This window comes from Pinus tabuliformis, chromosome 2_2, assembly GCF_031772625.1.
Source record: "Pinus tabuliformis cultivar Carrire ecotype Pingquan chromosome 2_2, CPIR1, whole genome shotgun sequence".
Classification (NCBI taxonomy): domain Eukaryota; kingdom Viridiplantae; phylum Streptophyta; class Pinopsida; order Pinales; family Pinaceae; genus Pinus; species Pinus tabuliformis.
In genome coordinates this window covers 403,306,947-403,379,035 of record NC_142300.1, presented here as the reverse complement: position 1 = coordinate 403,379,035, position 72,089 = coordinate 403,306,947, and the positions used below count along the sequence as shown (strand labels likewise).

At 36.6% G+C, this 72,089-nt stretch overlaps 3 pseudogenes; all 3 read right to left on the bottom strand.

Moving 5' to 3' along the window:
• Positions 1 to 28,486: 28,486 nt before the first annotated feature.
• On the bottom strand, positions 28,487 to 33,869 carry LOC149192980 (soluble inorganic pyrophosphatase 6, chloroplastic pseudogene; annotated as a pseudogene).
• Positions 33,870 to 34,101: 232 nt separating this feature from the next.
• LOC149192979 (soluble inorganic pyrophosphatase 6, chloroplastic pseudogene) lies at positions 34,102 to 34,847 on the bottom strand (annotated as a pseudogene).
• Positions 34,848 to 65,556: 30,709 nt separating this feature from the next.
• On the bottom strand, positions 65,557 to 67,236 carry LOC149192978 (putative UPF0481 protein At3g02645 pseudogene; annotated as a pseudogene).
• Positions 67,237 to 72,089: the final 4,853 nt, after the last annotated feature.

The window sequence follows — 72,089 nt, the reverse complement described above, 5'->3', positions numbered from 1 at the left end:
TATGGTACTTTTTAAGATGACAAAGTTGAAGCTCAAGAATATGTTTTTATTACTAAGAATGAGATTAGAATTGGTTTTGGAAAGGAGAAAATCCATAAAAGACCAAAACAAAAATGCCCAGGAATGTCTCTCTTCCACTTGATGGTGAAGAGATTGCTTATGTAGAAGAAAATATGATAACCGATAGGAGGAAGATATTAAAAGTTTTTCATTCTAGAAAAATCATGGGCAGTAGTGAAGATCAAAGTGAAATCTCAAAAGAAAGTAGGGAAATCATAACACTAGGTCCTCATATAAATGATGGAATATGAAAAAAAAAAATTCCATCAAAATTCTGTTTACAAATACAAACTTAATTTAGGGAGGTTGTACATTTCAAATTAATGGAATCCAATTTTATAAGCTAAATGGACGACAATTTATATATCAAATTAGAAATCCACACCACCTGCATTTTCATAACTTGAAAATGTTGTTCATCTACAATCCATATGCATAGGTGGTTGATTATGTTGTTCTTGTTGATCCAATTCAAGTTCCCAACAAAGAGACATTTGAGAAGTCAAAATGTTTTGAATACAAATATTATGTAATTTGGGGCAACCATTCTACAGAGGCTAGAAGACAATTGACGAAGTAATATCCCAATAACTAGCGTTTTCAAACAATGAAATGTACCATTTATGTTGGGTTAAAATATACAGAAGAAAATTTATTGACATGGGATCATAATACAGATAATGAGTATAGGATCTCTATGAATTTCATCCAAAGGCTTAGATTTATTCATATTGAATTTGAATAAAAATGTGGTTCCAGGGATAAGAAAAATGTTAGTCTAGCCTTTTAGAAGGAATGTTGTAAGGAAATAGGTTATCAAATTGAAGAAAAAATCAATTCAAAAGGTGTAAAATTACATTAAGAGATATTAATAGGTATGGATAACATATTCTAGTTGGCATTTAGAACTGGAGAGATATGGGAATTGATTAATGATATTTTGGACATGTAGGAGATCATTGCAATAAAAAACTAGAAGGTTAAAAACTATAAACCATTGATATATGCCAACAGTACCAAATGATATGACTTTCACACCTTGGAAAAAAATACGAGTTCATGATGAAAAACTTGTCAAATCATTATTATCTTGTGTGAAGTTATGTGAATTATCATTGGACTAAATGTGTGAGGAATTTCAAAAGTAAGTTTGTTGAATTATTTTTTCTTATTTTTTTACTATATTTTTCTTTTAAATATAACATATTATTGTTCATAGTATTTGTTATACATATCAGAATATTAAAATTTTTTACTTTATTTATGTAGTCCCAAAGTTTATATTAAAATATAAAAATAGATGGTTAAATTGTTGAAGGAAAATAGTTGGGATGATTTTGTACACAACCACCTAGATTCAACTTCTACATCAACACTAAAATATTTTTATCTTTCATTTAAAAAGGCCTGTTGATTTACACATTCATTTTTATTCATATGTATACTATTTTTATTTTATAACTTATACATATATTTTGTTTATTTCATTAAAGACATTGAAGAATGATGCGAATTAAGTATCAAATTGTTTCAAAACTGTATTGAAAAAACTAACTTAGAAAGGCTAAGAAAGGAGAATCTTAGGAATGTTGAACTTGATCATAGTCTTAATCATTTCATTTGGAATGGGGCCGACACTATCCAATATCAAATAATACAAGGTGATTGTGAAGACATTGCGAAACTCATACCTAAAATGGATTATTCCCTAGTTATTGCAGACATTCCTCATGCTTTCAATATCCAAAACATTTAATATGATAGTGAGCCTTATACTTATCAAGATTTTAGTAAAGTGGTTACGTGTTTTCTCGTAGTCACAATATCAATATTTTGGAGATTTGTGACATTTCATTCAGAGACATAATTTGGAATGTTATTAGCAAGCTTCAAGGGACAAGAAAACTCTAGGACACAACTTACATGGTGAGACATTGAAATTGTATCTTAGATTACTTTTTTTTTAAATATTTATGTTCAAGTTAGTTGAAATCTTACTATTTCATGTTACGTGCAAAAGTCAAATATTATTGGTTGCGGTTATCAACCAATTATAAGTGATTTTGAGTTCATTCATGTTGAATGTTGGACAAAAGATGATAGCTATAAGCGTATGCTTCTGAATCGGGTAGATGGAAAGAGTCATAAGCAAGTATTAGTTCATGATGTTGTTGTAAAAAAATCAACATATGAAGATAAAGAAGCAAGGAGATTGGGTTATGGATTTATTCTCAGGTTCAGATAATTTTTATTATATAAAATTGATTTTTTTTTTTTATTTTTTTTTGGTAGGTAAGCACCCACAGGGGATTTGAACCAGTGACCTATCGCAAGGAGTGCCTTAACAGTGCAACCATTCATTGTCAATCCAAAGCCCTGTGACCTTATATAAAATCGAATTTCAATATTATCATTTTTTTTTTTATTTGTTTACACTAATTTACTTAATTATTTCTTTTGTACTTGTTGATTAGATACAACTCTAGCATGTTTCCTACAAAAAGGAAGAATTTCATTGCCATTGAAAAAGACTCACTACAATTCAATTTCATTGAGCAAATAATTAATTCTTTCCAATTTCTTCTAGATGAAATGCAAGAAGTTGATTTGAGGAAAGGTGATTATAATTAATCACATGTGGAAAAAATGGAAAAGTGACCTCAACCACCGTTAGATGGAATCACTGGAAAAGAATGCTTTGGGAGATTTGGAAACATCAAAGATCCATCAGAAGAGGAAAATGACCAAATTGACACAAACAATATTATGGAAGAACACAATAATGAAACTCTAGAAGATGATGAGCATGGATTATATGATATTCTTGATTAAATCTCAGTTATGGTTGCAAATCAAGCTCTTTTTTTGAAACTATTCATTAGTTATACTTATAATGTTTTGAATTTGAAATTTTATGAGAAGAATAAGTATTGAATGATTGTTGATGTATGTTTAAGATTTGTATTATGTGATTTTCACTTTAATTTTATGAGAATCATCATTTTTTGAAAAAAAAAACTATGATTAATAAAAAAAAATTGACATAAAATTCATAAAAATTGTTATTTTTTAAAGTATTTTTTGTTAAATTTGTCCCATAGAAATGGTTTATTTGACATGTTATTTTTAGCAAAATAATCTCAAAATGTGTATTTTTTTGTTATATTTATATTTAAAATGTGTTTTTTTTATGTCAATTGTTAAAAATTATTGACATTTTAGTGACAATTATTTGATGTGTATTGATATATTATTTGTTGATAGATAAATATATAGAAAATCCTAACTTTAAAATATGTTATGCAAAAAAATGAAGATCTCACTAAAAAATAAATGAAAAGAAAAATAAAAAAACACAAACCTGAAAAATACTTAAAAATAAATATCTCAGGGAAGAAGAAGAAGAAGAAGACTACTTCAAAAAAATTTAAATTTAAAAAATGATTATCCACCCTTAATGCTAAAGAAAATTTAAAGTGTTGAAAATAAGTCTCCTTAAAAAAGGGGTTGATGCTGCATCAACACTTTTCAAAATTAGCATGAAAATAACTAACATTTTAAAAATAATGTTCATACTTGACACATAAGAGAATTTAAAGTTTCAAAAATATGGGAAAAAAATATGTTTTTTCTGAATCAACACTTTTCAGAATCGGCTAATTTCTTCCTACCTCAAAAATATGGGTACTCAATACAGTTCTCATTTGATAGTTTACATTCTTTTTCCCACTATATAGGAGGCCAACCATCTTGTCATTATTTTCCCTTTGAAATCCTTGAACCTTGAATCATACAGGAGGGCCCAATCACCCTCTTGAAAATATATCTCCCTAATATATTTATCATGCTATATCTTCCTCTGTAGTTGGAGTACCATAGTGTGCAAGAGAGCCTACAATCTGAACTCATCCAAGCCATTGAGCTGAAGCAACCTTTCTTGTTGTGTTGTAGTGAGGTCTAAATCCAACTGTGCTACCATCCTCAAGGTATTGTAATCAAACTCAATGGACAACAAGGATTTATTTACATAGACCAACTCGAATGTAGTGAATCTAATAATGGTTTTCGAGTTGGTATTTGTTATCACCTAAAAAATGATCACCTAGCCATTTCTAACTAGGTGGATCGAAATACACCATGTAGGATTAATTTTACCATAGTAAAACCACTTTAACAATGTGAAATGATTTAGTAAACCATTTCTGTTAAATTATTTCTGATTAAAATTAAAAAACCCTATGAGACTAATTGAATAAATCATTATTTATTTGATTTTCTCTAGGAATAATTATTAAATCATTATTTGATAATTATTCCTTGTCACATTTGACTAAATCACCTATGAATAATTAAATAAATTGCTATTTACTTATTATTCCTTAATTATATTTTTGGAATAATTGTTAAATCACTATTTAATAATTATTTCAATTTCACACATTTCTTAATCCTTGTGAAATAATTAGTAAATCATTTTATTTGTTAATTCTTTCTAAATAAAGATATTTTACCATTTTGAATATGTTTTCCTTCTCCAAAAAATATAATAAAGTATTCCCAATGGTTATATATTTTGGCTAAAGCAATAATCAGACCTTTTATTTCAATAATCAGTAAATAAAATACATAAAATACAATATTCCTTGGTAAGCTGTAGACTAAGGAAAAAACCCAATAGTAATTGTAAATGGGCAAAAGCCCCGATCCCTACAACCAAACCTCAAAACTCTCAAAAGAAATACACTGCGGAAACCGGCAAGCAAGAATCGAGTAACAAATGTGTCATTATATAAAGATTTCATGTCTGCATAACTCACAACCCGCGGATCTGTGGAACGAAAAAGATAGGCGCTTCCCGCCAAGAGTGCTAAACACTGACTCCTACTGCCATTTCCCTGACTTGCATCTTTAATATCAACCATCGAACCTTCTCACCCGATCCTATAGCTATGGTTGATATCGCTATGCATAGAAGCACGACGTTTACCCATATGGACCCACCAACATGCTCGATCAATCCCATCCGTAGATCCGCCTTGCAAGATCTGACGGTTGAGGATCATATCGCACCGGTCTACATCACCGAACAATAGCGTATGATGAGGGCAGTATTCCATCTGACCCCACTACCACATGGGGTTCGCTGAATGGAATCGCTCCCAAATAGGAAAAACCACTTCCCGCTTGCAAGGCTTGCGATCACCGAAAAACCGCCCTGGACGCAGTATTACAAACAAAGAAGAAAAACTCAGGGTTTCGAGGCCGCCGAGAGTTCCCGGTTTCCGGCCACTTGCTGCACCTACTCTACCTGACCCACTGTGAGATGAAGCTCCCGCCATCCTGCTTGTCATCCAAAAAATTGAATCGCCCAATCTGCTACCTCTTGGAGCCACTATGAAAGTATTGACCTAGATTGTGAAGGCTGAACATTGCTTGCAACCCACTAAAGACCCGATTATGAACAAACCGCTAATCATAAAGCTATTGAGTCATCTGAACCCCACCTCCATGGCTCTGTTCCAAAACACCATCCTATCTTCATCTGCTTGGTCATGACAATTCACCTTTAATCTGTTCTGAGGTAGCTCTTGCCAATTCATCGCAACCCTATTTTCTGTGCAGATCACTCCTTGATTGGCCAGGAGATCCGCCAATTTATTGGCCATTCTTTGCACATGTTTAAAACTGATTGTTTGAAGGAATTGGAGATGACTGTGAATCCATTGAAAGACTTGGATCAGCCTCCAGTTTCTTGAGGCTTTTTCCGGCTTCGTACCCCAGCTGATTCTCTTGACTGAGTTAATGATTAACTCAGAATCAGCTTCAATATTCACATTATGGCGATTATCCTGAACCATTGCTCCATAGCCATTAATTCTGCCATATTGTTGGTGGCTCTTCCTAAATGGCAATAGAATATGAAAAGAATATTTCCATTTTCATCCCTTAAAACCCCGCCATGACTAGCAGTGCTCGAGTCACCTTTTGAAGCACCATCGATGAATTTCAAAAGCCCCTTAGGGGGAGGATTCCAAAAATCTAGCTCAGAATCCAAAATTAAAACCTTCCTATCCAGGCCCTGAGGAATAAGTCCCTGCAACCCTAGCTGACTGAGAATCCTCAATTCTGTTATAGAAGGTGGATTCTTAGGGAGATTTCAGACTATAGTGCCCACTGTCTCCTTAAGCTGTTTTAAGATCTGTTCAAAAAGGCAAAGGGATGGCTTCTTTTCATTCTTGAAGATTCTATTGTTCCTTTCTTTCCAAACATTCCAAATAATGAAGCTTGGCGTAAGAGCCCAAGCTGAGCCAAGAACTTCATAATCTGAAAAGTTTCTTCTCCAGTTGTTTAGGGTGTTGATAATACTCCCTTTGTCTCTATCAGACTATTGGAAAATGGCGGCAAAGGAATCCCACAACTTGGAGGTAAAAATGCAATTGTTGAGAAGGTGCTCCATTGTTTCCTCTTGTGCTTCACAGAGCTGGCATCTGGAAGGCCCCAGGACACCCCTCTTCCGAATGTTATCCCAAGTCAAAATTTTCCTATGCTGAACCAGCCACATGAAGAGTTTAATTTTCATCCAACCTTGGTGCCTCCATAGGTTTTTCCAAACCCTATCTGGAGCATGGGAATTCAATTCAAGGAGAATGAGTTTTGCTTCCTTAAGATTAAAGTTACCCTCATTGTTGTTGCCCCATCTCAGCTGGTCATGCCCCCCTAACACTAAAATTTTCCTTTGATTTAACTCTTTCATTAGTGTCTCAGCTTTAGCTTTCAGGGGGTTGTCATCCCTAAAATCAAAGTTCCTCCAGGTTCTCCATTTTCCTATATTGTTGGTTTGATCCCAAAAATCTTTTACCTTGGATAGCCCTTTAGTATCTACCTCTACCTTGAGGTCCTCCAAGTCCTCTTTTAACAGAATAGGTTCTTGTTGCCATCTATCCTCTTAGAATAAAGCTAAGTCTCCCTCTCTAATTTCCCAGAAGCTATTTTCTTGGACTAAGCCCCTGTTTTCCTAGGCCTTATTCCAAATGTGTGATCCCTTAATATTTCCATCCATCCTTATATGATCATTATTTTGCCATGAGCTAGCATATTTTTCTTTCCAAATTATAGCCCACTAAGCCTCTAGTTCTTTTACCCAGTGCCACCATAATTTTGCCCCTAAAACCTTGCTTAGAATCTCAAGATCATCCAATCCAAGACCCCCATGATTTTTAGGTTTGCAGATTTTTTTCCAGGCTACCAAGGCCCATTTCTTCCTTTCTTCCCCCTTGCCCCAGAGAAAGTCTCTTTGTATGGTTCTAAATTATTGCAAGACTCCTTTAGGTGCTGGGAGAGCTGATAGCATGAAGACTAGGATTGATTGAAGAACAACCTTTGTAAGCACCAACCTACCAGCCAAGTTTAAGGATCTCATAGTCCATTTCCTGATTTTATCTTGCAATTTATTAATCACCGGCTCCCAGATGCTCTTGTGAAATGGTTTAGCAGTTAGAGGAACTCCCAAATATTTTGAGGGGAGAGTTTCCCTTTGAAAGCCCAGAATTCTAGAGATGTTCCTTTGAATAGAAATATTAGTATTGAAGAAAAAAATCTTATATTTAGAGAGATTAACTTCCATACCTAAAGCCATGGCAAAGTCACTTAGGATTTGTTTACATGCAAGAGCTTCTTTGACTGTGGGGATTCCTTGCAGCATGGTATCGTCAACAAATTCTTGAGTGGTCAAAGCTTGTCCACTATCAGAAAGTTGGAGACCTTTGATCTTACCAACTTCTTTTGCATGCTTGATAGACCGACCCAGTCCTTCCATCATGAGGATGAAGAGAAAGGGAGAGAGTGGGTCACCCTGTCTGAGGCCTCTAGAAGGAATAAAAGTCTCTGAAGGAGAACCATTGACCAAAATTGAAAAGCTGGAGGAAGTAACCAGGGCCAAGACCCATCTCACCCAATTGTGATCAAACCCAAAAGAAATAAGGACTTTCCTGATATAGGTCCAATTCAGCTTATCATAGGATTTCTAATGGTTATATCTTGATTTGGTCAATATTATTTTATTATTTTCCATTTTCAAGATCTACCCAATACTTTGTTATAAATAAGAGGGGTTTCCATTCATTCTTCACCACTATCACTATAATCGTCACCACTATCGTCACTTCACATTCGACCTCCCATTTGCGTTCTACTCTTTTGTTTTGGATTTTTCACTCGTTGAGAGAGATACAAGATTGATGAAGAACAAGGACATCAAAGGACCCATCCCATGGAGGGGAATTTGAAATCCCTTGTTGTAGATCTCCCTCACAAGTTGTATTTAATAAAAACATTATTCATTTAAAAAGTATTCATCTATTGGGTTATCGCATCATTTTTTCTTGTTGTTTCATGTTTTGGATCACATAGAATCTCTTTGTTGCAAGGTGTTTTCATTTTTTTACTACAAATATGAAGCGTAAAGAATTACATATTGTTGTGAGGGTCACTTGTTACCAATGACTTAAGTGAAGCATTTTTGGTACATATTTATGGAATCTTTACACTAACAATATTGTGGGCCCAACTAGTCCTTACAAGTTAGTCTACCTAATCCATTCTAGTACTATTGACAATCTTGGTCAAAATGTTCTGCAAGACTTTTTTTATGACCTTCACTTTCCCATTTTCTTGAGGATGATAGGAAGTGGATTTCCTCTGCTTGATATGGTGCTGCCCCATGATGTCTACAATCAAATTTGGGGTTAATTTCCAAACTGGTATGATATGTTCTCTCTCATAATTTCAACCACTTTCTGATCAATTTTTACTTTTGATGCCTTTTCTTCAGCCCACTTGGTCAAGTAACCAATGGGCACAATGATGTAACTCTTTTTCTCTAATGGGGGATCAATAGGTCCACGAAGTCCATGCCCCATTTCTCAAATGCATCCAAATTCACTTGAGGTTTTAGGGGAATTTCATCCTTCGGTGTAGGCCTACCCATCCTTTGGCACTAATCGAATCCCGTAGTGTACCTCTAAGCATCTTGACGCATAATAGGCTATTAGTATCCAGCTTGTGAAATCTTGTAGGTTGTCCTTCTAGTAAAAAAATGCCCCCCGTAGGTTCCATCATGGAAGGATCAGAGGATTTTGAAGACCTCCTATTCTCTTACACATCTCCTCAAAATATGATCTGGCCCCAACTTGAAGAGATTTCCCCCAATCAAGGTGAAAGTGGCACACTTCCTGATAATCTTGCTCTTCTCCTTGAAGGATATATTAGGAGGGAATGTCCGAGCAACCAAGTAGGTGGCTATATCATAAAATCATGGAGATACCACCGAGATGGAAAATAGACATTCATCTGAGGTTTTTCATCTACCAACTCCTCATTGGAAGGCAAGATTAGCCTTGACAAAAAATCTGCAACCAGATTTTCTTTCCCTGGTTTGTCAATAATAGTTAAATCAAATTTCTACAATAGTAGCAACCATCTAATGATTCTAACATTGACATAAGATTTATTCACTAAATACTTAATGGTCGCATGGTAAGTGTAAAGAAAGGTTTGATACACAATGATATAGGGCCTAAACTTATTCAAAGAGAGAACCACAACCAAGAGTTATTTTTCAGTGACCGTATACTTAATTTCAGCCTTAGAAGGGTTCTTACTGATGAAATATATAGCATTGGGAAGTTTATCTTCCACTTATCCTAAGCTTGATCCTACAGCTTTATTTGATGAATCAATGTGGGTATGGAAAGGCTGTGCCCAATTGGGGCCCCTAAGGATGGGTGTAGTTGTCAACTTCTCCTTTACTACTTCAAAGGCCTCTTGACATCTATTTGTCCAAAAAAGTTTGAATCTTTAGCCACCAATCCAAATAGGCTTGAATAATAAAGTATTTAATGAACCTCTATAATACCTAGCCAATCCAAGGAAACTTTTGGCATCCATTTGTTGTTCAGGGGTAGGGACCCTTTTAATGATGGGAACTTTGTTGGGATTAACCTATATCCCTTCCTTGGGTATGGAATGGCCTAAGACAATCCCTACATTCATCAAAAACTCACATTTCTTCGGACTTAATGAAAGATTCATCTCAATGAATTTCTTTGATACTTTACACATATTAGAAAGATCTTCCTAGAGGTCACATCTATAAGGAGTGAAGTCATCCATGTACATCTCAACAGTGCGACGAACAAGGCCAACAAATATACTTAAAACTTCCCTTTTGAAGGTAGAAGGGGCATTACACAATTTGAATGGAAGGACTCTATAAGAAAATGTTCCCCAAGGACATGTGAATTTGGTCTTGTCTTGGTCCTTTGGGATGATATGTATCTAGTTATACCAACTAAATCCATCTAGGAAGGAAAGCAATCTCTTCCCTACAAGGCCATCTAGGACTTGGTCAATGAGAGGAAGAGGGAAATTGTCTGTTGGGATGGGGTCCCCTGGGTTAGTTTTGGGGTTAAAAACCCAAGTATCGATGTAAATTTTGGTAAAAGATGTAAAGTCTCCACGATTTGTGGATGCAGAGTGCGTAGATGGTTAGGAGTCAAAATGGGTTTTAGCCCCTTATTTATGTACAGTCGAGTCGGGTTTAGGATCCACCCATGGTCCGCAGACCATGGGATTGTACGTAAAAAGCTATAAATAGGTGTGTATTTGAGAGTGTAAGGCATGTCTATGTCTAAGAGAGGAAAAAAGGGAAAGTAAGCAGCAGGTAGATAGAAGGTAAAATGCTCCATAGCTAAGTGCGTCGGGGCCTAGAGTAGTGTCCACGACTGAGTGCGCGGACACCTGCAGCTGAGTGCGCAAGGCAGTTTTGAGTCTGTAATACCATATTGAAGATCAATAAAGAATATTGTTGAAGAATCTTTGTGTTTATCTGTTTACTTCTGTTAATTATGTTTGTGATATATGCTGTGATGGAATAATGTCTTTATGAAATATTGATGTATTGATGCGAACTCTATGGGATAAGTCTTATTAACTATATGCAATACATGTTAAGTACTTTCATGAAGATTATAATATATTCTATTATGTTTATTAAATACTTAATTATATCGGCGTGAGCTCAGATCTAGGGGTATTTTATGATGCGTGTAAGTGGATAATTCATCTAGTAAGGGTCCAAAAAGACCTATCGTAGACCATTTTCAAGGTCTAGAGGCCATTGAAAGGAAGTTTCAGGACCGAGCCCTAGGGGCTTACAGATCTGCACAGAGGCAAATCTATGGAAATAAAAGACATCACATTGATATGGATGTGGAAACTTGGTTCCATCATCTCCCCATACTACTTCGAGTGACACTTCAGCTTGCACTACGTGGGTTGATGCTGAAAGGGACAGTAGTGTAGGGTTTTGTTTGGTGCAATTAACTCCGAACCTGGGTCAGGACCCACTAAGCCAACATTGTCCTTCTTTTTAGCCTTATTAAGTTCTCGATAATCAATGCAAATTATCCACTCCCCATTCTTTTTGGGGACTATTATAAGAGGGGACACCTACTCACTCTCTGAAATGGGGTATATGAACCCTGCATACAGAATCTTTTGCCGTTCTTCTTTTACAATGTCTTTAAGGGAAGGATTTATCATCCTATGGGGTTGTTTCATAGGTTTGCATCCTTCCTTAATGCATATATGATGAGTATGGATTGAGGGATGCACATCTTTCATTTCCTTATAGTCCCAAGAAAAATCATCAAGATGATACTTCAAGACAATGCATAATTTATCTTCTTGCTTGGCTGAGAGAGAGGAGTTGATATTTAGAGTTTTGGATGGGCCTATTTACATAATATTAAAATCATATTGATCACAATCAACATAGCACAGATCAGTCCATGGATTTCCCTCAGATTTTTCCAAGGATTATTCCACCAGTTCATCAATTAGCATAGAAATGGGAGGTTGGTTATGTAAGAGATGGTCAATAAGATCATATTCATCAAGTTGCCTACATCCTACAACAATATCTAGTGTGTAGACTAGGTAGAGGAATGTATGATATAGTTCTTCTTCTTCCTCATCCTCTATCCACAAGGGTAATTAATTCTCAATAGAAGGTTGAGCAAGGGGATATAGTACAAGTTTCTTTGAGAGATGCCCATTCTTGATGGTCATGTTCCCAGCCCTGCAATGTTGGAAATAATACTGAGAGGGGGGGGTGAATCAGTATTATCACATTAATAAAACTTTTTCAATTCCATAATCAGAGTCATATATGCTACTTCCACAACTTCTTAAGATTAAGTTAATCGATCTTCAATGAGTGCATTAGGACATTATCAACCATATTATCAGTTAACAGATGCAGTAACATAAAGTAGATCATCACACATAAGGCACACATATGAACACAATGATATAAGGTGGAAACCCAATGCGGGAGAAAACCACCTGCTGCAAGTCATCTCAATCTTCTTCTTAATAAGAAAATTCTTTTACAATATTTGTACTGGTGTAGCCTTATACCAGTACGGGAGCTACAACCCCCTTTGCTCTTGTACTAGCCGATCCATTTACTAGTACGCAGGCTACTACCTGCTACAATGCTCCAAGATTTCTTTTAGCTCTTGTACTAGCTTAGATACTAGTACGTAGGCGCCGGCCTACAATCTTCTCCCTCTAAGTACCACGTTTCATCAATTTTCATACTGGATACATTGAGGCACAACTCATAATCTTGAAAGGCCACATTTCATCCAATTTTCATACTGGACCCAACAACAACATTGAAGCTCAAACAACCTTCTGAAACACCCAATCAACTGTAGTAACTAGATCAACAATAATAGGACCAAACCCAGGATGCAACAATGATAAACAAAGATTTTAAGAGAAGGAAGCACCCTGCTCAACTGCTAGCCTGAGTCCGGACTCACTAGCCTGAGTCCCGGACTCACCCTGCTCAACTGCTGGCCTGAGTCCCTGGACGCACCCTGTTCAACTGCTAGCCCGCGTCCCGGACGCACTCTGCTCAACTGCTAGCATGCGTCCCTCGCTCTGAGTCTTTTGAACTACCTGCGTCTCGGCGCACCTGAACCCTTCTGCGCCTGCGTCCAACGCACCTGAACCGGTTCGCTCCTGCGTCCCGGACGCACCTGAACCCTTACTGCACCTACGTCTCTTTAGATATGAAAGATATTAAGACTTCAAGACTAACCCAAACAGTCAGATCTACAGATCTGATCGTGCGCCATAGCGATCATAGTCCATTAGAAGATTCGCCTTCATAGATCTGGACTAGATCTCACCAAAAGATATTCAACAAAGATGGTGCATAATCCAAATGAACTCCTTTGCTTTATATAGGCAAGCTCCTCCCCAAAACATGGAACAATACCACGAGCCGACACCATAGAAACGCAAAACCGTCGGCTAGGTACCACACAAGAAACCCCCACGTGCTTTCCTCTGCCTTGATATGTGTGCACTGGGTGGACGCACCCCCTAAACGGCTGGCCTGCGTCTCTGGACGCGGGTTCTGCATGGATTACTTGCGGGGACGCACTTTCTGTAAGGTGTACCTGCGTCCTTCATAATTTCAACAATATTTGAGCCTCTGCTTACAAAGAGCTTGCCATTTGATTCCTTTGAGCTATCCTGTAATATGTCACATCTGATATCTCTTCTGTAGATTCATCTGAATGTATATAAGTGAGATGATCTTCTATGAGAGTGTTGCCATCAAGTACAACATATGCATCATAATGCCAACAATCTCCCCCTTTGGACTTGATGGCAACAACACCGAATCACTCTCCCCCTTTGACATCAAGGGCAAAGGGGTATGCTCCCCCTAAGAACATGCTCCCTTTGACTATGAGCCAGATCTGCTGAAGTCTCTGAATGAGCTCCCCCTTTGTATATGTCATGGTGCTCCAATCTGATAATGGTCTTTCTGAGAACAAGCTGAGATGTCTGCTCTGCTGTATAGTGCTTGTTCATGCTCAAACTCCCCCTGACAATAAGCAAGGTCTGCAAAAAGATGTTCTACAAGAAGAACATGACTCTATATATATCATAAATGACCTTCCTATCACCAAAAGACTCAATACATACATCCATCACCCATCACAATAAGGATCATCCATCCAACCAAGTGGGAATACATCAGAAATATGAAAACCAAATTCATTACATCTTCATCCCATGCATAGTGGGGGGGGACAAAGGCCGTTACATGACCTGAAGAGATGACTACAATAGACCATTACAACATGAGTTTTGCTATGACCTTTCAAATGACAAACATCATCAACAACACTGTATAATCTGCTCCATAGTATCTGTCAACATCAACTCACAACCATCCAGATCTACATGAATCAAGAGTCATCAAATGAGAGTATCAACATCAATCAACATATGTATGAATAATCATCCCTGTATCTAGCCAACAATCCTTATCCATTTGTGCCAAGAAAGAAATCATGCATCATGCACATGTCAACAGCTGCATATGAGTGACTCATCATCGTCATGTCTTCAACAATGCGACTTTGAATAATCATTCATGAAATCAGCCAACCTCATCTATGTATGTGCCAAGGAAAATAAAGACTCCATGCAAGCATCATTAGAGAATCAACCATAAATCTGATCATGTGATCAACTCATAACCATAGCAAGATGAATCATAAGCATTGTCACCAAGGACCATAATGCCAACAATGCATTCAGGACATATGCTCCCCCTGAACCAGTGCCATCTGTTAAATCTGATCATGCATATCAAGAAGAATCAGCCAATAAATGCTTTGAGATGGGTACGCACTTCATCTTCTGCTGCGCTGCGTCCTGTTGCTGCAGGGACGCACCCAAAAACACTATCGCGCCGCGTACTTTTACTCAGGGACGCACCCAAAATTACTATTGCGCCGCGTCCTTTTGCTTCAGGGACGCACCTGAACCTCAGTCGCTTTGCGTCCCCACGCAGATTTTCAGTTACTAAACTGCGTCCTGGACGCACCTGGACTTGGTCTGGCCTGCGTCCGCACGCAGGTCTCCTGTTACTGCACTGCGTCCTGTACTTTCAGCTTCCTCTGATTCTGGTATGTCTGTACATTGTACTGTGCCATCCTTTTCTGACTGTACTTCCTTTTTCCTCCATATCTTCAAGCGTGATGATGACATTTTCTCCTTTTGATATGGTGCCCAAACTTTGTTCCTGCATTCCTTGGCTATATGTCCAAGCTTGTTACATGCATAACATCTTACATGTTTCATATTCCTCCTGTAACAATCAGTAGCTTTGTGACCAAACATATTGCAAGCAAAGCAATATCCATAAAAGTACCTTGATTGAGATGACCTTTCTGCATAATGGTCTTGAACTCTTCTTCTTCTACATCTAGTTGCAACATGTCCAAGATTATGACATACATAACATTCAGCATTATTCATAGGAGGAGTAAAGGATTTTCTTTGAGGAATCTCTTTCCTTGGTTGATGATGAGATTGATCTTTCACTTCTTCGTTGATCACTTTAGATTTCCTTTTAGAGTTTCTTGCCTCACCTTGTGAACTAGATTCACCTTCAACAGATTCATGGAAACCAAGACCAGTCTTTATAGCAGGGGACCTTTGACTACTAAGAATATCATCCAATACTTTAGAGCTATCTTGAAATCGTAAAAGCTTATCCTTTTCTTCTAGTTTACCTTTCAAGATATTTACCTCAACGTGAAGTTGTTCTTCCTTTTCAAGAGATTTCTTTTTCAAAACTTCTTCAGCTTTCCTTCCTTCTTCCATTTGTTCCCTTAGTTTGAGAATTTCTTTTTCATGTTCTTCATACAGATCCTGCTGCATTTGACGAACTCGGAAGGCACATTCCAGTTGAGATTTTAAGCTGGTGACTTCGTTTTCTTGTTTTGCAATAGCTTGGAGTAGATCTGTATTCTGCTTCTTTGATTCTTCAAGATCTCCTTTTAGTGAGAGGATTGTAGCTTCAAGATTTTCATAGTAGCTAGATCTATCTTTGAGTTTCTTGATGGTTGTGCTTCTTTCGTTGACTTCTTTTCTTAATGATGTCACTTCATGCTGCAATTTTTGACATTGGTCTTCCTTGTCCTTGAGTAGCTTTCTTACCTTGTTTCCTTCTTCTAGTTGGGCCCTTAGTTTGGTAGCTTCTTCTTTGAAATCACATTCCCTTTTGTTCAATAGATCTTGTTGATCTCTAATTTTGTCTGTCAGCTTTTTAAATTCTGCCTCTATTTGATATCTTTCTTGTTCACCCATAAGAGCAAATTCAATAGTTTCGCTATCACTTTCATCTCTTTCACAAGGAAATATAGCTGGAACATCAGAGGATAACACATTCATACCTGATACTGATTCTGAATCTGATTCTGAATCTGAAGAGCTTCTTATGCCTAATCCCCAATCGATTCTTCCACTATCATAGTTCTTCTGAGATGACTTATTTTTCTTATGAGCTTTCTTCTTAAGCTTCTTTCCCATTGTTCCACGGATCTCCTTCAAGCGATCAAGCTTTTCTGAAGGACCTGCTCTGATACCAATTGTTGGAAATAATACTGAGAGGGGGGGGTGAATCAGTATTATCACATTAATAAAACTTTTTCAATTCCATAATCAGATTCATATATGCTACTTCCACAACTTCTGAAGATTAAGTTAATCGATCTTCAATGAGTGCATTAGGACATTATCAACCATATTATCAGTTAACAGATGCAGTAACATAAAGTAGATCATCACACATAAGGCACACATATGAACACAATGATATAAGGTGGAAACCCAATGCGGGAGAAAACCACCTGCTGCAAGTCATCTCAATCTTCTTCTTAATAAGAAAATTCTTTTACAATATTTGTACTGGTGCAGCCTTATACCAGTACGGGAGCTACAACCCCCTTTGCTCTTGTACTAGCCGATCCATTTACTAGTACGCAGGCTACTACCTGCTACAATGCTCCAAGATTTCTTTTAGCTCTTGTACTAGCTTAGATACTAGTACGTAGGTGCCGGCCTACAATCTTCTCCCTCTAAGTACCACGTTTCATCAATTTTCATACTGGATACATTGAGGCACAACTCATAATCTTGAAAGGCCACATTTCATCCAATTTTCATACTGGACCCAACAACAACATTGAAGCTCAAACAACCTTCTGAAACACCCAATCAACTGTAGTAACTAGATCAACAATAATAGGACCAAACCCAGGATGCAACAATGATAAACAAAGATTTTAAGAGAAGGAAGCACCCTGCTCAACTGCTAGCCTGAGTCCGGACTCACTAGCCTGAGTCCCGGACTCACCCTGCTCAACTGCTGGCCTGAGTCCCTGGACGCACCCTGTTCAACTGCTAGCCCGCGTCCCGGACGCACTCTGCTCAACTGCTAGCCTGCGTCCCTCGCTCTGAGTCTTTTGAACTGCCTGCGTCTCGGCGCACCTGAACCCTTCTGCGCCTGCGTCCGTCGCACCTGAACCGGTTCGCTCCTGCGTCCCGGACGCACCTGAACCCTTACTGCACCTGCGTCTCTTTAGATATGAAAGATATTAAGACTTCAAGACTAACCCAAACAGTCAGATCTACAGATCTGATCGTGCGCCATAGCGATCATAGTCCATTAGAAGATTCGCCTTCATAGATCTGGACTAGATCTCACCAAAAGATATTCAACAAAGATGGTGCATAATCCAAATGAACTCCTTTGCTTTATATAGGCAAGCTCCTCCCCAAAACATGGAACAATACCACGAGCCGACACCATAGAAATGCAAAACCGTCGGCTAGGTACCACACAAGAAACCCCCACGTGCTTTCCTCTGCCTTGATATGTGTGCACTGGGTGGACGCACCCCCTAAACGGCTGGCCTGCGTCTCTGGACGCGGGTTCTGCATGGATTACCTGCGGGGACGCACTTTCTGTAAGGTGTACCTGCGTCCTTCATAATTTCAACAATATTTGAGCCTCTGCTTACAAAGAGCTTGCCATTTGATTCCTTTGAGCTATCCTGTAATATGTCACATATGATATCTCTTCTGTAGATTCATCTGAATGTATATAAGTGAGATGATCTTCTATGAGAGTGTTGCCATCAAGTACAACATATGCATCATAATGCCAACATGCAACTAATGTAGGCATCAACAGTGGTCAACCAAGGTCTCCCTAGGATGAGAGGGTAACCATTAAACTTGGTTAGGGGTTGGAGGAGAGGGAAATCCATGGGATAATCCAAGGAGTCGATAGAGACCATCACATCCTCAATAACTCCTTCAAAGGATACTGTGGACCTATCTGCAAGTTGTAGTATTGTGGTGGTCTTCCTCAAATATTATTGGAGATTGAGCTTGAGCATAATCTCCTTGGTAATAAAATTGATTGCAGCCCTACGATAAATGAAGGTATTAGGGATGACAATGCTATTAATGTGCACATCCACTACTGGGCTACCAGGATCCAAGTACATTGGGGAGATCACCTTTTCAAGCATTAGATCATAGAACTTCCCAATAACATTGATAATGGGGGAATCTCTTCTTATTATCCAAGGGATTTTGAAACATTCTTCCTTGATAAAATTTTTGTAAATGGGGACATCTTTGATGGCCTGGAGAAGGGGTATTTTAACAGAAAAGTTCTTCAATTCTTCCAGAAGTTCAACCTCTTCTCGAATGTGTTATTTATGTTGGAAAAACCTTTTAGTATAAGCAGGTGCATTGGCTTCAGTTGTACTATCTTCCCTCTCTTCTTCAATATCTTAAGGTGGAGAAGGTGTGTTATAGACATTTTTGGGCACTGCAACCCCAAGCATGAAATGTCCATAAACCAAGGGCTCCTAAGTCCCTAAAAGTGTTGTTCTAACCCCTAAAGGAACAAGGTCAACTGATTACAGCTTCTCCCAGAAGTTCTCCATGAAAAACTGCTCAAAACTGGTCAAAACAGGATCATTTCGGTTGCTCCATAGGCAAAGTGCATTGCATCTCACCTAAGTACACTCTGTGGGTGCGTTGCATTTCAAAAAGCCCTTCTATGGGGTGCGATGGGCGAGAAGTGACAAATGGCAGTGTCAATCCACGAGGTGGAGAGGCATGGAATCTTCCAGGAACTTCCCCTGTGACACTTGCCTCTCTGAATTCGACCAAGGATGAGTAAGAGATCATCAATCTCCAAGTGGAAGCAAGAACTATCAGAGGGAAGACACTAATCAAATCACAAGCTGACTCATCTCCCTTACAGATATCTATATATGGCTCCCTCATCCCAAAGATCCGGAGGCTGGAATTTTGCATCTTGTCAGGAATTGTTGTTGGTTTCTTGAGACAACATCATAGTGTTGGGTGATCTAAGCTTTGTATGAGGTGAAGAAGGGCTTACTTGCTGAGAGGATGATGCTGGGTCAGAACAACTGGTTGTAACTCCCTTGGCTCTTTCTTGATTATCAATAAAAGCTATTCAAGTTTTTCCTCCATACTCTTGTGTCATTTATGTTTTATGCATTTGTATGGTCAATCTACATCTGATCCTAGATTGTTTATGATTATGGATCTATATTCTTGTATAGTGTTATGCTACTTTGATCCTACAGGTACTTTGTGAAGCTGGGCATACAAGGGAGCAAGTAGTGAAGGATTATCAAGAGAGAGAGGAATCGAACTAGGAGATAAGCGCAAGATAGAGGTTAGTCTTCTTTGCTCTTCTCTCATCTATATTTCATAAAGGAAGAACGAAAGTAGCTTTACTTTGTTTTTTTCTAAGGTAGCTACCACACCTTAGTGGGATAAGCAGTTCTGTGTAGACACTTTTCCCTGTAACAAGGTGCGTGTGCATGTGGAAGTACCTTTCTAAGTCAAAGGTTTATCTCTTGGATTTCCATAACATAAGCACCATAAGGTGTTTCTCCAATGTAAACCTATTCTACTTGCTTATTGTTCGGGTTCGAATTTTTTTGGGTAGGCATTTGAGGTTTCTTAGGTGGGTTATGTTGAGGTAGTTGTGGTTGATGTTGAGGAGGAGGTTGGGCTTCTTTAGGCCTCCATCCAATGATGAGTTGCCCTAATGAGGAGGTTGAGATTGATATGGCTGGAAAGGTGTGTTGACAAGAAGAAGAGGAGATTGAGGAGCATCTCAAAAATTTTAGGTTGCTCATCTAGAGGATTTTCTAGCTCCCTTGTGGTCAAAGAGGGAAGTTCATAGTCACCGAAGAAGAACAATGGTTGAATGATTGAGGGGGCGAGGGTGTTTGGTATAAATTTCCCTTGATTATCCCTACTCTTAGGAGGCATGAAAGAAATAACATTTTTTTGTGTTTTTATTTTTTTATTTTTTCAAATTAGCAATGTTGATGCAGAACAAATGATGGAAAAAGGAAGAAAGGTAACCTATAAGTAGAAAAAACACCTACTTGAAAGCTTACACAACAACAGTGCCAAAAAGTGATGATCTCCAGTGTCACAGCAATATTGTTGAGACTCCCAAGGCTACCAACTTTAATTATTAACCCAGGATTCAACAAACATAATAGGCGACCGTGTTGTATGCACAGTAGTTCAAGTTCTACTCATGCCACCTTATAGTAATGGACCCAATCAGGGCATACAAATACCTCCCTTTTAGCTATATCAAGGAAGGAAATTGCATGAAAAAGAAACCTCTACTCTAACTACAGGACTGAAGAACAATTTATCTACTTGTAGAAATGGAATGTGAAATTCATCAAATGTAAAGTTTAACCCTAGTTTTAATAATGTAAATTGTACAATAATTGTAGGAATTAAAAACACTTGTATATATGTAGAATATAAAACTTGTGCTACTTGCAACAATTTGAATCATTCATGTAATTTTAGAATGTGAAAAGTTTCTTTGAAAATAAACTAATCCTATGCAAGAACACCACTCTGTAATTAAAATCCTAAGAGCATGAATTCAAAGAAATAGTCCTAATATACTTTGCATTGGAAAATCGTCCTCTTAATCAATTCGTTCAAAGGGACTGGCTGGAGTAACAAAACTCATACAAATTTCGTAAGAAAATCATCATTATCATTCAATTTAGAGCTCTGTCACCTAATCCTAATTACATAATTGTATTTATGGTGATAAAAAGGCAAGTTCAAAGTGGTCTTGGGTCCTCCTCAATCATGGATTCAGACCCCAAGGGTAATTATTCAACCCTAAGATACAAAAACCAATCTTTCGGAGAAAATCTAGTAAAGTTTAGGGACTTCTATAGTATTTCTATAGGATGTTATAGGATTACTACAAGATGCTACATGATTTCCTTGTTTTTCTATAGGATTGATTCTATGAGTATCCTGAGGGTGAAAAATGTAATTTAAAGGTCAGAGAGGATATGTAAGGGTATATGAGGGTTCTGTAAGGATTTACTCAATCCCATTACCTCTCAGAGGCCCTTTTTGCACAAAAATAAATGCACATAGTGTCCCTCAAATGAGCTAGAAATATTGTGTCGGTGGCAGAATTTTGAGGGGATTGTGGGATGAAAAGGAAGGAGTTGATGATGGAAAGGGGAATGTAGGATGATTTTTCCAACTCTACAAGCCACTCATAGTAGTTTCATACCAACAAAAATCCCTTTTCTTGCACTCAAAATTATTATCAAATTATAGAAAAATATGATAAGAAAGAAAGGATGAGTTAACTTTTATAAAATCAAATAAAGAAATATTTGATCTCATTAAGAATTAATTCACCTTACAACGTGCATCTAACCTACATACATGAAAACTTGAGAAAGATTATTTTAACTCCTAAATTGTAGAAATAGAGTATGCAAGAGACAATGAGCTAAATCCTAGCAAATTGCAAAGGAAAGCAACCACATATTTTTTTCTTGCTATTGTAGACTCCTCAACCAAACTTCCCACATGATAGGTGGTAACTATGCCTGCAACAACAATTTTCTAGTAAATAAACTTCTACTCAAACAAGGAAGAAAATGCTGCTACTAAAACAATGCATAAACAAGATACATACAGAGGGACCAGAGCCTCTAGGTTGGGCCCTAACCCAACGTGACTTAGCTCTCTGTGATAAACTTAGGTGTGAAGAAACAATAAACCTTTCATTAATATAAAATAGAGTTCAGATACATCATGCAAATAAGAATAGAAATGCCAATCTTGAGCACTTGGCTCTTGGTAGCCCTCTTTGCTTCAAAACTTTGAATCCTAATCAGCTCTTGGGCTTATTGATTTATACAAATATCAATGTGGAGTAGCGTCCTTGTAAAGAGGGTTTCTTCCCTCCAAAATATCAATAAAATTGGATCTAGCTCCCTTAGATCCTCACATTCACTTGATTTCATTGGCTACCAGTGGACATCAAGTTATACATGAGTGATTCTAGGGATCACTTTCAGTCAAAGGAGAGTAAATGCAGGGGAAAAACATCCTGCACTTCCTCTAGATGTCTCCAGCATGCCTCCACATCATAATGTAGTAATGGATTATCTTTTTCCTTGACATTAACCACATTAGCCCACGAAGCATGAAAAACATACTTTAGTGTTCCTATTAAACACATTATAGACAAAAATATTTTAATTAATGTGAATAAAGGATAAATTATGGACTAGAGGGTCGAAACATGGCCTTATAATATACATTTTGTTGGTACCCATCACCTTTACTGATTACAAGACATCATCCATCACATCTACTATCATAAATAGCATCAGAAGCCAAGTCAACATCCTTGATCAAACCAAAATCACTATCATGGTCCTTTTCAACTCAATATGATCCACTACCAAGTCACAAACTACTAATATCAGTTTCCATTTTAATATGTGGCATCTCTATCAAGCAATAATCTCATAGAATCACATCAACATGAAGCTTCTAGCAATAATAGAAATGTATAAGCGGAAACATATATGACAATTCCTTCATTGTTGCTCAGAGTATCAATTAATGTCAAGGTATTATGCTCAAGTTAATGATCAGGCACTAGATCTATCATAACCATGATCACTGTCAAATCCCACTACATCAAGATCCCTTATGAAGATTACCATATGGAACAACAAGAAATAACAAGTATCGTACTAGTACATTACATTAGTAGAACAAATGACAACAATATATTTTGGAGATCAATAACATAGCCATCATAGATCTATGTAAACATAGTCAACAAATTATTGATTTCAATGAATAAGTAGTAGCATGAATGAAGGAATTCTAAATCAATAATTATGTTCAGAATCTCGTCTTTGCATATATTTTCTAACTCAAAATACAAACCACTGTCAATTATACTGATCTTAACAAGGTAGTTCCGCTTCCCATTACCAAAATGCTTCACTGTACTATGTCTACTTATTCAAATCACTCCATACTATATTCACCATTTAGAATGCATATATTATCCAAGAAAGAAAATCCCATTTTTTATTCATGTTTTGCAATGCAAGAAATTAAACAAACAAGCATCCAACTTCTGTTCATTGTGAGATTCAAGAAAATATGAATAATTATTGATACAGATTGTATACAATTTCTTTACTAGCCATGGATCAGATCACTGTTAGCATGTTAGTGCAAGTACATAAATCATTGTGATGTTAATAAATATAGATGTATATATATAAGAATGGTCACCAAAAAAATATCAAGATTTTTTCCATGCATACACTATATTTAGTCACAAAAATTTCTACTATGGATCCTCTCTGTAACATATATGTCTCGGCATACAACCTTCAATGAATTTGAAAATTGACTAAGTCATTTGAGCCACATGCCTACTATTATATAAATACATTCTCTACATATAAACATCACTAGACTGTATCTCAAAGGTTAAACATTCACCCACCTCGCAATCAATCAGATCATTGCTCTATTCTGTTAGATATGGGTTCCTTATACCCTACACCAAACAAATTCATTATATTGGAGTCTCATTGCCCTATGTTTTTCTCCTTCTCAAAATGAATTAGAAAACATCTCTACGAAGACACACATAGAAGCCTTGGTTTTATCTCCTTTTATAGTGTTTTGACCCTCCAATACCTTAGGCCAAAAACAAGGATTCCAAAATACCATAGGCAGATAAACTAAGGAAACCTTTGACTAAATCAATCAAGCCCTCTACGCGCTTGGTATTTTTATTTTTCTTTACTTGCTGACCTGTCTGCAACCATGATCAAGGCGTTAAAATGGCTTTGGTCACCCTCATAGGCCTTCTTTTGTATGGCTAGAGACTTCTAGTTGCACTGCTAAGCCTCCCTCTGTGCAACTAAGATAGGGAATAGGAGAAAACTAAAGTTCTTCACCTCATGAATTCTCTTTGTTTCTTATGAAAATTTATCAACACTCGTAAACACGTTTAGAGTCCCTATAATACCTAAACATATGTAATTCAAACACTAATCATTGTCAAATCCATCATAAACAAGCAACCATACAATCCATACAAATTGTGATGACATCAATGTAGGTTGACACATAGATATATAATCGATTGTGATGTTTATAGTTACGTTGACATCATTTTAGGTTTCCATCAAGAATAATACTAGAACCATAATTCCAGCAATATCCCCATTTGGACATGATGGAAAACTTCTTTAAAACTCCGAGTGTCTCTCGCCCTCTGACCTCAAGTGCAAAGGGTTAAACCAAACCAAGAGCAGAACTCCCACTGTTATATACAACATTATAATTCTAATCTTTTGATGTGAAATAAAGAACTGAACTGAACATGCTCCACCTGAGCATACATTATATCCACTAGAGAAATGCAATAGAGGTACAAGGATTAATGAGGCAAACATGAGTACAACCATTAATCTCCCAACGCAATGAGACTATCCATCCATCAACAAGTAGAACTTCATTATCATCATGATATCCATCAACAATACCATGTGAAACAACATAAGTGAAGAAGCACATCAACCAATCATCAACCATGATATGCAATTCTAAAATAGTCATGTCCCTGAAGTATAGCATCAATATTAATCAACAACCCATTTGTCAATCACCATGCAAGTAGACTCATGAACAAGAATAAGAAATCGTTAATGAGAGAAAAATTTCGCTTCGAATAGTAAGTGAATGTATCAATATAAGAAGAAGCGTCACAACATCAATAACGATAATTTAGATAGAAAAGCTAATAAGAGATGATCCCCATGAACCTGTGCCAATCATCAATAATAGATGCATAAACCAACAGTCACAACAATAATTCCAATAACGTGTTGTTGGAAACATATGAGTATCTCCTGCTTGATATCTCATATCTTATCCTGTTCATAAAAATGTAGCATTAGAAGCATGAACCATTACTAAAAGAACATGTGAAATAGTCAATGCAAGGCTCCCCAAGAGATCATGTATCATTGATCTTGTGGACCTGATTTCCATGCATTCCTTTAAGAAGTAACATTAGATATAACAGACAATAGTGGGGACTATTTTCCTTTACTTAGAATCTGGAGAAGATGAGTTAGACCACTTATTTTTTCCTATATTCATCTTTATTACATATAATTTATATGAGCTTCAAAAGCCTTTCACTATGACTTCTCTAGTATCTTCTTTTATAATCTTGAATCTAGTTGATGTAAATATAATTACATTCCCTTTATCAGCTATTTTCCCTACACTTAGTATGCTTTTCTTTATCCCTTCAACCGATAATATATTAGTTTCTTCTATGTTCCTAACATAAATATCAACATTACCAATTCCTAGTACCTTTGTAGATGAACCATTTCCAAGAGTAATCTTACCATTATTTCTTTTCTTAAGAGAGATAAATTTATCCTTATTTATAGACATTTGATGAGGGAATCCAATATCAATGTACCATGATCTTCTTCTTCAAATGTGCCTAAAGAAAGTCCACACCTTATTTTTTCTTCTCCCTTTTGCTTAATATGAGTAGTGCTAATAGATCCATATTTTAGATATCTCTGGATAACAACTTTCTTGTATAATGACTTACTTTGTAGGGAGTCTATTTGTTGTCTGAATGAATTTATTGTTTATTCATGCATTCTTTTGCTACGTGTCAAAAATTGTTACATTTATAACACCTTACATGACTAGATAAGGGAGCAAGGGAATAATAACATTTTTGTTTCATAGTTATCCTATTGCAATCAACATATTTGTGACCAAATACATTGCATGTAAAACAATACCCTTTAAAGAAACCTGAGTATCTGGGAGATGATGATCTTCCTATGAATCTAATTTTTAAATTAGATGCAATGTGTCCAAAGGTATGACAGATAAAAAAATAAGTATTATTTTCCAGAGGAGAAAATCAATTGTTGTTTCTGTTAGAGCCTAAATCTGCCTTAGGCTGAGGAAGGAAAAATTCAGGATAACCACAAACCATGCTTAGCCTCATAGCTAGCCCTATGAGGATAGGAGAGGGCTCTCTCCCTGTCACACTCAGTAAAAATACATAATAGGGTCTGAGATGACTCAAGATGAATACTAATTTTAGGCTAGTAAATAGATATGAAAGAGGTAATTTGTCGAATGACTGAAATTTTATGGGTTGTATGGGACCAATAGGACCACATGAACTGGGAAATTAAGTCAAAGACATAGAATATTTCGTGAGGCCAGATAGGCAGGACGTTTAGCAATTAGATCGAAGTAATATGGAGTGGAAAGACTGTTGAGAAAGCTAAAAAGGGCATACACATGAATCCTTTTCAGACAGAAGAAGAGACACAGAGGATGAATGCTTTCCAAGGCAGAGCAATAAATTGGATTCTACCTTTCCTACTTAAAAACATTCAACTCGAAATGACTATGAATAAAATGGAAAACATAACAAGTTACATATGAAACAGAGAAGAAACATATTGCTAAACTCACACCATAGGAATCTCATGAATCAGAGCTGCATCATTTTTATTAATCTCCTAGCCAAGCTGTACAGTGAATAGCTGAGTTTTCTCTCCCACCGTTTCCCAGAAATTCCAACCCGTCACAAATGATTTTTCATAAAATAAATAAACTCAATCTGTGGGAAAACAAATCGATGAAAATAGGAAAAGAGTTGTCCATCTGTTCTGGAGATAGAATAGCGTTACATTATTCCATTTGAAAATCTCTGATGACCAATGGAAAGGCGTAAACTGTAACTGTAGACCCTTTGAATCATAACTAAAGTCCAAAAATAGGAAATCGAATCCTATTTCTCTGCCCTGGTGGATGTCTTTGTTTTAAATTTAGGCGTGCTTTCCTATTTTACATTTTCCATTTGAATAAAAACTTAATTTTTAAATGAAAATGGCTTTTATAGTCCATCCTTCTTGTCATTGGATAATATTTGACCTGTTCAACAAACTTTTCTAATTTTGACACACTACCATACTCTCAAATTCCTTGTAACTCAGCAGTTTCCATACAACTGGCAACCTCCTTACTATGAGCATCTGCTTGCACATTACTCAAAGATATGCATGGGTCACAGCCCTCTTCTTCTCTTGAAGTTTCACATCATTTTTTCAGTCTGTTTATTGCTGTGGCAAAAATCAATGGTTTCCTGAGGCTGTTGATCCAGAACATCGCGATCAAGAAATGCTTCAAGGATACTCGCTCTCATAGTAATGTCTATATGCGTGATGTTGCAATTTCCTTCAGCTTCTCCCTCAAGCAAACGAGACACCTGTTTCTTATAAGAGGCTTGTGAATACTTTGTAAGACTTTCTGCAAGGTTAATCATCTCCTGACCGATATCTCTCACTCTCTTCCAAATCTATTGCATATCATGAATCAAGGTACAAAGATCTGCAAAGTTTCCTGCTTTAGTAATATCTTGGAACTCATTTTAAAAATGTTCCGTGATCACTTTAGAAGGTGGAATAGCTTTCTGACCAAAAGTCTTTCTTCCAGACTCATTTTCAAGGATTCCTTCATCTGTCTTGCCTGTTTGAATAAAAACCAATTTTTTTTAACACAAATGCCTTTGACCGAAGCCTTAGCCTTTAGTGAAGGAAAAATACAACAAAAATTTGTTTGTCAATAGTTCTCCGCTTTCAACAGTTTGTAAGATACTTGGTGACTAGAGCGCCCACCAGCGACATGAATTGGATTGCATAAGAGTGCCAACATTTCATCTGTGCAGTCGCAGTTCTTATAATGATTCTAGTTCATGATCCCATCTAAATAATATCGCTTTCAATGCCAGTGATCCATATCCATTTGCTTTCATCAATAAACTTACCGAGATTCCCGACATTCTCCGCACCAAACATCGATCAATGGAAACTTAAGATGATTTGATTTACTTAGAGTAGAGGGGTCACGAAATTTGGAATTTCGTTAAGGTAATGAGAAAATCTGCCTGTGGACTCTATGCGCTGCGTGCACCTCCAGTGCGTCGCGCCAGAGGAAAAATACACTATGGGAAAACACCCAATGCGTCGTGTCGTGCCTATGCGCCGCGCAGACTTGTAAACAGAGTCTTGGTTTTCCATCTGTTGTAATCCCTAAACCAGTTTTGACTTGCAGTTAATGTGCCCGGAAAATGCTTCTCAACGTTGTTGACATCATTGACAAGTGGCGCCCTTGGATCATCAATAGAAATAGCAACAATTTTCCAATCCAATACACCTTCATCAACCATTGCTAAAGCAGCTAATGGCTTCACTTTGGGTACTCTTCCAATTTTAGCCTGCCTTTCCCCAATCTTCACTACATTAACTAGATCATTGTCATCAAATGCTCCTTTAACTTTTGCATTTGCAATAGATGAATATTTCCATGTTCGTGGAAGCAATCCATAGTTCCAATTCATGTTATATGGGTAATATCAAAGTTTGCCCTTTTTAGTGTTTTGATTGATTGGAAGTTTTCCCTTTTTGTAATAAAATGTATCTTCAGTTGCAACTTCTATTTTTGCTCCTGTTTCCTTTGGTATTTTAGCCACAAAATTGATAACCCCATCTCCTAATTGCAATGAAATATCATGCCAAGGTGATATCTTCTTCCCAGTGTTCTCAAAAGAAGAAAACTCTGTAATCCAGAGTTTGTGGCTTATTCTCTCAACTCTGCTTTGGGCATTTTATATCATCATTTTTCTGATTAACTGAATGATGGATTTCTATTTGTCTTATAGGGTATAGTGCTGCTAAAGCTAAAATATGGCTACCATTAAAGAGCTATAGAACTTGAAACATTTTGACATATTTATTACAAAAACACATTTGATGATTTCTTCTTCAAAACAAGGGTTTTGAAGAAGAATCACTCTCGAGCATTATGGATGATGAAATTTTACAATGGAAACTGATTTGGAACCTCTTATGCGGGTGCTGGTATTATTTGGAAATTTGAAAACTAAATCGACAAAACCCAAAAACTCTAAAAGACTCTTTGCTGACCAAACAACCATCCATGACTATGAATGACTGAAACATTGACTTCGATGAGTTTTGATGAACTTTAATGGTCAGACACACACCAGCAGGTACATGACATGAGGGAAAAGAAAAACAAGACCCTTCTGATAGATAATCTATTCTTTCTAACGGAATGCAACCGGACATGGAATGGATGAGACACCTAAAGATGAAATGTAAAAGGAGTTTTTGATCTCTGACGGAGGGCTAAACCGACCGACTCTAACATTGGCTCCAATGGGGATGGTAGCTCTAGCTCCTTGGAGGTGCTAGGAACTGTAGATCTTTGGGTGAGCAGACAATGCCTTCGTCCATTGGGCTATGGAGTCATTATCTCGACAAACATCACAAGAATTTGACTCCTTTATTGACTGAAACTTGACTCAAGACGACTTAATTATGAAACCAACATGACTAAAAAACTGACTCAATGCAAAAGGAAATGACTCATGAATGACTTAACTAAACAAGAACTCACAAAACTTGTTCAATGGCAGCAGTCCATCAAGATTTGAGGGTTTCAAATTATGATGACAGCCACCTACATACTAATGCAATATGTACAATCATGTATAGTGTGCCTTCCAATGTAACCAATCAAGTAGATACCTCCTTGATTGATTCTCCTAATCAGATCTCCTGGTCAACAACAGATATTAGTAACTGGGCATCCAAAAACATAATTGACCATGATTTTCTTCATCACTGAATACTGCAATAATCACCTTCACTGTTGGATGTAACAGATTTGCCAGAGGATCTTGAAAAACATGAAGTCTTTCCTCATGGTAAAAGAGCAAGGTGTCTTTCTCCTTTGTTTCTAATCTTCCTTCATAATGTACTTCAGTATGTTCCTGGTCCTCAAAAAATTCTAAACAAGTAGATGAGAAGATCTCCTATTCAAAGAACATTTCAAAACATGAAACATAGGAAGAAGAATCTGAAATGGAATCTTGAATGGTCTGATCTTCTGTAGTATGAATATAGTTTTGCTCATTTTCATATGATATGACATCTAGATTGTCATGTTTCTCATTACATTCATCACTCGTAAGAAAAGAAACTTCAGATGTTTCGTGAAACTCAAGCATGAAATTTCTATCATCTACCAACGATTCATCCAAGGAAACTTTTTCACTTACTTGAACGAAGATCTCGTCTTCTTTTTCATAGAGGGAATGAGCTACCTCCTCATGAAGATCTAGTTTTGATGAGATAAGGGAAGTTAGGTCTATAACTCTGTTTTCTCCATTTGAGCCAGCCTCAACCATGCAACTCTCTTTTTCCTCATCACATTCTGTCTCTCGATCTAATCTATCATCCCCATTATTTGAGATGGGAACATCATTTTCCTACATATCATCTTTTATTTCAACCAGATCTGAAATAAAACTTCTCCTTTCATCATTTTTAGCCATATGGACATCTTCAACCTGATGATATATAAAGCTACTTACAGGACTATCATCCTTTTCAGAAAAGGAAGAAGTTTCACCATCACTTTCTTGACCATGTGCACACTACAGATCTGCTTTAACTGGAGCTGTAACATGACCGTTCAAGAGTTGATCTATCTCATCTTCAGATAGAGGAGATAATACTTTTTGTTTTCTTTTTCTCAAATAGTGATTGTCTTCATTAATTTCAAGTGAAAGAGTATACAGATTTTCCTCATACTGCTAATCCATTTCATGTAATTCCTGTTGACTGCTAGGATGAAAAATTCCTTCATCTTCCATCGTACTAAGATCTTGACCCTGCAGCAAATTTTCATGATCGTCTTTATGCTGCTGAAATGGATTTTCATATAGGGCTTCCATGATGTCTTCATCCATGAAATTATCATCCTCATAATATTTTTTAAGGCTTTCAATAAAAGTAGAAGCATGTTTGCAACAGTCATGAAATAAATTTAATGATGGATAAGAGTCATTATACCTCTCAAAGAACATAGCATGGAAATCCTTTAAACAGTAAATACAAGTAGGCGGTAAACTTTCATACCAAGATTGGGCTTCACCTTCCAGAGTGGCCAGGAATATCTTCATCAAGCAATGTTTAGGAAAATCAACCTTCCACTTGTGAATGTGCATGTGAAATCTAACCAGATGTAAAGCAGCATCCTTCCTACCATCATCTTTAAACATAGGAAAATTCTTTGACCAGTCTACCTTCGGAATTTTATTCAGAAAACCTGGGATGTGATCTCAGCTCATGGGAGCATATCTTCTTGGAACCCGCTCCATTTTGCAAATCTCAAAGCTACTGATCTCTCTGCAGTGGAGTCACCATGAAGGATTGATTGCTAGATTCATCAGTGAATTGAGTCACCAGGTGAATGATTTCAACCTTCTTATGTCTGATCATTGTTCACCATCAACAATCAGCTCTGAAATTGAGATATGTACTGGGGCAAGACAATCTACCAGAAAACCATTTTCATCCCTAGTGGAGTCGCCATTATGTTAGAGCCTAAATCTGCCTTAGGCTAAGGAAGGAAAAATTCAGGGTAACCACAAACCACGCTCAGCCTCGTAGCTAGCCCTACGAGGACAGGAGAGGGCTCTCTCCAGGTCACACTCAGTAAAAATACATAATAGGGTCTGAGATGACTCAACATGAATACTGATTTTAAGCTAGTAAATAGATATGAAAGAGGTAATTTGTTGAATGACTAAAATTTTCTGGGTTGTATGGGACCAACAGGACCGCATGAGCTGGGAAATTAAATCAAAGACATAGAATATTTCATGAGGCTAGATAAGCAGGAGGTTTAGCAATCAGATCAAAGTAATATGGAGTGGAAAGACTGCTGAGAAAACTAAAAGTGGCATACACATGAATTCTTTTCAGACAAAAGAAGAGACACAGAGGATGAATGCTTTCCAAGGCAGAGAAATAAATTGGATTCTACCTTTCCTACTTAAAAACATTCAACTGGAAATGACTATGAATAAAATGCAAAACACAACAAGTTACATATGAAACAGAGAAGAAACATATTGCTAAACTCACACCACATGAATCTCATGAATCAGAGCTGCATCACTTTTATTAATCTCCTGGCCAAGCTATACAGTGAATAGCTGAGTTTTCTCTCCCACCGTTTCCTAGAAATTCCAACCCCTCACAAATGATTTTTCATACAATAAATAAACTCAATTTGTGGGAAAACAAATCGATGAAAAATAGGGAGCTGGAAAACAAATCGATGAAAATAGGAAAAGAGCTGTCCATATGTTCTGGAGACAGAACATCGTTACATTATTCCATTTGAAAATCTCTGTTGACCAATGGAAAGGCGTAAACTGTAACTGTAGACCCTTTGAATCATAACTAAAGTCTAAATATAGGAAATTGAATCCTATTTCTCTGCCCTGGTGGATGTCTTTGTTTTAAATTTAGGCGTGCTTTCCTATTTTACATTTTCCATTTGAATAAAAACTTAATTTTTAAATGAAAATGGATTTTATAGTCCATCCTTCTTGTCATTGGATAATATTTGACCTGTTTAACAAACTTTTCTAATTTTGACACACTACCATACTCTCGAATTCCTTGTAACTCAGCAGTTTCCATACAATTGGAAGCCTTCTTACTATGAGCATCTTCTTGCACATTACTCAAAGATATGCATGGGTCGCAGCCCTCTTCTGCTCTTGAAGTTTCGCATCATTTTTTCAGTCTGTTTACTGTTGTGGCAACAATCAATGTTTTCCTGAGGCTGCTGATCCAGAACATCGCGATCAAGAAATGCTTCACTGATACTTGCTCTCATAGTAATGTCTATATAAGTGATGTTGCAATTTTCTTCAGCTTCTCCCTTAAGGAAACAAGACACCTGTTTCTTATAAGAGGCTTGTGAATACTGTGTAAGACTTTCTGCAAGGTTAATCATCTCCTGATCGATATCTCGCACTCTCTTCGAAATCTATTGCACATCATGAATCAAGGTACAAAGATTTGCAAAGTTTCCTACTTTAGTAATATCCTGGAACTCATTTTAACAACGTTCCGTGATCACTTCAGAAGGTGGAATTGCTTTCTGACCAGAAGTCTTTCTTCTAGACTCATTTTCAAGGATTCCTTCATCTGTCTTGCCTGTTTGAATAAAAACCAATTTTTTTTATAACAAAAATGCCTTTGACCGAAGCCTTAGCCTTTAGTGAAGGAAAAATACAACAAAAATTTGTTTATCAACAGTTCTCCGCTTTCAATAGTTTGTAAGATACTTGGTGACCAGAGCACCAACCAGCGACATGAATTGGATTGCATAAGAGTGCCAACATTTCATCTGTGCAGTCGCAGTTCTTATAATGATCCCAGTTCACGATCCCATCTAAATAATATCGCTTTCAATGCCAGTGATCCATATCCATTTGATTTCATCAATAAACTTACTGAGATTCCCGACATTCTCCGCACCAAACATCGATCAATGGAAACTTAAGATGATTTGATTTACTTAGAGCAGAGGGGTCACGAAATTTGGAATTTCGTTAAGGTAATGAGAAAATCTTCCTGTGGACTCTGTGCATTGCGTGCACCTCCAGTGCGCTGCGTCGATTCTGTGTGCCGCGCCAAAGGAAAAATACACTATGGGAAAATGCCCAATGCGTCGCATCGTGCCTATGCACCGCGCCTGCTCCTAATGCACCGCACAGACTTGTAAACAGAGTCTTGGTTTTCCATCTGTTGTAATCCCTAAACCAGTTTCGAATTGCAGTTAATGTGCCCGGAAAGTGCTTCTCAACGTTGTTGACATCATTGACAAGTGGCGCCCTTGGATCATCAACAGAAATAGCAACAATTTTCCAATCCAATACACCTTCATCAACCATTGCTAAAGCAGCTAATGGCTTCACTTTGGGTACTCTTCCAATTTTAGCCTGCCTTTCCCCAATCTTCACTACATTAACTGGATCATTGTCATCAAATGCTCCTTTAACTTTTGCATTTGCAAGAGATGAATCTTCCCATGTTCGTGGAAGCAATCCATAGTTCCAATTCATGTTATATGGGTAATATCGAAGTTTGCCCTTTTTAGTGTTTTGCTTGATTGGAAGTTTTCCCTTTTTGTAATAAAATGTATCTTCAGTTGCAACTTCTATTTTTTCACCTGTTTCCTTTGGTATTTTAGCCACAAAATTGATAACCCCATCTCCTAATTGCAATGAAATATCATGCCAAGGTGATATCTTCTTCCCAGTGTTCTCAAAAGAAGAAAACTCTGTAATCCAGAGTTTGTGGCTTATTCTCTCAACTCTGCTTTGGGCATTTTATATCATCATTTTTCTGATTAACTGAATGATGGATTTCTGTTTGTCTTACAGGGTATAGAGCTGCTGAAGCCGAAACAGGGCTACCATTGAAGAGCTGTAGAACTTGAAACATTTTGACATATTTATTACAAAAACACATTTGATGATTTCTTCTTCAAAACCAGGGTTTTGAAGAAGAATCACTCTCGAGCATTATGGATGATGAAATTTTACAATGGAAACTGATTTGGAACCTCTTATGCCGGTGTTGGTATTATTTGGAAATTTGAAAACTAAATTGACAAAACCCAAAAACTCTAAAAGACTCTTTGCTGACCAAACAACCATCCATGACTATGAATGACTGAAACATTGACTTCGATGAGTTTTGATGAACTTTAATGGTCAGACACACACCAGCAGGTACATGACATGAGGAAAAAGAAAAACAAGACCTTTCTGACAGATAATCTATGCTTTCTAACAGAATGCAACCGGACTTGGAATGGATGAGACACCTAAAGATGAAATGTAAAAAGAGTTTTTGATCTTTGACGGAGGGCTGAACAGACCGACTCTAACAGTTTCTATTATTGGGAGCAAATGATTTCGTTTCAAAATTTATTTTCCTTTGTTATTGCTTTGATTGACTAGAATTTTCAAAATTCTCTTTGTTTGTCTTAAGATTATTTGCACAAGCTTGTGAGTTGGATTCTCCCTTTACATTTTCATAAAAAAAGGCTTGATTTCCTGGAAGGGGATCTTTGATTGTTAAGAATATTGTCGAATATCTTAGAGTTATCTTGAAATCTTAGTTTGTTATCCTTTTATGCTAATTCACTTTCTAGTATACTTACCTCAACCTATTTTTCTCCTTTCTTCTTTTCCAATTGTGTTATTGATGATATTTTGTTTAACTCATTTTATTGTCCTTCAAATACTTGAAGTTTTTCCTCATATTTTTTGTTTGACTTTTCAAGATCATACTTCAGAGAGATGATATCTACTTCAAGTCCTTCAAAATATCTGGTTATTTCTTTAAGTTACATGGTTGTTGCATCTTCTTTAGTTACCTTCTTTCCAAGTTCATTTCCCAATGAAGTAACTATATCCTCCAACGTTTGGCATTGATATTCCTTTTCCTTATATTGTTGCTTCATTCCTTCTTCAATTTTGCTTCCTTCTTCTAGTCGAGTATTTAACCTAATAATTTCTTCTTTATAAGAACTCTCCTTTTCATCAAATAGTTGTAATAACTTTTGATTGTCTCTATTTTTAGTTGTGAGCTTCAGTCTCTTCTTTTAGAGCCAGTATTTTTTAGTTTGGTTAATCTACATAATGATTACTTTCAATTCTACCCATGAGAGAAATTTCAGTTGATTTACTATCATCATCACTACTTATGCAAGGAGATATACTAGAATTAGAACAATATCCAACACCTTATGATTCTTGATCACTATATTCCTCATTCTTGACCAAAAGAAAATGAAGTGCTCCTGAATCTAAATATTTTCTTATATCTTTTAATACAATTTTTCCTTAATCCATGAATGCAGATATTGCCATGACATAAGATAAATCATTGTCACTTCTTTCCTCGTCCTCTTCCTTTATGTTTCTTTATTCTTGTTTTTCCATCCCATTGTCCCTGATCCACCCTCAAGTTGCTAATCTTCTACTAGAGTGATGTACTCCGATACCAATTGTTAGAAATACTAAGGGGGGTGAATGAATATTTCATTCCGGATTCAAACTTTACCTAGACTATTCTTTCATATAGCAATTTATCATCATTACAATGTTATAGATTATAGATTATTCAATAAACCTTAAGAAATATTCTGAATAAAATGATGTAAACCATCAAACACATCATCACATCAATCACATATAGACACCGAGATTTTAGATGGAAACCCAATATTGGAGAAAACCACCGCAGATTTCGTCTTTGTATTCTTCTTTTATTATAAAGAAAATTCTTTTCCATATTGGTCTTGTACTAACATAGACTCTTTTCAGCATGTAGGATCCTACCTGCAGAAGGCTATAACCTCCATTTATTCTCCAACACCCATTGGAAGGGAGCTACTATCCCCTAATCAATTTTATCAGCTCCTACTGGAAGGAAGCTCTAACTCCCTTACTGAAGTCTAAAATCCTCGACTCTTTTGTGGACCATGCTTCAAATTTTCCACATTGAATCCACCTTTAAATCTACCATCAAACAACCTGTAGGCCAACTTCATTGTATTTTCAACTGGACCCACACCTTGAAATAATATCAAACCAATATACCAAAATAAATACTAAACTGAATCATTGTACCAATGAATACAATTGAATCGTTAAATCAATATTCAATCACAACTGAATACGCTGCAACTAGATTAGTCCAATATCCCAATACTGCCAATACCGAATTTGAATATGAACATGACAATCACCAGATCACTGAAGTAAGTCAATATCCAAATGAAAACCCAGTCAAAATGCCCAATATCAATCATTGAAGTCAAGCCAATATCTCAATACTACCAATACCAAATTTGAATATGAACATGCCAATCACTGGATCATTAAAGTAAGCCAATATCCAAATTCAAAACAAGTCAAAATGCCCGATATCAATCATTGAAGTCAAGCCAATATTCCCTTTCAACTTGCTATCATAATCATCATTGTCAAGCATCAAGTAGATCCAACCATAATATTGCTATGTAATACAATCATCCATCACAATTTGTCATAAGCCAACCTAACTCAAAGACTCATCAAGCCAACAAAGTACTTTCATAAATGAGAAGGGACAATCTATCCAATACCAAGTCAGTACTAAGACATATCTTATTCAAGTCACAATCCTTGTTAGATTCCAAGCCAAATACTGTCAGATACAAACCAATAACAAAGATACAAAATGTTAAATACTATGACAAAATAACAAGAAGATCTCATGCCCATCAATCCTTGACTGATTACAAGGCATCATCCATCACATATCTAGCCATAAATCCTATCATAAGCCAAGTGAACATCCTTCATAAAAAAAAATCACTGTCGCAGTCTGTGTCAAGTTAAGATGATCACTACCAAGTGACAAACTACTAATATCAATTCCAATTTTAGTATGTGGAATCTTTGTCAAGAACCAATCTCATCGAATCACATCAACATGAAGTTTCTAACAAAAATAGAAATGTATAAGAAACAACATATATGACACCTACTTCAATATAGATCAAAGTATTAGTCAATCTCAAAGTATTATGCTCAAGTCAATCATCAAGCACTAGAGTTGTCATAACCCCAGTGATTGTCAAATCCCACTACATCAAGAACCTTTATGAAGTTGACCATATGCAAAAAAAAGTAGCAACATGTCTCCTACTAGTACATTACACCAGTAGAAAAATGACAAAAATTTACTGTGGAGATCAACAAAATAGGCAACATAGATATTTCTAACATAGTCAACAAATCATTGAAATCAAGCAATAAGGAACAACATGAATGAAGGAATTTTGAATCAACAATTTTCTTCAAAATCTGGTCTCTGCATACACATCCTAACTCATAATATAAACCAATGTCAATTATACTGATCTTAACAAGGTACTTCCTATTTCCATTACCCAAAGACTTCACTGTAATATGTTTACTTATTCAATCAACAACATATTATATTAACTATTCAAGACACATATATTATCCGAGAAAGAAAATATCATTATTGATTCATTCTCTACAACACAAGGAATTAATAAAACAAGAATCCAACTTCCATTCACTATGAGATTCAAGGACATATGAATCATTGTTGATACATATTGTCTACATTTTCTTTACTAGACATGGATTAGTTCATTATTAGAATGTTAGTGTAGGTACAGAATTCATTGTGCAATGTCAACAAAGACAGCTCTAGATATATAAGACTAGTCACGAAACAAATCTCAAGCTTTTGTCCCTACATACACTATATTTGTTACACAACATTTTGTCACTGTCCCTGTACTCCCTGTCTACGATCCTAGAGGACCTCTACATTGTACCCAACATGCTTTCCCATCATGGAGAAACTCCCAGTATGTCCCTCTTCATGAGCATAAGAATTCCCCTTTGCATCATTTGCCAAGAATCTTCCTTCTATCCTAGTTTACAAGACCAATGCTACTGACCAGTTTTCTCCTCACGCCGATTTACAGAGGTTAAAACTAACCCTCGTGCCGATTGGATCAACTGAGCCCTTTTCTAGTCGCGTCGCTCCTATTTTGGAAGGTTTTTTAAATAAGGAGCTGAAGCTTCCATGTCTAGAATCTTCATAACAGAAGTCTAGTAGATGGTTGGGCTAGATAGAGCCGAGGAAATCAACTTGGGCTCCTTTCCCCTATTAGGATGGAACAACCTCAAGAGATAAGACCTTCTCCCATGATGAGAGGAACCATCTCCCATCCATCCAAGCTATATACACCTCTCTTTTCCCAAGCAAAAACTAGTTGGATTTTTAAAGCACATGTGAATAGCCAACAAGTCATTTATAGCGTATAGCTTTCTAGTGTGTGTTTGAGGGAGAATAGTGTGATTTTGGTTTTGTTTGAGACTAGAGGGAAAGAGGCTCTGAACTTCCATTTGTTGCAGCTATCCATGAAGTGCTAATAGAAGTGTGGGAACTCGGATACGTCAGAGGAGACCAGCAACGTCAAGGCACTGGTTGTAATCTCTTTCTGATTTATATTAATGCAACTATCAAATGATTTCCTACATGAAGTGTGATTTTACATCTTTATGGCTTAATGTTCCTTGACCTATTAAGTAGGTTGAATACAATGTTGCATGTTTTCATGTTTATTTTTGTTGTTGTTTGTTTGTTTCAGACATTCGAAGGAAGGAAATAAAAGATAACTGGAGTGAGGAAGCAAGATCATCACCAAGTGGATTAACATTCTAGGATGTAGGCCCTCTTAATTGATTTTGGGAGCATGCAAACTTATAGCAAGAATAGTTTTTCCTTTCAAGCTTGTGAGAACATGAAACTGAATCCAAGCAGAGTTCTCCATGGTTCAAGCTTGTGTAAAAAGGTACCCATGCCCAATTTACATCTTCTGATTGCCGTTTTTATTAGTTTATTTCTGCTAGACGAGCCTTGATTGTTTTATTCCATCGTCACCATCTCTTTGGCCGATCATATGCTTTCACTTGGTTGTTTTTTCCTCTCCTAAGGAACCATAGCAATGGGTGGTTTTATTAGCCAGCCTCTTGACCATTACATGTTTTGAGCAGTTCCTCCATTACCGAAACCAGTTGCTACCCTTTATACCACTGGTTCCTCTAGGATGAGTCACCTTTAAGCTCTTTTCTGACTCGTAAAAGATGAAAATATTGCCAAGTGTTTTTCCCTTTTTGACTCGTAAAAGAGAATAAAATTGGTTGTCTTCTTTCAAGCTCTTTTTCTACTCTTCAAAAATGAAAATATTGCTGAGTTCTTGACATTTTGAACTCGTAAAAGGCTATGAATCATCGTGTACCTAGTATATGTTTACACTGTTTTTGGGCCGGGATGCACTATTTACAAAAAAGGTACTCCTTTACTGAAATGGTCAAGCGGTTTTCTCGAGCATTGTTTTCTACCTTTTCGGGCTCGAAAGACACAAATATACGAAAAGGGACCATGTGGGGTTTTCTTTTCCGTGTCTTTTTCAAACTCTCTAAACATGAAAATGATACCAAGTTATACCTTTGTCGGACTCGTTAAAACATTAAACGACATTGGATTTGTCGCCATGACGAATGTTAGCTTCTCCTTCCTAGGGCTCATTAAACTTACTAGGTCTGATTTATTCGAAGGATGAACTTACAATGGAAGCATATGCTATCCCCTTCAAGCTTGTGATAAAAGATAATTGGGGTACTTGCCAGAAATGGTGGTGGAAAATTTGGGAATTCAATTAGTCGTGTCGAAAGCTCACTCTTGAACATGGCACTTTCTACTTCGTGTCGAGATGGGGTATCTTCCTTTTAATTTGACCTTCTTGGGTTGGGCCGCTCATTTTTTCCTTCCATTTGATCTCTACCACACCTCATGACCACTGATCCTATGCATCCAAGACCTACCAAACTCTAGAATCGTGTCACCAATATGTTCAAGAGTTAGTCCTTCTACAGTTACACTTACTCTTGATTCTCTGTATCGTCTGAAATCATTTGCATCCCTTTGTCTCGTGTCAATGATGTGGGATACATGATGACCCTCCTTCGACACAATCTCTTCTTGTCGACTTTAGCTCATTACCTAGGAAGTTGGCCAAGAGGCTCCCTTCCAGTACCTTAGATCTTGCATGCCCCAATGGAAAGTTCTTCGCACTCGACGACAAGTTCATGTCATTAGCTTTTGATAAGGTGATTTCATGGGTGTTCGACATCAGTTCCTTTATTCACATTCTATGAACTATGCTGCCAATACCTTGAGAGCCATTTTCATTATTGGTGGTCTCTCTCACGCTTGTTATGGTTCACATCATTGACCAGTAATCAAGTGACTTCGTATAATTTTCTAGTTCAACACATTCATTCACATGTTAGATTTTGTACTTTGATTGGGTCGTTTGGAGTGCAAGACCCTGGGATAAGATTACATAAGTACAAGTTGCAAGGCGATGTGACATGGTCATGTTGATATACATGTCTCTTTCAAATGGATGGCTACGACCATAGCATGAGTTGTTATATGTAATCCTTCTCATTATTGGATGTCTATGACCATACCTTGGTTTCATTATGATCCATTCTACTAGATGGCTACGCTAATGCCTTGGATCCATTTACATGATCATTCTCTAGATGGCTATGTCCATACCACGATTCATGTATCATTATTCAGACTTTTCAGCGATGTATATGTATCTATTCTTGCTTGTAGGCTTTTTGATGATGGACTTAGGTTCCCTACTTCCACTTGTAAAGCATTTCACCACTCACTCTAGTTCGACCTTCACGCTTTATGGGCATTTGTTGCACAAAATTTTGTCACTATACCTGTACTCCCTGTCTATGATCTTGGAGGACCTCTACAGTGTACCCGGCATGGTTTCCCATCATGAAGAAACTCCCAGTATGTCCCTCTTCATGAGCAGAATAATTCCCCTTTGCATCATTTCCCAAGAATCTTCCTTCTATCCTAGCTTACAAAACCGACGCTACTAACCAGTTTTATCCTTGCACCGATTTACAGAGGTTAAAACTAACCCTCGCACTGATCAGATCGATCGAGCCCTTTTCTAGTAGCATCGATCCTCTTTTGGAAGTTTTTTTAAATAAGGAGCTGAAGCTTCCATATCTAGAAGCTTTGTAATGGAAGTTTGGTAGATGGTTGGGCTGGATAGAGCTGAGGAAATTAGTTTGGGCTCCTTTCCCCTATTAGGATGGAACAACCTCAAGAGATAAGACCTTCTCGCATGATGAGAGGAACCATCTCCCATCTATCCGAGCTATATAAGCCTCTTTTTTTCCCAAGCAAAAGGTAGTTGGAGTTTTCAAGCAAGTGTGAATAACTAACAAGTCATTTATAGCTTATAGCTTTCTAGTGTGTGTTTGAGGGAGAATAGTGTGGCTTTGGTTTGGTTTGAGACTAGAGGGAAAGAGACCTTGAACTTCCATTTGTTTTGGCTATCGATGAAGTGCTAATAGAAGTATGGGACCTAAGTACATCGAAGGAGACCAGCAATGCCAAGGCACCAGTTGTAATCTCTTTTTGATTTATATTAATGAAACTATCAATTGATTTCCTACATGAAGTGTCATTTCACATCTTTATGGCTTAATGTTCCTTGACCTACTAAGTAGGATGAATACAATATTGCATGCTATCACGTTTGTTATTGTTGTTGTTTTCTTGTTTAAGGTATTTGAAGGAAGGAAATAGAAGGTACCTGGAGTGAGGAAGTAGGATCATCACCGAGCGGAATAGTGTTTTAAGAGGTAGGCCCTCTTGATTAATTCTAGGTTAAGGAGATTTTCCATAAAAATTTTGTTCGTGGCTAGACCCACTTTCTCGGGCTAGATGAATTGTTTGTGTCCGCACTAAGAATTTACTTGCACCACAATATTAAGTCACACAAATTTTTTCTATAAATCCTCTCTACAACATATATATCTTTGCATACAACCTTCAATTAATTTTCAAATCAACTAAGTCATTTGAGCCACATTGCTACTGTTCTAAAAGGACATTCTCTGCATCTAAATATCATTAGACCAAGTCTCAAAGGTTAAATATTCACCCATCCTACAAATAATCATATCACAGCTCCATTTCTTCATATTTGGGCTCCTTATACTATGCACCAAACTTATTCATAGGATTAGAGTCTTATATTTTTCTATAAATCCTCTCTGCAACATATATATCTTTGCATACAACCTTCAATTAATTTGTAAATCAACGAAGTTAATTGAGACATCTGCCTATTATTCTAAAAAGGAATTATATGCATATAAACATCATTAGATCAGATCTCAAAGGTTAAATATCTACCCATCCTGCAGAAAATCATATCATAGCTCCATTCCTTCATATTTGGGTTCACTATACCCTGCACTAAACATATTCATTATATTAGAGTCTTCTCGCCCTGTCGTGCACTCTTACTCAAAACAAATTACAAAACATCTCAATAGAGACACCCATATATGTTTTGGGTTGATATCTTTTTATAGTGTTTTGATCCTCTAATACCTCAAGCCAAAAACCAAGAATTGTTGAATACCACACATAGATAAACCAAGGAAATTGTTGACTAAATCTATCGAGTCCTGCGTCCACTTGGTATTTTCTTTTTCACACCTTTGGATTCTTTGTAATACCTAAGCCTTACCCTGCACTAAACATATTCATTATATTAGAGTCTTCTTGCCCTGTGGTGCACTCTTACTCAAAACGAGCTACAAAACATCTCAATGGAGGCACCCATATATGTTTTGGGTTGATATCTTTTTATAGTTTTTTGATCCTCTACTACCTCAGGCCAAAAACCAAGAATCGTTGAATACCACACATAGCTAAACAAAGGAAATTGTTGACTAAATCTATTGAGTCCTGTGTGCACTTTCTATTTTTATTTTTCACACCTCTGGAATCTTTGTAATAGCTAAGCCTCTACAATTCAAACATTAATCATTGACAAATCCATCACAAACAAACAATCCATACAATCCATACAAATTATGATGACATCACTATAGGTTGAGACATAGACATATAACTGATTGTGATGGTTATAGTTATGTTAACATCATTGTAGGTTTCCATCAAGGACAACACCAAAGCCACAATGCCAAGATATATATATATATATATATATATATATATATATATATATATATATATATATATATATATATAGATATATATATATATATATATATATGTGAGAGAGAGAGAGAGAGAGAGAGAGAGAGAGAGAGTTTCACCAAGAGGCGTTATACAAACCAATATAAACCAATATGAGAGAGACATTATGTGACAATGTGACATTAAAACAAATAAAATAATACATAAATATTATTTTAAAAAATATTTCATTGTCTGTCATAAATAAAATACTTAAATGTCTACTTTAAATAACATGAATTTATATCAACTTTATATAGAGAGAGATAAAGAAATTGATAGTAAACATTTCCTAATTTTAACCACAAGTGTTTTCTAGTACATTTTAGTACGAGGGAGATCCATCGTCAACACTGGTATTGGTATTTAAAAAAAAAATTAAAAAAAAATCATTTTCAATTATAAATATTAGAAAATTAAAGTAAAAATCTACTTATATTTTTACTTTTTCAGCAAGATGTATAATTACTTCACTTCTCAATGTTTCCTTTAATAGAGAGAGAGAGTGTGTGTGTGTGTCTGTGTGTGTGTTTTAATGTTGACCATAAAAATTTTCACTGTCTACCTTATCTTGATTCTAAGAGAGATTTAAATATCAGGGGATTTGATCCCTCTTAAACTTAATAGATCAAGGGTTAAGATGGATCTATACAAATTATTGTATAACTCACATTAAATATATTATTACAATAATTTTAGTTTTCAGAAACTCCATATTATACTAGAAAAACACATGTTTACAATTTCTTTAATAATCAACTATATAATACACTTTACTCTTATAATACTAGTGTATCCATATAAATTAAATGGTTGATAATGCCTCTAGGCATCAATCAATAATAAACATAAAAAAAGTTCATTATACATCTCATGTTTTAAAGTAAAAAAGAAATCATAAAATCTAACTAAATCATAACTTTGTTTCATAATAATATTATTATTAATACTATTAATTGTAAAAATAAGACTATATAAGTTAAATATTTATATATTTAAAAAATATAAAACAACATTCTTAATGATGGTGATTTTCCCAACTTTACCATGGGGATCCATATTGGGAAAATAGGTGTAGTTACAATACCATGGGTTAATAGCATGTATTATCAATACCACATGTTCAAAGAAACGTAACCAACTTCATATGAGACCTGCACATACTAATTAATCAATTTAATGAAACGGAAAAAAAGAGTATGACTACTTTGGAGATAAATCTTAATCTTTGATTTGTGAGTACTATTATGAATATTCTAGAATATTCCGTTTAGATGAAATCCCTACTATTCACTTAATAATTATTGATAATTAAATTAAAATTTTAAAAACTACAACCCAAAATAAACATACGTATAGACATAATATTAAAATATAATTTATTTTAAAATTAATTATAAATTTTATATTCTATAATAATTTTAATTAATATAATTAATTTTACATTTTTATCAATAAAAAATTTAAATAAAAAATAAAAAATATATATATAAAAAATATATTTATTATATTAAAAATAATAAATATTATTACAAAATATATAATAACCATTCACAATTTTCTGTTTCAATATGTGACTTAATTTTATAAGCTTTACACAAACACACAAACGTTTTTTAAAAATAAATATAAAACTATCACTTGAAATAAATATGTGAAAGGTATACATTAGGAAAAGATTTTAACAAATACCTATCATCCTCCGATATTGGTCAACCCATCGTTCTTCTCCCCAACCTTATAGCGCACCATGTTGTTTCTTAAGTAATGTTCGAGTTGCTCCTTGATAATCTGGCTGGCTGATTAGCGCACCTACATTGGCAAATCGTTAACTGCGATTATTAGCTGGTAAATTCATCTCATGCTGTCTTGGTTTTCACCTCTTGACGTCTTGGTTTGTGCTTACCACTATTCGATTTGTTGTTTCCATGATCTATACAATTTTTTTTGGATTCATGTTATGTGGATAATATTTTTACAAGGTGAGTGGATCTTGCAACACATTGAAATGTGAAATAGTAGTATACCAACTGGGGATGACGAAGAGATCATATGCTCGGCTGAGTCTTTCAGTTTCAGTAGAGTAGATCTTCTTATGTTTTCTTGGCTTGAGATGATTTCAAAACATTTGTTTGGTTTCTGGGATGTTTTTGCCATTTGGAGAGCTCAAACTATTATGCGTGGTTTCACACTTTGGTGAAAAAATACAAAGCAACAAGACCATCCATCGTGGAGGGTAATCGACTTTCTCAATCCATGAAATTGTCTGCCAAGGGTTCAGAAGATAGATCTCCTTGTTCAAAAGAAGCTTGATGAGAACTGTTTCGAGTTGATAACTTGCACTTCTTACACTTTCCATAAATTTGTAGTGGTTTAAATAGGTAAGAGAGAAAATGCCTTCATTGGTTTGGCTAAAGCAGTTTGGATAGAGGAGAAAAGGTAAATCCCCTAACATTTGGAAACTTTTTGATTGCTTTATGATAGATAACATCTTGCTCATATCAAGTACATTTTAATTATGGCTTACTCTCATATATGCTACTTCTTAATTAAGGCTCACTCTCAGCTTCAAAAGGTTTACTCTTTTCATAAGTATTAACCAGCATTAGTTTGCAGAAACACGATATAACTTTGAGCGGTTTCAATTTGTAAATCGAAAGCTTTGTGGCAAATCGAAAAGTCACCAAAACAAAGATTCTACTATTGTCACTTCACTAGATGTAATTGTTTAATAAACACTAGAATTGTGTGGATTTTGGAGTATGTTCTTAAACTGATTATGTTTGGTGAAGAGTTCATAGTTCTCACATATAAGGGAATACGTTGACAGTGCAAGACTTATAAGCATCAGTCAATGCTTATAAATAATGTTTAAAAATAGCATGTCTCAATAATTGATCATCGTGTTACATTATATTTTCGAACTTCATATAAAAGAGAGAAATAGAAGTGTGCACTGCGATTGCATTGTGCATAAACATAGTAAACTTGTTGACGTAAACATTTCCCATAGTTTTCAGTTGTCACAAAACTCATTGCATTTGGTGTAATACAGAGATAATAAATACCTCTGCAAAAGGATTTGGAGAAAAACCCTATATAGAAAAATAGATGATGTGATGCAGGAGCATCTGGTTAACAGGGTGGAGTTAGAAAGAAGGATGACATGGTTTCTAAGAAGGACAAGCGGAGTTAGAAAGAAGGATGACATGGTTTCTGAGAAGGATAGGAGACATAGCTCGCAGAACGGACAGCAAGTCTGTTTCGTTTTTATTTTTCAGTTAGTTTTATTATTATTATTTGTTGTTTTTTTTGTTTCTGGTCAAAATGCCTAAAATGCTGTAACAAGTTCTAATTAGGAATAGTAATAGTAGTTAGAGTCATTAGTCACTGAACAGTAATTTACTATTGGAAAAAAACGGACAAAGGGAAACAAGCTAGCCATAAAGAAGTGTCAAATATGTAATAACTGTTGTAACTGATAATTGAACAACTACCAGCAGTTATCCAACTGCCTGGAAACAATGTACAAGAACGAGGAAAAGCAAGCCCATAGGGGTTCAGCAGGAAGGAGAGTAATAGAAATAAAATACATTTTTCATTTCAGTGCACAAAAACAACTCTTACGTGCGTCCTCAGAAAAATAGAGACTGTACATTTCCATGCTGTGTCAATAATTCATTTTATTTCATGTACGAAATCCATTACAATTCTTGACAGACTACGAACTAGCAGAAGGAGAAACAAACACACGAGAGGTGACACCGACCAGCACCAGTTACGAGTTCGGCGCCCAGACAAACACAGTTACAAGGTATGCAAACGAAACTGAAGGTGAACAAGTTTTCTTTCCGCACATATATAACATTTCATCTCAGCATAAATACCCATAATAACAGTCCATCTCAGCATACAAAACAGTGTTAACGCAGCCTTCAAACCCTATCTAGTTTATGAGCCTAGGGTTTGACAAAAGTCAGGAACTCAAGCCACGGCTAGGACTATACACCACAGTAGCCAGCAACCGGAACCAATGACCAATACAAGAACCTAATGCAGACGAGGAATAAGAACAAGTCTACCCGGAAGGTGACCAGAACAGTCGGACGCCAATGCCATCGACCCAGTGAGCGGCTTCACCTGTAAAGAAACGAAGGGTGGGAGGGTTAGTTTTCCAACCCTTGAAGGAAAGCTAGAACCAGAGAAACTGAGAGAAAAAAGAACAGAGAATAAGAGAAGGTAACCATACCTGAAGGTGAGCCATGACTGCAAGCGAAAACCTCGAACAAACAAGCCCTGCTCACAGAGGAGCCGAGCCATTAGAATCTACATAAACTGTGGTAAAGAAATCTAGCAGAGAACGAGAGCATACCTGCTAAAATAGCCGAGAGCCGAACAGGGTAGGCCACGGAATCCATCAAACTTGGAGGCTGTCGAACCGAAAGTGAACTAGAGTGCCATTAACCCATAACGTTCAATCGACCATGGACTTTTGAGGAAAAAAATGACCAGACAACACTAAGACAAACGACAAACCAGTGGAAAGCGCCAACGGCAGAGAGACAAGTATATAAACGAACAGAGACAAACTTACCGGGGAGGTATCAGACCATCGGGCAAACAAACCGGACCAGGAGCAACAGAACGCAGTCAAGCACTTGCTATACAACAACAGAACAGGCCGGGACCGCATAGGGTCTCACCACAGACCAAACATCAAACAACAAATACCAAAATCGCAGAGACTGTAGAGCCAACCACCGGATAACAATAACAACCCCAAAGGCACGAACAGGGTGAAAACCCAAGCGGAGATTTACCAGGATCCCGAGGAGGACAAATGTCCACCGAATAGACCATTCCGGTACATGCAAGTTGATTGTAAATCAAACCAAAATTAATTCCAATCAAACGTATACTGTCCAGTTCGTAGAGAGGATTACACATCAGCTAAGGTGAGGCGGGACCACGTGGGCTGGCCCCATCAAGTGGTATCAAAGCACGTTTAGAGGAAATAGAGGAAGATGGAAGTACAAAGACGAGGACGTGGAAGAGGTGCACGTAGAGGAGCAGATGAAGGATTGAGAGAACAGCTGAGAATCCTTACAGCTCGCTTAGAAGTAGTGGAGGCGGGTAGGCGACGAGACCCAGAACTTGGGGATGACAGTGAAGACGAAGCAGCAACTGTTACAGATGGGTCAGAGGAAGAAGCCCCAGAGTTGAGGCTGTTGCGATCAGTTTTGTTAGCAAGCAGCAAGCCCAAACCGGAGATCCCTAACTATGATGGTAGTCTGTCCACGGATGTCTTGTTGGATTGGGTGAGTGAGTTAGACAAATATTTTGAGAATGAGGAAATCGGTGAGGACAAAAGAGTTAAATTTGTTGTGACCAAGTTGAAAGGACACGCTGCCCTATGGTGGGATAGTGTCCAAGCGGACAGAAGGCGAATGAACAAACTGCTGATAAGAAAATGGCCAAGGATGGTGGCAAAACTAAAGGGTAGATTTTTGCCTAAGGATTACCAGGTCAAGCTTTATCGGCAAGTGCAGAATTTCAGGCAGAAAGGTATGACTGTACAAGAATACACAGAAGAATTTTATCGTGTGAATTTACATGCTGGTTATACGGAAGATACTCCCGAAAAAACAACAAGATACGTGAATGGCTTAAGAATGGAAATATTGGACGAGATTAGCATTCTCTCTCCCCGGAGTGTTGAGGAGGCCTTTCAAAGTGCTGTGAAGGCGGAGGAGAAAATCAACAGGAGACAGAACAACAGGAGAGGGAGAGGGAATGGCAGAGGACGAGGACAGTCCTATGGTAGAGGGAGAACTGCCGCGAACAGCGAGGAAGGCAACAGTTCCAGAGCTTCAGGGACAACAGAGAAAGGAGAAAGCACCAGAGGAGGTTGGCCATATCAGTGAGGACGAGGAAATGGCCGCGGAAGAGGGACTAATGTCCAGTGCTACAGGTGCCATAAGTGGGGGCACAGATCCTTCGAATGCCCAGAAGCTGAGCATGCGGGCCAGAGGGGAACACTTGTTGCACAGCCTGAGGAAGCTGAAGCACAACCCCGGGAGGTAGAAAACATGGCAGAAACAGGGGAAGCTTTGATTTTAAATAAAGTACTGTTGAAACCAGCCAAGGAGGTGGCTGAACAGACCCAGCGAAAAGCACTGTTCCGGACAGTTTGTAAATCACATGGAAAGTGTTGTAAATTGATAATAGACAACGGAAGTACAGACAATTTGGTTGCCAACAAAATGGTGGAAAAGCTGGGACTGAAGCGACTCAAACACCCTACACCTTACAGGGTGTCGTGGCTGCAGAAAGGCCACCAGCTATTAGTAGATGAGTAGTGTGAAGTTGAATTTCACATTGGCAAATATCATGACACGGTGGTCTGTGATATTATGCCAATGGACGTGTGCCATATACTGCTGGGAAGACCGTGGCAGTATGATCGGAAAGTGACACACGATGGGAAAACAAATTGTTATAAATTTGTAAAAGATGGGATTGAACATACACTTGTACCCATCAAAGAGGAGGATGCAGTGGAACCGAGCGGAACAAAAGCATTATTAATTGGAGGAAAACAGTTTGAGAAGCAGGTTGAGGAAAATGAAGTCAATTATGCAATTGTGAGGAGGACGAAGCCGATGTTGCTGAACACAGAAAAATCAGAACTGCCTAAAGAAATTCAGGAGCTGTTGAAAGAATTCCAAGACATTGTAGTTGATGATTTACCTGATAAATTGCCCCCCAAAAGGAGTATCAGCCATCACATTGATTTTATACCGGGAGCAAGCTTGCCAAACAAGGCAGCATACCGGATGAGTCCGGAGGACAATGAAGAAGTTTGCAAACAAGTGCAGGAGTTGCTGGATAAGGGACTGATCAGAGAAAGTTTGAGCCCCTGTGTGGTACCAACAGTACTTGCACCTAAGAAGGGTGGAGAATGGCGAATGTGTACAGATTCGCGGGCCATAAACAAAATCATGATTCGATACAGATTTCGCTTGCCCAAAATGGACGACATGATGGACTGTCTTAGTGGGGCAGCTTATTTTACAAAAATAGATCTGAAGAGTGGTTATCATCAGATCAGAATTAGGGAAGGAGACGAATGGAAGACATCATTTAAAACCAATGAGGGACTGTACGAATGGCTGGTCATGCCATTTGGATTAAGCAACGCTCCTAGTACTTTCATGAGATTGATGAACGAGATGTTAAAGGAATTTATTGGCAAGTTCGTGATAGTTTATCTTGATGATATCTTGATTTTCAGTAGAACGAAGGGAGAACACCTTCAACATGTTCGAAAGGTGTTAGAGAAGTTACAGCAGAACAAACTACTGATAAACTTGAAGAAATGAACTTTCCTGCAGAAGGAGCTGGTCTACTTGGGATTTGTGGTTGCAGAAAATGAACTGAAAATGGACCCAGAAAAGATTGCAGCAATTATAAATTGGCCATCACCAACAAGCTTGTTTGAGGTACGTAGTTTTCATGGACTGGCAAGTTTCTATCGGAAATTTATTAAAAATTTCAGCGAAATCTGCGCGCCAATGTTAGAGACCATCAAAAAGGCAAGTCAACCTTTTTGCTGGACCAAGGCTGCAGAAAGCAGTTTTCAGCTTTTGAAGCGGAAGATCACGGAGAGGCCAATCTTGAGACTGATCAACTTTAATAAACTTTTCCAGGTTCGATGTGACGCAAGTGGAATAGCTATCGGCGTTGTGCTCAGTCAAGAAGACAGACCAGTGGCGTTCTTTAGTGAAAAACTAAATGAGAGTTGGCATAAATATTCCTCATATGACAAGGAATTTTATGCAGTGGTCCAAGCTTTGAAACATTGGAGACACTACCTACTGGGCAATGAATTTGTTTTGTTCTCTGATAATTCAGCATTACAATATGTAATGCAGCAGCACAAGTTAAACCATAAGCACGCCAAGTGGGTAGAATATTTGCAGAGTTTTACTTTTGTGTTAAGGCACATAAGTGGGCAAGCCAACAAGGTGGCAGATGCATTGAGCAGGAGGGCCTTGCTCCTACAGGAAAGCAGCATACAGGTGATGGGATTCGAACATCTGAAGGATTAGTATTAGACGGACCCAGACTTCAAGGAAGCTTTTGAAGCCTGCCAAAATCCCGTATTGAGAAATGCAAGCCCATGGTTGGATTATAATTTCCAGGAAGGATTATTGTTCCGAGGTGGGCAGTTATGTATCCCGGACTGTTCAATGAGGGAGAATATAGTACGAGAGAAGCATAGTGGAGGATTAGCAGGACATTTCGGGATCAAAAAAACTTTGGAGCAAATCAGACATTTTTACTATTTGCCTAAAATGAGCCGGGATGTACAAAGATTGGTAAACCGGTGTAAAGTCTGCCAACTGTCCAAGGGACACAGTCAGAATACCGGACTTTACACACCACTACCTGTTCCAAGCAGGCCATGGGACTCGGTCAGCATTGACTTCGTTCTCGGACTGCCTAGAACACAGCGGGGGTATGATTCGGTAATGGTGGTGGTAGACAGATTTTCAAAAATGGCTCATTTTATTCCTTGCCGGAAAACTAGTGATGCCACGTATGTGGCACACCTGTTTTTCACAGAAGTTGTTAGATTACACGGCTTACCCAAAACTATCATTTCAGACATGGGCGTAAAGTTCACAGGACACTTTTGGCGCACCCTGTGGAAAAAGTTGGGCACGCAATTGAATTTCAGCTCTGTGTATCATCCGCAGACTGATGGACAAACGGAGGTGGTGAACAGGAGCTTGGGGAATTTATTGCGGAGTTTAACTGGAGAAAATTCATGATTATGGGATCGAGCTCTTGCCCAGGCGGAATTCGCCTATAACGATTCACCCAATCGTAGCACTGGACTTAGCCCATTTCAGATCTTGTATGGCATGCATCCTCGAGGAATACATGAACTGCGAGATCTGGGAAAGCTGGAGCGGAGAAGCGCAGATGGGGAAGATTTTGCAGAGGCCATGAGTGAGCTTCATGAAAAAGTCAAACCGAAGTTGCAGGACAGCGTACAGAAATACATACAGCAAGCAGACTCAAAACGACGAGAGGTGCATTTTGATGTGGGGGACGAGGTCCTTGCGCATCTGCGCCGGGAACGGTTTCCTAAAGGCACATATAATAAGTTGAAATATAAAAAAATTGGCCCATGCAAGATCCTACGGAAATTTTCAGCCAATGCATACGAGATTCAGCTACCACCGGACATAGGCATATCACCTATTTTTAATGTGGCAAATCTGTTCCCATATCACGCCCAGGCAGAGGATGATATTGCGGTACAACCAGAACGGGACACCCAGTTAGAAAGCAGTTCTTGGAAGAAACAGTTACCTTCGGCCCGGACCCATGAAATTGAAGGAATCCTCAGCACCCAAGTAGCCAAGAAGACGCGCAGGAAGGAATATCTGCGTTACCTCGTCAAGTGGAGAGACCGTCCAATGGAGGACAGCTCGTGGCTCGATGCGGCACAGATTCAGAAGGCTGGTTATTCGGTGGAGGAACTCATGGAACAGAGCCATGAAATTTCTTTTACCCCGGAAGCCTGATGCAGGAGCATCTGGTTAACAGGGCGGAGTTAGAAAGAAGGATGACATGGTTTCTGAGAAGGACAGGAGACATAGCTCGCAGAACGGACAGCAAGTCTGTTTCGTTTTTATTTTTCAGTTAGTTTTATTATTATTATTTGTTGTTTTTTTTTGTTTCTGGTCAAAATGCCTAAAATGCTGTAACAAGTTCTAATTAGGAATAGTAATAGTAGTTAGAGTCATTAGTCACTGAATAGTAATTTACTATTGGAAAAAAACAGACAAAGGGAAACAAGCTAGCCATAAAGAAATGTCAAATATGTAATAACTGTTGTAACTAATAATTGAACAACTACCAGCAGTTATCCAACTGCCTGGAAACAATGTACAAGAACGAGGAAAAGCAAGCCCATAGGGGTTCAGCAGGAAGGAGAGTAATAGAAATAAAATACATTTTTCATTTCAGTGCACAAAAAAACAACTCTTACGTGCGTCCTCAGAAAAATAGAGACTGTACATTTCCATGCTGTGTCAATAATTCATTTTATTTCATGTACGAAATCCATTACAATTCTTGACAGACTACGAACTAGCAGAAGGAGAAACAAACACACGAGAGGTGACACCGACCAGCACCAGTTACGAGTTCGGCTCCCAAACAAACACAGTTACAAGGTATGCAAACGAAACTGAAGGTGAACAATTTTTCTTTCCGCACATATATAACACTTCATCGCAGCATAAATACCCATAATAACAATCAATCTCAACATACAAAACAGCGTTAACGTAGCCTTCAAACCCTATCTAGTTTATGAGCCTAGGGTTTGACAAAAGTCTGGAACTCAAGCCGCGGCTAGGACTATACACCACAGTAGCCAGCAACCGGAACCAATGACCAATACAAGAACGTAATGCAGACGAGGAATAAGAACAAGTCTACCCGGAAGGTGACCAGAACAGTCGGACACCAATGCCATCGACCCAGTGAGCGGCTTCACCTGTAAAGAAACGAAGGGTGGGAGGGTTAGTTTTCCAACCCTTGAAGGAAAGCCGGAACCAGAGAAACTGAGAGAAAAAAGAACAGAGAACAAGAGAAGGTAACCATACCTGAAGGTGAGCCACGACTGCAAGCGAAAACCTCGAACAAACAAGCCCTGCTCACAGAGGAGCCGAGCCACTAGAATCTACATAAACTATGGTAAAGAAATCTAGTAGAGAACGAGAGCATACCTGCTAAAATAGCCGAGAGCCGAACAGGGTAGGCCACGGAATCCATCAAACTTGGAGGCTGTCGAACCGAAAGTGAACCAAAGTGCCATTAACCCATAACGTTCAAACGACCATGGACTTTTGAGGAAAAAAAATGACCAGACAACACTAAGACAAACGACAAACCAGTGGAAAGCACCAACGACAGAGAGACAAGTATATAAACGAACAGAGACAAACTTACCGGGGAGGTATCAGACCATTGGACAAACAAACCGGACCAGGAGCAATAGAACGCAGTCAAGCACTTGCTATACAACAACAGAACAGGCTGGGACCGCATAGGGTCTCACCACAGACCAAACATCAAACAACAAATACCAAAATCGCAGAGACAGTAGAGCCAACCACCGGATAACAATAACAACCCCAAAGGCGCGAACAAGGTGAAAACCCAAGCGGAGATTTACCAGGATCCCGAGGAGGATAGATGTCCACTGAATAGACCATTCCGGTACATGTAAGTTGATTGTAAATCAAACCAAAATTAATTCCAATCAAACGTATACTGTCCAGTTCGTAGAGTGGATTACACATCAGCTAAGGTGAGGCGGGACCACGTGGGCTGGCCCCATCATGATGATTCTTAATTAAAGGTGGTCATAACACATGATAAAATATTTTTCTATGTTGTTTGAATTTGATAGTGTTGTTAGCAAGGAAATGATAGAAGAGATAGGCATTCATTTATGTATACACAAGCCCTTAATCTCAGGGATATGTCCAGTATGCTAACCCAACTTCTCTGTACAGTTAATGAGGTAATGAAAATTTTTAACTTTTTATGAATTTCCCAAACTCAACTTGGATGTCGATATCACATTTGTATCAGTGTGACTTTAACATAAGCTTTGTCCCAATCAGACTCCAGTAATGTAATTTATGATCTTTTAAATCCTTATTAGGTCAAAATTATCATTTCTCGTTTCCCCTCCACTTGGCACCCATGTAATCCCCACGTGGCATGCCCAACTACCTTATTCTCTATCTTATATATCTTATATATATTGATATGCCAGTCAATTTTAAGTCAGACCGTTAGAAATTTCATAAAACCACCACAACCCAAGACCCGGAACCAAGTTCGAAATGGTCCAGTCCCAACCTCTGCGGCGGAGGTATCATATACACATTATAGTTAAGGAGGGGGCTTATCTTTAATATAATCCACCAGCTCGAGCCTTTCTTAATAGACATTGAAGCCTACACGCTCATGTATATACATTTATGTCAGCGCAACCCCACTTGATTAGCCCAAGAGCTTAAGTGCTCTCCTCACGCAACGTGACCATCCCCAAGACATAGCTCCCGAACCTTTAATTCCTTGCAGCATACAATATCCACCCGCGACACGTCAATTTGTATGGTGGCCTCATCAACCAAACACTCCAACCCACAATGTCACCCCGGAGTTGATTCATCCCGACGATCCATAATATGTGCTCAAAGGGCTACCTCTAGATAACAAACTCCATGAAGGGAATTTTCCTGTTAGTTGCTGCATCAATTCATCGTCTATGTTGGTCGTGTCTTTGTCTTTTCAATGAAATGCAGGAACTTTCTATGGAGGTTTGCCATTACAGCAAAACCCCTAGTTTTTGGTAACTAGGATCCCCAGGGTGGACATTACCTATTTTATACAGGTGCCATGATTCTTCCAACACCCCCTCAAACGTAACTCGGGGAATCGAACCTTGGTCAAGCTCTGATACCATGTGGAGGTTTGTCGTTACAACCTAGTAACTAGGATCCCCAGGGTGGAAATTACAGATTCCATAAAGGTGCAGTGATTCTTCAAACACTTTCCACATCATCCTTGCCTCCTCACCATCATCTCCTTTACACTATCATCGCAGTTTGTCGTTACAACCTAGTAACTAGGATCCCCAGGGTGGAAATTACAGATTCCATAAAGGTGCAGTGATTCTTCAAACACTTTCCACATCATCCTTGTCTCCTCACCATCATCTCCTTTACACTATCATCACACTCCTCCCTTCACGTGCTCCTCCTATAACCTTCTGTGTTGGTACATCTCGGAAACATCATCCCGACCCTTTCCTTCATGTCACACTTAAACTTCTGGGGAGTTCGTCCTTTGATGGGTTTACTTAATGGAGATTTATTGCTACTCTTCCCATTGCTCGCATTAAGGGACAAGCATCTGCCCAAACTAAACAAAAACCAGCATAAGTCTGCCAGTGTTCTCTGACTCTAATTATGGGGATTAAACCAGCTGCCATAACACAGCGCTCCTGCAACACTGCAGTATATATATATATATATATATATGTGGGGGCCACTACGACTGCAGAAGAACGGGTTTGGTCATAATTGAGTCAAACACACCACATTTCATACTGCCTAAACTTGTGCATGAATATACATGCATATATTTCTATAATTTTATGGTCTTTCTCTCCCTCCCGTCCACAACCATTCCAATAAAAAATTCCCCGTATTTTTACATTCAATGCAATGAGCCCCACTCCTTAGAATATCAATCGTACTAGTGAATCCTATGTTGTGCAGGGAGGTGGACACGGGTCTTCCTTCACAGAGCCTTTTTGTACAAAGTCTTCCTTTGTTTTAGTTCAATAGTTAAGTTTCATGCTTAATCTATCAACACACGTCCTGATGCCTTCCCCAATGCTTATCCACAATAACCGCCCAATTTTGTTTAATCTGACCGTACAACACTAATCTGTATACGTATATTTAAGTATAATTCCCTGCATACAAAATGTTAGTGACAAATCACAGCCACAAGGAACTAGTCCAAAGTGCGTCCTTCTATTCATTCATGAGTAAATCATGCACCATTCAGGTAACCAATACAAATATGAAATTCACGGTTCAAACATATATTAAATGGCACATCGTACATGTACAAAAACTTATCAGTAATGAAGACTAAAGTTGGCCAAATGAGTCTACGACAACAGCTTCCACCCAACTATACACATCTGCAGCAGGTTCTCACTTACGCCTGTCACCCTAGAGGAAGACTCCAAAGACTGAGGAGGTTTTCTCAAGGGATTAAACACCAATTGTTGGTTGAGACAAGGACTCCATTAATTCTCTCACCTTCACCCACAAACTGATTAATAGTCAACAAAATACAGAGGTAATCGACAGACCTTCTTCCTCTACCCTCCCATTGTTCAACAACCAACACACTTTAAGGAGTCTAGAGGCTTCACCTGCACCTTGAAGTTTTGAAGACTTGTGACACACTGGTTCCAGCCACTGAAGGGAATCCAAAACCCATTATTAAAACCAAATGAAACCAAGTAAAGGAGACTCCAGAACATCCCTTACTAGGAATCCAAGGATCATGCCTACACCTCAAGCTGTCAAGGGAATCTAGAAAAGATCCTCTCTACCCTCCAACCCCAGGGAATCCCAAGAATTAAATTATACTCACTTGGAGAGAATTTCCATCGTACTCCTATTTCTTTCTCTATCAAGATGTATGAATCTTCCCTTAGAGTTTTGTTGCACAAGTCTCTCCCCACTTTTCTGAATCCTTCCATTGTAATTCCTCCTTTTCAAGGTTCACCTCTCCTTATCTTTTCCGAGCTACCCATGCAACATTTCTCATAAATTCTTTGTCCCTTTTGTCTCTTCAATATTTCCAAGCAAACATGCGTAGTGTCCCTTTTCTTCATCTCCTTTCATTCAAAGATACTAGTCCATTATAATACACCAATCAACCTTTAATGGTTGTCATAGAACTTTCCAGATTTCTTATTACACATACTAGTCCATTATAATACACCAACCAACCTTTAATAGTTGTCACAGAACTTTCCAGATTTCTTATTACAGAGAACTCTCGATCTCCCAAGCAAGTAACCATCCTCAACCCCTAGAATCCGTGTCCATTGACTGTGCCCATTTTGTTAAATATTTACATTGTATACATAAGAAAAAAAATATAACCAAGGCCGTCACACTTTCCATCTAAGAATATTGTTAATTGGGTCAAGCATAAAGCTTCATTAATTTTAATACATATTTTATATGTGGTTAACAACAAATAAGAATATTGTTAATTCCGTCCAGCATAAAGCTTCGTCAATTTTAATACATATTTTATATGTGGTTAACAACAAATATTGGTTTAGGTTGTGGTGTAGACTATCGTTACCTTTACAACTATCCACATGTTTAGATGCTTAGTGATTCCTCTATTACCAATCCTCTTCAGGATCCAGATACCAATCCTGTACAACTCAACCTCCTATGCATATTGTCTCATACTCATTACAACTATCCACATGTTTAGATGCTTAGTGATTCCCCTATTACCTGCTTCTTCAGGATCCCAGATACCAACTCTACAACTCCACCTACTATACATATTGTCTCATACTCATTATCATGCCTGTGAGGTCCTCATTATCTTCAATCAATATTCGCACATATTCTCTTGGACATAATATTGTAATTCTAGCAAAATGAGTGCGTTTGTTCATCGGCTTTTTTAGTTGTCTCTACAGTCCCTTCATTCATAACCCCTACTAATTCCCCTACTCTAAATGAGATGAAAGAGCCATGTATCTATGCACTACCTTCTGATCCAAAGGTTTTCGATGTGATTTGACTGCCTCATCACCATCGATTCAAGGATGAGTTATGAAATTAAAAATTTATAAATACAATAAATATATGGATGTCATCAATTCAAGGATGAGTTATCAAATGACAGTTTGATAGATCCAAGAAATATATGAATGTGGGTATGGGGATCACTATAGCAGCTCGTATGTTAATTTTCCTGGAGGATGGAGAGAGAAACGGGTTAATGTTATGTAAAACAAATGAATGCTATAAAAAGGTTAATTATAAAATGATGTACAGGGATTTTCAACTCAGTGTGGATATGGGCTTGTGGAATTTCATTTTTTTTAAATCAACGAACAAGATTCAGGGTTCATGTAACATATTTCATCTGATTAGAAAATTTATGGATATGATTTAAGTAGTAGATGATAGTTAATAACAAATATAAGTTATTATGGTTTCCATCAATTTTTATGGGGTATTGTTGCTCCATTTCATCGGCCTGGGTGAGATGAGTGGAAGCTCCACTTGGACATGAGCATTTCTTTCGTTCATGATTATCTATCTCTCCGTTCCCATTACCATGAACCTTCCTTTCGACTTTGCCTGGACTTTTCTCAAAACGAATCTGAAATAATATTTTTTTTTAAATTAAACTAGTCTGAAATATTTTCTATAACCAAACCAATCTGAAATATTCTTTACTAAGAGGATTGGCCATTGTAAATGGAATGACAACAATTATAACCAAACCAATCCGAAATATTCTTTACTAAGAGAATTGGGCTTTGTAAATGGAATGACAACGCATTATTTGTTTGTAGAGGCGGCTCTTAGCTACAAAGTTGGCCAGGCATTAAAATCACAACCTGCTTGGATAATCTGGTGACGCTGATATTTCAAGCATTGCTTCTTCAAATGAATCCAACCAATTAGGATCCTATGAGAATGATGTTCCTTCACACATTGCTCGTTTGTATTTTTAGAGTAAAATGTGAAATATAATTTTAGGTATAGGCTCATCTGATTAATCCGAGTTTATATTTATGTGCGAGTTGCATAAACCATCAGATGTTTAGACTAAGATTTATTTATTTTGATAAGATTTATGTTATGAAATTATAAAATTCTACCTATATAATTTTTGCGATGAAGGTCTATGAATTCCAAATTTTGCAGGATAACGCAACGTCGACGTTGAAGAATCTAGCAATAAAAAACTACGTAGGTTGAAACATGTCTCAGAAGGACTAGAGAAACTGAGGAGCCTTGAACAACTAGAGCTCGACGAGGACCTGCAAGAGAACCTGTGGAATGGGAACTCTTGGAAAGTTCTTAATAGTTGCATAAAATAATAATTTTTTAGTACAGCTACGACTAATGTCGTAAAATCTCAATAAATTGTTTAGAAAATGGCCAGAGGTAAATATGATCCAACTGAATTCTTGAAAAATTATTAATATGATCCCACTGAATTCTTGGAAAATAGTTAATAATAATAGTGTTAATAAAATTTTGAGTCTATCCTAATTTTTTTGGTATCCTTTAAAAGTAACACAATTATATGAGTAGAAAATATAGATTAATAAACAAAAAGGGAAAAATGAATTTTATAAATTTATATCAACTACATTTATGAATATAATTGTGTTAATATTTTAACTTTATTTAAACAATATATATTTTTTTAACACTTCAAATAAAATCTTTAGATATATATTTAAATAATGTTACAACTAAACATGTCTTACTTAGAATTCTTTCATATACTAATTGACTTTGTTGGAATTCCTTCATATAAATTAATTATATGAAAAATTTGATCTTCTAATCTCTTTTTTATATTTCCTAATATTTAATCACTTAAATTATCTTATTAAACATAATTTTGATTTACGAATTTTTAAATATGAAAGAATATTAAAATTTAAATACATATACTGATAAGAATAACAATATTAGTAATTACATATTATTTGTTTTATGGATTTATCATCATCAAATAAAGATGAAAAAAATGGAAACTTCAAATATTAACATATAGTTGTAGCAAAATGTTTTTAATGTGTTGCTGTAAAGTTTGTTCAATGTAATGTTAAAATATAAAGAAAACTATTTCCATGTAATTTTTTATGAATTTTTATTTGTGTTTATTATTACATTTATTGTGTTTAATGAGAATTAAAAAATTATTGTATAAACTCTTCTCATGTAGTAGCAATACATATGTAATGGATTTTTCTAACTTCATTGTGATAAGTTATTAATTAAAAATTAAATATAGAGTATCTTGGAGTCAGTATTTTGATTGACCATTTTCTTATTTTTGACCAAATGATACCTATTAGGAAATCGCTAAATATGATTATCTAAGATGACATGTACAATAAGTTCATGAAAATCATTTAGGCAACTACATAGGATGGGCTATGTCTAAAGATGATGTTTTAAGTTGATCATTGATGGATGGACTCACTGTCCAATATTCATACATGCTCCTTAATTTCATGTACATTCATTGTTCTTCCCTAGATTGGTCCTCACTAGGTTCACATAGACTTTGAGTGGAGCCAAATCACCAACGTTACCAATTAGGCAATGTTTGTCGATTATTCCTTCTTCAATAGGCCAAGACAAAGGAACACTTCATATTGCACTGTGCCATCTACTATAAAATTTGTTAAAATTTATAATTATTTATTGGAGGAGCTTGATCATGTGAGTAGTTGTAAACTTTTCCACTATAAATTCCCTTCAACAAACCAAGTCATGATCTTATCTTATCAAAATCCATGATTATATTCTGTCTTGGTGGCTACTACCACATCTTGGAAAGAAGGGTCAAGCCTCAACACTAATGACAATAGAAAATAACTTTAGCATTTAGGGGTAGTGATCTTTGTTCTGGATTTCTTCTCATGACCTGCTTTCAATTGCATGAATTTCTATAATTTATTCTTGGGAAATGAAAGAACAATACCTTTCATCTTCCCCCACAATTTCTTTTACAAATAATATTATCATGCCATTCAAATAATGACTATAGTTTTTTCCATATAAATGACTTTAAATCTCAAAGTGTTGTGTTTTTGTGAAAATGTAATGGAAAATACTTATGGGTAGTTAAAATGAAACTCTTATGTGCCTTGCTTCCATTAAAAAAAATACATTATATCATATTCATGTTATTAATGTAGATTTGATTCTTAGACATTAAAATTGGCTTAGACTCTAATAGAAAATTGAAGATTATGTTGGAATTCATTCATCAACCCCTCTTTGAAGGATTTCATAATACAATTTGTTGTGTACTCTGAAATTTTATTCTAGTTCTAGATTTTTATTATAGGTAAGAGCATTCATAAACATGGAAAGAGGGTGAGTGGGTAGAAAAATGGACTTATGGCCTAAGTTCCTTGCAATTATTTGAAGTAAGAATTTATTACAAGTGGGTTTCGTGGGATGGAAGATGTCTTTGCGAGGAACCCTCTTGATACCCCAAAAATTCATTTGCATCAAGTTATGGTGATAGCATTGGCAAGGCCACCACCCATAGCGTTAAGATTGTTGAAGAAAATTGTAAAAGTAGAAGGGCCTTTGGCTCTTTCTACGGGCATGGGACCTCTTCTAACATCTATTGTCTTATAGGTAACTTGTTATTTCCTATGCCCAGATTAATTTTTTGTCCCTTTTGTTTCGATGGGTTTTCACTATCCATTCATGCATACGAAATGATAACAATTGTACATCATGTAATGATACCTTACATGGATGAACTAGAGACGTGATTTTCCACTCCCAATGAATGTGAGAAAAGATATAATATCTACATTTGGTGGCGTATTGACTCTATTTATGTATGATAGAATGTAAGGGGCTTTTTTCCTTATTATGTAATTCATTTTGGTTTTTGGGATGAAATCGATCAAGCATGCACTATTTGATATTGTGATACCCTTGAGATAGTTGCATTCCTTGTTCCACATGAAAATTTGCATAGAGATAATGTTTATTTTATCATTTTTGTACATTACTAGATTCCACATGATCACATTATATTGAAACCCTCTGGCATACAGTGCAAATGGAACGTGAAACTTAGAACTCATTATTGTTGGCAAGTTACCCAATTACAACATTTTGAAACCCCAAGAAAATCATGTAATGCTAAATTTAGAAATAAATTGGACCATAACCCATTAGTAAAATTAAAAGTTAGGTATGAATATTACTTTCTTTATTGATGAGTATTTGTAGGTTTTATTTATGTATTTCATATATTACAAATAAACAAAATGTAACATTTATTATAAAAATTAATATATATATATATATATATATATATATATATATATATATATATCTATGGTCACCTACATTTCATAAAAAAAAAATTGGCAAATGTCTAATTTTGGTTAATTTCCACAATTTTTTTCATATTTTTCCATGTAATTTTAGAATTGTTTGTGTCCATCTATTCGAAAAAAAAAAAAGAAAAATAAAAGGAAATCATTGGTGTAATACATTTATCTCTAAGTTTGAGATACCAAATGGCCATTCTTTTTTGTTGAGTATATCTATTTGGTTTAAGTTCTTTGAAAATAAAAAGTGTATTTAGGAAAAAATGCTAATTATACTTATATCTTTGTTGCTCATTCATGTTTCTCATTCTAATTTAAATAGATAGAGATCAATTTTCAAATTCTTTATGCGTGTATCTTTGTTGCTCATTCATGTTTCTCATTCTAATTTAAATAGATAAAAATCAATGTTCAAATTCTTTATGCTTGTTAGATGAGTAGAATGTAAAAAATCTACAAAGTAACTTCTTGACTTAATACTAACAAATATGTTACATGCCATTACACATTATTCAACCATACATATCCATCCTCTATAGATTAAAATGTAAATTATATACACCACAAAGAGGTAATACACTAAACTATATGCATCACAAAAAGGTAATACACTAGAATTTATATGGTTCAAAAATCTTATTCTCCTTACATTTAAAATGAAATTATTTCTTCATCCCTTATGTTCTTTTGTGATACTAACTGCGGTCCATTTCTATTTCTTATTGATTTAAATCATTTATGGTAGTGCTTGCAATGTTTAAAATAATATATCTTGTTAAAAGTATTTTTTAGGACTGAATTCCTTAATTAATTTAGATTATTATGATGTGGTAAATAAATACTGGAAACTTATTCTGAGGAGCAATATATATAACATGTTACAATATTATAAGGCCACTTTTTCATACTCAGTGCTTTATTCCATATTCACAACAAAATAACAAAAGAGATTATTTTCAAAATAATTTTTATCTTACTCTTTTAGAAAAAATACTTTACAATTGAAAGGAGCCTCATTGTTCCACTAACGCGAAACCTTCCAAAAGTAAGTTCATTCTTCCAACTTCTCAAGCAACCTCATTATTCCACTGGCAAAATACCTTACAAAGATAAACGTATTCTTCCAACTTCTCAAAGTCTCCTATCCCCTCATTCTCAAAGTCTCCTGTCCCCTCAGTTCTAAGAATCAAAATTGAGGATAAATAAGCAAAATTTACACTCTCCCTTTTGAAATTGTGTGCTTTTTCTACAAATTGTAAGAACTCATCATCAAATAAGATCATTTGAATCCTAATATCCTTTATGTTTGCAACTAAGGATATTATTATTAATATGAAAGCTTTCCTTAAATCTTTTATTATGTCTACAGAAATATTATTACGTTATCTAATGGTGAGATATAACATTTTAATCTATAATGCATAATTTTTATAATAACCCCCAAAAAATATTGTAATTTAATAAGAAACTATTTCTTGGATTTTATAATAACCCCGAAAAAAATATTGTAACTAAATAAGAAACTGTTTCTTAAAGATTACGACGTTATTTCGTTTACTGTTTTTACATTGAAAAATAATTTTAATCGACATTTGAAAGAATTATTTTATTTGACATTTGAAGAACTACAGTAACAATCATGAACGACCTGTACGATTCCCATGCGAACCTCTAGTTGTGCCAGAGATTGGAATCGCTTAACGACTTCTTGCAATCATATACAGAGCAAAAGGCCTGTAAGCAATTGAGGAGCAAAAGGATTGCCGCAGCTACGAGAGATAGTAATTACCATGACCCGAATATATGTTCACTCACAAACTCCACCACAACAACATTCCATTTGCTATTATAGTATCTCCTCAAATCCTCTATAACATTGTCCAAATATCGAACCTTTGTGAGACGGACGCACTTACCCATACCGTTCCAGAGGTTCGCAACCTCTCTGTCGCTCTGGAGGTGGTTCGATAGAATTCCGCTCTCTCTCAACAATCTCACGTCCTCTTCGGTGTCGATAATCCCGTTCATGAAATCCGTGTATCGCGTAAAAACCATCGCCCCGGGAGCGGCCGAAGCTTCGTATGCGACTAGATTTCTCAGGATTACCTCTGTGTTGTTGTCCAACTTTACTTGTGGAAGGTAAAGTGTGGCAGTATTTTCGTCAAATTGTATCGTGTTCAAGTCGCCGTTTGTAGGAGCAAATTTGATTCCTGCAGAATATAAATCAGCAACAGATGGAATCGCCAGTTCGTCTCGCGTGGGCGGTATGATCTTCAGCGATGATTCTTCCCCTTGTCCCTCCTCCTCAGTTTTGGTGGCTTCTTTATTGACAACAAATGCCAAGACTCTTTTCAACGCACTCAAAACAGGTAAGTTCCCAACAGTAGAAAGAAGACGTAAGGGCAACTTTATCACGAGTTGCGTAGCCCTCCCGGTAAGCGCTCGCCGAGTGAACATTGTGAGAAATAGAAGGGGTCCAACATTTAAGGAGGAGAGGGCATTCCATAGCGAACTGAAGGCTCGTTTAAGGGTTGACATGTCCTCTGTAACATGCCCATCGTTCCCTTCATCGTTTTGAATTAGATTTTCCTTGCTGATATCGGGAACGATAGCGTAGTACAGCACCTCCAGGAGGTGGCCTCTCTCTTTTGTATGGATCTTCAAGTCTTCGGGCAGTTTGAAGCTGAATGGCGATAATTCTCGGCACACAAGCCTTAGCAATTTGCAGAGCCTCTCCTCTGCCTTGGTTTTACAACCCAACTGCAACTCCAAAAGCTTTTGCAATACAAAAAGCGGTAGCTGATTTTCGAGCATCATCGGATCCCTCAAAACGGAGTTGTGAGCAGCGCTGGTGCCCGTCGGATGTAACACTAACCCTAGTTGCTTGATGTCCGCGTCTGAGGTTTCATCGGCATGTCTGACATAAAACTGCAAACACTCGAGAAGGAAGGCTGCGTTGAGAGCCATGAGCCACGCCAAGGTTTCTTCTTTATAGTCGATAAATTTGTGATAGCAGCTCCTTATTTTCCAATCGTGCTTCTTAAGTTCCTCCACAACCACGGACTCAAATTTGCGACCGTCCATTCTTTTCTGAAATCTACGGGCGACTGCAAGTTTGTGGCGCTCCATCTCAAACAACTCTGATCTCCTGTGGTGATGGGGGCCAATGGAAATCGATTGAGGAATGTACGCTTCCGGCTTCGCTGCCAATAATTCTTTCGGGACATGAAACACCGACATAGAGAACTTCACTTCTTCATCTTCTTCTTGCTGTAGATCCATACTTCTTTTGACCTGAACAACCCAGCTTTTCTCATCGATATTCAGTTGAACATCGGCGTTGGATTCCATGTTTGGGAGTGGCAGAAAATCAACCAGAGGAAAGCAAGGAGAAAATGTAGGAACTACGACACAGGTAAATGACTGCGCATCTTCTTATGGAGGCTATGTGGTCAATGAATACAGAGGTCGGAGGTAATGAGTGAGCCGTTTTACAAAATTTCCTTCACTTGCACTTAAAGATAAAGAACAGATGAACTTTCTTTTCAATGACCAACCCCAAGAGATCCGTTCATCGTCTTTATGAACACCATCTTCATATGGTTGTGTTTCGCTGTTTTAATTTGGCAGCCATGTGCGCATATGTTTGGTGCGTCTGGTTGGATCACATTGTGGGGCTGGGGATATTCAGGCTTTTACCGCACGCGTTTGTAACGGAGTAGAGATCTTCGTAGTTGGAGTAGTGTTTTGTGGTTTTTTTTGGGGCAGCATACTTGAAATCAAAGTATATAATTTAATTTTCAATTCCAACATCCCAAACATATTTATCAAGACCTATGGCATTTTACCAAATCAAAATATAAAATACTCTAACCTAAAATAGTCAAGGTCTCAATAATTATAACACATTAAAAAGCCAATGGCATTCACCTTGACAACATTTATCATAATTACTAAATTTCTTGTAGGTTGGAGTAATACTTTTTTTAATCTTTTATCTGCATTAATATTGTGTTTTTCTTTAAATGGATATGTGATACTTCTTACTCATCAAACCATTTTTATAATGGGAAATTCTTTGTCGTTAAGAATTTAGAGTTAAATTATGTAATATATCAATCACAAGAAAATTACTAAACGTTTGTAAGTACTTCACTTATTTGGACATTGCCAAAGATAAACCAAATCTCAATTAATTATCCTTTGTTATTAGTTAAGGGTCAACCCCAAGTTGAAAAGGAAAATAAGATGGTTGTTCAAATGAGATATTGTTCTCCCTCCACAAACATCCCTAATATGACTTTTATCTCCATCAAAAAAACCCTAAACCTTAATATAACTTTTATCTCCATCAAAAAAAGCCCTAAACCTTTGAAGTATCTATCCTAAATCCAACTAAAATTTTGTTTTTTCTTTAAACCTTTTGTAGCAAGTTTCTTCATTGTTATTTTTGTTCTATGCAACTTTTGAGACCTAGCTTCTATTCTAGTGTAACCATATATTTGAGACCTAGCTTCTGTTCCACTGTAACCATAGATGCCAAAATCCAATGTTGAAAGGATAAAAAAATGATCTAAGACTGAGATTTTTGTGAGCTTTGCGAAACATTCCCAACAATCTACACCACCAGGTGTGCTCTACATAACCCCTTTCATTGTCAATATATACTCAGGGACAAAGTCAATCTTCGAAATAATGATAACGTGCACAATTCTCAAATTTGATATATGGTATATCCGTTAAAGGTAGGACAAGAATAATAATATAATTTAATTTTTTAAGCGAAACCAGTAATCTAAATATATATAAAACTTAATTGAAATTGTTATAAATTTGGGATTTGCTTTTAAGAGAAGCGCAATTAATGCATAAATTTTCCGGGAACAAACAGATTTTGTTGGATGGAAAAAAATACAGACCTTCCATCGTTGTAATATATATATATATAAATATAATAATGAAATAAAATAAAAAACATATTTTATAATATTTAGTTTATTCATATTAACAGTTTACCATTTCGTAGATTTTAATTTATAAATCTTAAATGGCTATAGATAATTTTTCCTTGAAGCAAATGGATTTTACCATGTGCCGAGTCAAGCAATGCTTTACTTTCCACTTGTTTATAGTAAACGATTTTGTTTCATTGTGGACAGTTGTCTTGGGGATTACGGTTTACATTGTTTCCCTAGGTGATACTTTCTTTATGTTTCACATGATTATACGTGGATGGATTGAAATGGTATTGAATGAAGTAGGTAAAGGAATTCATCATATAGATTTTTAGTAGGGATACATAAATTTTACTAGGTATATATTTATGGTATGATTTGTCATTATTAAATAGATGGTGTATGATAGATTTGACAAATAACTAAACATGAGTGATATTATAACATATTAATATTTATTTAAGAGATTAACAATTTTTAATAAGAGGTAGGATTGGAGGGGTGGTAGTTTGTCGAGATGAACATTCCAACGTATTTGAAATATTGAAAATACAACCAATAATAACGCCACATAGCACACATTATGATAAGACGTCGGTTTGCTCAAAATTCATTCTAAGAGGTAAGTAATTGTGTTAGGGGATTCATGGGTGAGAATTAGACTAATAAGAAATAAGCAAAATCAAAAACATGTAAGAAAAAAATTATCAGAATTTTTATGTGAGGTTACCAACCATAAGTAGACAGTTTGATTCAATAACAGGTTTTCATGTGAACAAAAGTTTCCATTTTTTGGTTGATAAACTAGCCAACGCAGGAGCCAAGTAGAAGTTTCGAAAATTAAGAATAGAGGATGGCGTGATTTTTTTTCGCCCACTATGATGAAGCCCATTAAAAATGTCAACGGATCGTGCTACCCACATATATTCTCTAGCACGGGAATGCTCATAATCCTAAATTTGGCGCACATAAGGCAATTCGTGAGAAATTTGGTGCATTTAAGTAGGTGGATAAGAGGGAAAAGACGACGACCACACATGTAAGATGTCGATAACATTGTTAATGTGCAAGTATGTAATGAAGTATTTCAATGGGACTTTGATTGCAGCATGGAGCAGGATAAGGGCATTGGCCCACGTATGAATATTGAAGGGACAAGATGGAATTTTATTAGCACAGGAGTGATCTGAGAAGGGGATACACGGTTCATGCTACAATCATGGTTCTGGTTGGCATTTTGGATACACTAGTGACTCAAATTTTTCTTACGAGATATCGACTATATCATGGAGTAGGAAAAAAGAAATAAGATTTGGAGGGTGTGTGAACTCTGAAGTAGGGAAAATTTTAAGGATGGAAAATTATTTTGAAGTTTAAAAACATTGGTGAATCTCATTAGTTCCTAATATGCAGGCTATATAATCCTTATTTTTGTATTTGAAAAATTAGTCGAATTTATAATGATTTTATGTATACTCTCTATATAATGTTGGTGATGTTTAAGGTAAAATATTTTTTTAATGTAAAATTTGGGTGAATCATTTTTATAAAAAATGAAAATTACCGAATCTTTTTTTTAGAAAAATCATGGAAAACTAGCCCACCTAAAATTTTCCATGCTTTGAAGGGAAGAAATGGAATTATAATAGAGAAGGACATGAATGGAACATCCACATATTGTATGACATCAAGAGATCATGTAGTGGTACTAGGATAGTATAGTTTGTTAGGGTTGCAATTGCGATCGTGGGTGTTGTTTGTGAAAAGAGAGATGTTAGAAAGGTGGAAATACACTCAAACTAACACTATGTGACTAAAAGAAAATATTTGGTTGATATCACTAGGAAATCAAGTAGCATTGGAACTCTTCCAGGTGGGAAGGAGAAAAACCAGGAAATTTTACCATCTACACTAGTGCAAGGAAGTGTGCAACAACACACAATCTAGCAAGTAATAAAGGACCAAGCAGGTCAACTTTTGGCTTTATAGGAAAATCAAACAATGGGTACCACAAGGGTAGTAGTGGAGGCTCTAGTAGACACTCAGGAAGAAGGAAAATAAGGTTGATGGTAACAAAAAAACACCCTAGAGATTAAGAGTTGAATTGGGACAATGAATGCTACTAGCCTACATGCATAAGGAGAAGCCATGGAGCAAGGAAGCAATCTACTAGAGACCTATGAAGGAAACAAGTAGGAATGATAAACACTCGTTTGAAATATGTTTTGTTCTAGCTTTCTTATCTCATTATTATTCTACAGGGTTTGCAGAAGTAGAATAATAGGTAGAAGTAGAAAAAAAGTATGGGCTTAGGGAAGTATTATCATATAGCTCAATTTTATAAGACTGTTATTTTGGACTATGTCTCCTTGAGATGTACTGTATTACTAATCTTCAAATCAACTTTTAAAATATAAATTAAAATAACTATTCATGTGAAAAAAAACCAACATTTCGTAAATAGTAAAAAACCAAATCAAATAATCGTCCAACTAACCAATTTATGGCTCAGTAAATTAATCAAATTAAATTATGTTTTAACACTCCTCTTTAATTTCAACTACACTAACAATGCCTAATTTTTATCTTTGAAACTCCAAAAACAATTCTTCCCAATGGTTTGGTGAAGGTATCTGCTAGCTAATCTCTAGATCCACAAAATTCAAGAGATAATGTCAACATTGTTGACAAGATCGTGAATGAAATGATAACGACTGTCAATGCATTTTCTTTTCTTATGATAGGCATGGTTATTTGACAATGCAATTGTTGAATTGTTTTCACAAAAGTAGAAGTTGGATCCTACTCCACATGTGGAGATATTTCAAACATCTTCTTATTCATATTCCACAATATGATGTTTTAGTAGCTACTAAAAATTATGCTTATGTAGAAGATATATATAGACAATGGGTAGTATCTAAAAATCCCATTAGATCAAAGTTGCATCCAAACAAAAAGCATGTCGTAAGGTTCTTTCCTATCATCAATATTATCAACAAAGTTAATTTTTATGTATCATGTAAGCATCTTCTCTTAACAACTTGTTTATCACAATCCATAATTAGTTGTACCTAAATATACCTCAAAATTCGTTTTTCAACATTGAAATGAGAGTTATTGGGAGATTCTATAATTATAAAAAATGTAACTAATTGTATACATAACATCTGATCTAGTTGTGGAAAGGTACATAAGGTTTATTATATTTTATATAATATTGAATCAATTACTAGTCATTCAACTTGG